We start from the raw sequence: 72,089 nt of genomic DNA on the forward strand, positions 1-72,089 counted from the left end.
AGGATGATCGTGATTGTGATCTAACTTGTCATGTGAGTAATAATAGTGCCTAACTCATATGAGTATTAGGAGGCTAAATATAAGGTAAGTACCTAAACTTCCTGTGGCCTGCATAAAACTCCAAGAAGTTATGGCGAACATTATCTTTATTTTCTTATCATCACCAGCTAGTATATGACCACGTGTCAATTCCAAAAGCAAGCCTCCCCATACTTTATTTTTTTATTGGAAATGATACTTATATTTTCTTTTTCATTCCCAAACAGTATCATCCCACCATCTGTCAGATTAAACAAGACACTCCCTCCTCCCTGGCTCATGTAGGCTTAGAGGATGCAAATCAACTTTAAATTTAGACTGTATAAACTATAATTAGGAAAAATGAAGTGTTTCAAGGGCAATTTATACATTTCTGAACTAATTATAAAATTTTATTTTATTCTTATGGGTGGGAGCCAGGGAGAAAGGATCTGAATCCTGATAGCAAATGAGAAAAGGGAGTTGCATATTAGCAAAACTACCAATGGTTTAACTCTCAAAGATATGCTGTTTGGGCTGAATATCCTGTTTGAATTCCCTGGAGGCAGAAATCTTCAGTAATGCAGGTTTAGCAAGAACAAACCAAGTCGAGTCTCATGAGTCTGGCTTTGTCACCGAGGCTAATGAATGACTCTTTAGCATTTTCTGATCTCTGACTTAACGGGCATATGGTGTTTATCAATAAATAAAAAGGCTGAAACATTCAGAGCTTGGTAACATTTGGTAAGCTGGGAGTTTGTCTGCCCTTCTCTTTATCCTGACAGGTGGAATAAAATAAAATGTCTCTATAAAAATCTATTCATAGTACCTGATCGTCTTGGGGCGTCTTCAGTTTCCCCCAAGAATCAGAAGGTCATGCTCTAATTAGTGTCCATAGATGTATGTGAATATATTATTTAAACGACCTTTTCAGGTCAGTACAATCAGTCCTTAGAGTTTCCAGAACACTACCCCTCAAAAATATCTCCAGCCTGAGGGGCGGAGCCTCGCATGACGCAGCCAATCATCACCCGACATTCTACTCAACTGATACCCTGTTCTTGTTCTGTGGACTCTCCTCGAATCCCTAGAATAAACTTGGCCGTGGTGTTCTTCACCTCTCATGGGCAACTCAGAGATGCATCCAAGTATCTCCAAAGAGAAGGAGAGATTTTCTGTCTGCCTGTTTTCTACATCTGGCCTAGAGCTGTGCAAAACCATTGTGCTGAGAGACGACTGGTACAACGCAGTTAACAACAACCCAAAAACTCTTCACTTCTTTGTGGTCCACAGTTTTGCCTCAGTTTCTTAAAGGAGAGAAGCAGTACAATGATGTTATTCATAAAGCATTTGCTGAAGGCAAAATCCCTGAGGCCAGCCTTGAAACCTTGCTTTCTGTCACATTCCATGTGAGTGTTTGAGAACAATCCTGTTGGTTCTACCTCTGATTTGTCTCCACGCTCTACCACTGCTGCCACTACCTGGTCTTCTGAGACTCTCCGCCTCTGACTTTGAGAACTACGTAGCACTGTCCTCCCATGGTTCATCAATTTGCTCGAGCAGGCACCAGTAACATCTCCATTGTGAGACTAGTTGTTACTGTTTTGGGCATATCGAATATGCCACGAGGAGCTTGCCAGCTCTGCCGTGTGGGCGGGATACTCTTGGTAGCCTGCCGAGCTCTCCGAGAGGGATGGAGGAATCGAACCCGGGTTGGCATGTACAAGGCAAACACCCTACCCACTGTGCTATCGCTCCAGCCCCTAAGAACTATAATCACACAGAAAAGTCTCCTGGCTTCTATATTTGACACCCTCTGTTTTATCTGGAGTGATTCTTTGAAAGGTAAGTCAGGTCACTTCACACCTCTCCTCAAAACCCTGCCACGTTTCCAAAGTCCTTCCCCAGTCTCATTTCTTTACGTCTCATTTCTTTCTCCTGCCCACAACCTATCACTCACTCTGCTCCCACCACTCAATCCTGTGCTTTTTCTCAAATAACTTAGACACTGCCCTTTGGTCTTGGGTGCTAGGGGTCTATTTCACATCTTTGTCCATACTTTACCTCAAGGCTTACTTCTCCACAACCCTATTTATTTATATATATTTTTTAATTTTTATTAGTGAAACACCATAAGTACAGTTGTAGAGTTACAAATTTTTATGCTTGGGTTTCAGTTATACAATGATCGAGTACCCATCCCTCCAACAGTGCCCATTCTCCACCATCACTGATCGCAGTATCCCTCCCACCACCCCCCCCCAGCGCCCCAATTCCACTCTGCCTCTGTGGCAGGGCATTCCCTTTTGTTTTCTCTCTTCTTTTGGGTGCTGTGGTTTGCAAAAGAGGCATTGAGTGGCAATCATGTCCGGTCTATAGTCTACTTTCAGCATACATCTCCCATCTTGGGAGGATCCTCCCAACACCCTTTATTTGGTGCTCCCTTCTCTATCTGAGCTGCCTTTTCCCCTAGCGCCTGCGGCTGGCCTCCAAGCCAAGGAGTAAACCTCCTGGTACTTATCTTGGCTATTCTTGGGTGTTAGTCTCCTATTTTGTTACTTTATGTTCCCCAGATGAATGCAATCTTTCTGTCTGTCTCACTCTTTCTGACTCATTTCACTTAGCATGATATTTTCCATGTAGTACCACTTGTATGTAAATTTCATGACTTCATCTTTTCTAACAGCTACAGAGTACTCCATTGTGTAGATGTAACAAAGTTTCTTTAACCAGTCCTGTTCTCGGCACTCAAGTTTTTTTCCAGATTCTAGCTATTGTAAACAGTGCTGCAATGAACAAACAAGTGCAGATGTCACTTCGACTATACTTTTTCGCCTCTCTGGGATATATTCCCAGGAGTGGTGTTGCTGGGTCAAATGGGAGCTCAGTTTCTAATTTTTTGAGAATCGTCCATACTGTTTTCCAAAAGGGCTGAACCATTCGGCTTTCCCACTAGCAATCCTTCCATGACATTGAAGCTAATGGTATATTCAAAGATGTCACACCACTGGCCAAGCAAGTGAAAACAGAGATAGACAAATGGGACTATCTTAAACTAAGAAGCTTCTGCACCTCAAAAGAAACAGTGACCAAAATACAAAGACAGTCTACAGAATGGGAAAGTATATTCACCCAATACACATCCTAGAAGGGGTTGATATCAAGGATATACAAAGTACTGGTTGAACTCCACAAGAAGAAAATATCAAAAAATGGGGCAACGAAATGAACAGAAACTTTCTCAAAGAAGAAATCCGAATGGATAAAAGGCACATGAGAAAATGCTCTACATCATTAATCATCAGGGAGATGCAGATCAAAACAACAATGAGATATCGTTTCACAGCACAGAGAGTGGCCCACGTCCAAAAGAACAAAAGCAACCGGTGTTAGTGCGGATGTGGCAAGAAAGGAACCCTGCACAACCCTATTTAAAGGGAAAAACCTGTGCTCTATCTAGTTCATTCCCATTAAGAAATTCTGCCCCCTACTTTTAAAAATACCTTCTAGAAACTATGTAGTTTACATTTTAACAATGCTTGTTGCTCTATGCAATTCTCCCCTTTAAAACATAAACTTTATGGGCGCTCACATAGGCTATTAAGTGAGATACTCTAAGCACCTTGTTTGAAATGTTAAATAAAATGGATACCAGATACAATGTAAAGTTATGATAATCAATTTAAGATAATCAACAGTTGGTTTATTTCTTGTTTCTCTTTACCAACTTTTATTTGCTACATCGGGGCAAGCCGTGGCAACCCATCTAGATCAGTGCCTGGCATATGATCATCATATTTATATGGCCCCTTCCTTATAAAATTTAACCCCATTTCTGAAATACTAATTGTATCTTGAGCTGACAGAAGATACCTTGAGATGTCACCTAGAAGACTTTATGTCACTGTTGCAGATGCTTTCAGGAGAAGTGAATTATCAGGAACAAAGCATTCAAATGAACTAGGCTACCAGTACCAGGCATGATTCAACAGAGCAGAGAGACAATAGAACAACTTTACAGCACTATGCTTTAATGATATTGCAAACCCTCCCCGATTTCCCAAAACCCAAACTGAAAACTGTTTTGGAGAAATCTTGTTAAGTGGAAAGTTCGAGCTTGCAGCCAAGAGTAGTCTTGCACGTTGTTAAAGAAGTATATGGAGAGTGATGAGAACAAGTCCCAGACTACCACATATCTGACCTCTAGTCACCCTTTCCAGAGAGCTGTTGCCACCAGCTACTTTTGTGAACAAGGGAGAGTGTCAGACAACTCACTCGTCTTACTTAGAAGAGTCACAAGATCACTGCATCTCTACAAATCTCTAATTCTATACAAAAGTCTTGCCAGAAAGTAAACAGATTTTTCACACACATGCTAGAAGTTATGCGTGATAATAACTGCTATCAGAGTAGTCGCCATAAAAAGCTCCTCACTTATCCCAAAGATGCTCCCAATGCGCAAAACATTTTTGGCATTTCTATTTTGAGATTTTCCTGGCAGCAGACTAATATTTAAGAAATATGAACAAATGCTTTTATCCCAGCCAGTAAGAGGGCAGAGCTAAGGTTTAAGCCCAGGCAGTTGGCAACACCATCTATGATCTTAATATCTATGCTATGCTTTAATGAAAATATATGTATGAGTAATGTACGTTGCTTATACCCCAGAATTTGTGGATGGGTATTGATCTTCCAGTCTTCATGATCAATTTATAATGAAAGTAGAAAAATTTTAAATTTTAAAAATATAAAATAGTATTATTTGACTTATTGGGGTTAATGTCTTTCCTTATTCATCAATTTTATTATAAATAAATTTAACTGGTTATTAATAAAGCAGTCTATTCTCAATGAAATGTTTGACACAATTAAGAAAGATCTAAAGAATGTCCAGCTGACTTTAAGGCATTTGGGAGAAAAAAAGTCAAGAAATTTAACCAGAAAATGTCATATCTTTCAAATCAGCATATAGCTTACTATCAAAAATGGTGTTGTGCTGGCTATGTGCATCAATTTGATGGGACCACAGGGTGTTAATGACAGAGTAGCATTTCAATGACTATATAGCCCATTCTCTTTATCCAGTCTCAATTCAATGGATATTTAGATTGATTCCATATTTTTGTTATTTTGTGAATAATATTGCTATGGGTCTAGAGAGCTAGTATAGAGAAATAGGTAAGGTGTTTGTCATACAGACAACAAGTGCCAATTGCATTCACCAGACACTACTTATGGCCTGAGCACTGCCATGAGTGACCCTGAAACACACAGCCACGAGTAGCCCCTGGGAACTGCAAGATGTGATCCAAAACCTTCCCCCAAAAGTTGCTACAAACATAGGGGTTCAACACCCCGTCATACTTGGATTTTTATATGCTTCAGATAAAAGCTTAGGAGTGGAATTACTAAATTATATGGAATTTTCATTTTAATTTCTGTAAGGACTCTATTTTCCATATATCACTTGTATCACTTGTCATTCCGTTGATTGTTGATTTTCTCAAGCAGGCGCCAGTAACGTCTCCATTCATCCCTGTCACATGCTAGTGTAGCCCAGTGGCTTCTGCTCACTCCAGGAACACGAAGAGCCTCAAACCGTTTGTTCAGGGTTTTGACAAAGAAGTCTGACCATCTCATAGGTGGGCGGCCACGCGTTCTTTCGACGTCCTGTGAAATCCAGTCAGTAATAGCTCTAGTCCAGCGGTCATCTCCAAATCGCATTATGTGTCCAGCCCATCTGATTTTTGACGCCTTGGCAAACAAGACAGCGTCCCTGATTCTTAATTGTCAATGGAGGTCGGAACTCCGGATTCTTTCTCTCACTTGAGTGAAGTGTTATATTCCAGACATAGCTCTTTTGATTCCTCTTTGGGAGACCCGAATAGCATTCTCATCCTGTTTTCGTAGGGCCCAGGTCTCTGAGGCGTATATTAGTGCAGGGAGAATGGTAGAGTCAAAAAGATGTGCCCGGAGCTAGAGGTTCTTTGTCCTCTTAACAACTTCAACGCTCTTCAAGGTGTTCTACGCAGTTCTCTTCCTCCTGCACAGTTCTGGTGCCAAGTCATTCCTCATGTTGAGTTCTCGACTCAGGTACACATAGCTGCTGCATTCGGAGATGTTCATTCTGTTGAGAGCAAATGGAACGTCAGGGACTTTGCTTATGCATTATTTGAAAATTTAATAGAAATGCACAGGGGTTACTCCTGGCTCTGCACTCAGAAATTACTCATAGCAGTGCTTTGGGGACCATATGGGATGCTAGGAATCGAACCCAGGTTGGCCTAGTGCAAGGCAAATGCCCTACCCACTGTGCTATCGCTCCAGCCCCAAGTATTTTGTTTTTTGCTAGAAATTAGTTAAAGTTGAACTTTAAGACTAAAATAATGTGACAACTTGTGAATTCAGATTCTTCCTCTCCCTAGGATTTATAATTATTTACTATCACTATTGTTGATGGTGCTGTTTGTTTAATGTCTTGCTGAGTTAATCCTGTAAGGTGTGTATTTTTTGTTGTATATATCCAGTAGTTATTAAGCTATCCTGGCTAGCTTAATTGCTATCTAACAAATGCACATAAATTTTCTTAAATGCCCCTAATAGCCTCTTACAAGAAGCTATGTGTAAATGTTAGTACATACATTAAGTGCAATTTAATAATTCCATTTAATAAAACTCGGCTTAGCCTTTATTTCCTGCTTGCACAAAACCTCAAGGTCAAACAAAGGAGAACTATTTGAGTCTCCTGAGATCTTTCCTGGCCTATGGATTTATATATGTCCATGACTTTTTAGACTCTGGTTGAATTTCTCAAAGCTCCCTAGAGAGAACTCATTCTCAGAGTTTCGCTTTTAGGGTTTGTAGTCATCACCAGTTATCCAGATTGCAGGACTACAAAGTTTAGCAATTGCCACTGCAAGTTTTTGATTAGTGCCCACAGGAAAACCGTTTGCAGGGAATGAGTTCTGCATGAGGGGAAAGAAAGATAAACTGTAGGTGGGGATTTTCAGGGAGCTGCCAGACAGGTCAAATAAAGACAATTCTGGGGGAATGGTGCCTTTTTGGAATGCTCCAAAACTATTTTGCCCCCTCCCGACACTAAGAGACTGCAGATTTCACACCTTCGGTGGCTGCAAGGCTATTTTTGTTCAAGGCTACTACAGAGCAAGGGATCCGAGGATGAAAATTGAGCACAATGAAAAGCCACTCAGCTCCGGCTTCTTAATAATATTCATCTATTTTTTCTTTGATATCACACTCCTCAAATATTTTCAAACCCTTAATTAATTTATAGACTTCTCGAAATGCTGATTTTGGTTATTTTTGCCCAATGTTCTCGAGTCTTTTATGTGAAACACACTTTCCAATGTCCTTATTTTTGCCATTCCTAAATTATTTCTCCTCCTTCTAGTGTACCCTTAAGCTAGATTTTAAAACCCTTTGATTCCTGTTGTGAAGGAAAATGGATCATGTTTTGGAAACTCTAGCCACTCCTTTTAATAATATTGCATATTTCATAGAGTTTTTATTGGTTTGGGTCTGTTTGGTTTGGGGGCCACACTGGCAATATTTGGGGCTTACTCCTGGCTCTGTGCTCAGGGATCACTCCGGGCAGGTCTCAGGAGACACATGCAAAGCAAGTGTCCTATCCTCTATACTCTTGCTCTGCCCTTCGATAGAGTTTTAAATGATCACAGGCAACTTTTCTAAACATTTCCAAATCCTTCTGCAATTGCATCTTCCTACTTTTTAGCAGCCATTTATAGTAAATTAAACATTTCGTGTTGCCTGATTGGAATTATTTTTCTCAAGCAAGCATTTAAATTTTTAAAAATTTTTTTCTAAAATATTCATTACGTGACTCCTTCCATTCTTCTTCATTTCATCCTTTCTCTCACTCATTACGGTTTCACAAAGCTTTACTAAGATCTAAAAGAACACAAGTATAGCTTCCTGGTTACTATTAATATGAGTGGAAGAGAAATCAAATGGTAATATACATTATATCAATCACTTTTCAGAAAAGTTCTCTTCCTAAACCATAAGAAATAAAGTAAGGGGCAAGGAAATCGTATAGCAGTTAGGGCATATGGCTGGGGCTTGGTCCCTGGCATCACCAAGTGTCTTGAGCACTATTGGGCTACCCCCTCTATGCCCTCAGTACTACGAGGGCAGCCCAGACATCCCCAGCTCTGCAACGCCTGAGTATGTCCTTGGGCCCTCGTGTAACCTACAGCCAGGTTAGCCAAGAATGCCAATGGGGATTCAGACCTCCTGAGCACTCTTTGAGAGCATCCCTTCAAAAACCAAGAAATAAAGTAATCGAATCTATTTTTCTAATGCAACCTCTTTATTAATGACTATAATCTGAAGATAATTCTGGGAATCATTCATCAATGCATTTTGGTTTAGAAAGGAGAGTTTTGTGATAAAAGGGTCCAGGCTGGTTCTAGGAAAAAGAAAACAGGTATTATTGCCTTCTAACATTTCAAAAAGTTCTCACAGGTACAATATTTTATTTTATTTTATATTTTAACTTTTTAATTGAACCACTGTGAGATAGACCCTTTCAAAACTGTTCATGATTGGATTTCAGTCAGACAGTGTTCCAACACCCATCCCTCCACCAGTGTACATTTCCCAGCACCAGTGTCCCCAGGTTCCCTCTCATCACCCTCCAGCCCCCATCCCTGCCTGCCTCTACAGCAGGCACCTCTCTCTCTCTATCTCTATCTCTCTCTATCTCAGTCTCTCTCTTTCTCTCTCTCTCCCTCCCTTTTGGGCATTTTGCTTTGCAATATTGATACCAAGAATATCAAAGGTCACTGTTCTCCCATTGTTCATCAATTTTCTTGAGTGGGCCCAGTAACATCTCCATTGTGAGACTTTGTTGTTACTGTGTTTGGCATATCAAATACATCACGGGGAGCTTGCCAGGCTTTGTCGTGCGGGCGAGATACTCTCGGTAGCTTGCCAGGCTCTTCGAGAGGGGCAGAGGAACTCGGGTCAGCCATGTTGGCTGTGTGCAAGGCAAATGCCTTATCAAAGGTACAATATTTTAATAGCTACAAATATTTTTTCTTTCTAAGCACACCAATGTTGTTAACATGAGCTCACCACGTCAACAGATTATATCTTTTTTTTCCTTTCTATTTTTTAGGGTCACACTCAGAAGTGCTTAGGAATTACTCCTGACTCTGTGCTCAGGGATACTCCTGCTGGTTCTAGGGGGATCTTTCACAATGCTGGGGATTGAACTGGAGTTGGTTGCATGAAGGCTATGAACACATTTTGAAGAAGATATAACTAATATGTATATACGTGTACATGAAACATTATACCTATATGGTACATAATATTTTAAACTATGAGTAAAAGGGCTTAATAAACATATTTCAAAGATTTTTAAATATCCAGTTGTATACTTACAATAAACATCTTTTGCACCAATAATTCATCTCTTGAATTGTCCTTGGTTAAAAGAAACACTCTTTTAATTATGCTCTTCTGACTGAGAGGAATTCTCAGTGCAGGTTGAAAATGACAATGTTCCATATACAAACAGGGGCCAAGTGTTTTTGTGCCATGCAATATAAATAGAAACAGAAAGATAAACCCAAGTAAATTATTTTCATAAATGTTTGGGTTGTTTCACTATGTCGTGGTGGTCATAATTAGACAAATCGCTTTGCTTTGTAAACAGAAAGAAATAGCTTTCTTAATTATAATTACATAGCTACGTCTATATTAATCTCCGTGCCACTAATTTGAGGCCATTTACAACCCCGAATCACACGGCAAGAATCTGACAAAAACCTGGTCTTCGATGTGCTTTCTAGTTAATTTATTGGCACTTGTGTCTTTGGCATAACCCACTGAATTACTTTCTAATTGGACTATTTTAAGTCCATAGACTGCCTGCTTTCTTTAATTCACTTTCCGACACGCCACCAAACTCTTCATTTCTGGAGTTGAGTCCAACACAAAGTCACCGTGTATCCATGCTCACACAGGCCTATGACTTCATGCGGAAAAAAGAAACATTCAGAACTTGGAGAAAACATCTACAATGATGTTTTCAGATACAGAAAGTTTCACCTGGAAAGAAAGTGCTCAGCCAGCAGACATCCCTGGAAATCTGATCTGTCCTTTTTTTTGTCTCCCATCCTGGTCTGGTCGTGTAGCGTGTGTGGTTTGGAGTGTGTCGACATGGACATGACGTTATCAAACACTCCAGTTTTATCTCCCCCATCTTCTTTTATGCCTAGACAATGGATGTGCCGTGCTTTTATCAATGAATATAATGTCTGTTCAGAGTCTGAGAACTGCATTCGCAGAGCACAATCCTACACCTCTAGGAAGAAGGGAGAAAGGAATCTGAAGCAGTGAAGATGTATGCTTTGTGTCTGTGTATCTCTTGAACAACATGTTTGCACTGTAATTTTTTCTCGTATTCTTGACTGAATTCATTTCATTCCCACTATGTCTCAGCATTATGATTAACATGAATGCCCTCTGGGCTAAACTAAGATATTATAATCAATTCTAAATACAAAACTGAATCACTTTCTGTCTTTCGGCAAAGGCAAAAGTGTCATACAAATAAGATGTTTATTTAGTTTGATAGAGTTAGATTTTTTTTCTGCATAAACATATACCTTACAAACAGAAAAGTGAAAACTGTGTATTTTTGATCAGTTATTGGAATTTTTATTTTTATAAGTACACTAATTGTTATGGAATACACCTCAGGCTATGTTTGATGAATTTTTAAAAAATGAATAAATGCATGAATGCTTTTAGTGTAAATGGATGTTCAGTCAAATAAACTTGCTGATATATATATATATATATATATATATATATATTGCTTTTTGGGTCACACCCGGTGATGCACAGGGGTTATTGCTGGCTCATGCACTCAGGAATTACTCCTGATGGTGCTTGGGGTAACATATGGGATGCTGTGAATTGAACCTAGGTCAGCCATGTGCAAGGCAAACACCCTACCCTATGTGCTATTGCTCCAACCCTAAACTTGCTGATTTACAGGCAGGGCATCATAAAGTAAGATTATCAGACTCACATCATTAAGATCTCCAAAGACTGTATAAAACTTATAAAACGGTATTTGGAGTCTGTTGGCAGGCAATTCTCAAGAGAGTGAAAAATAGATGAGCCACAGAATCTCTCTAGGTTTCTTCCTTAAGTTTTGTCCCAGTCCTTGGCACAGGGAAATAGGGCACAAGCACAGGGTCATTTTCAATAAGCAGAAGAAAGGGAACAGAGTTTGGATCAACTTAAGGATGATAGGAATTGGTGAGCAGAGATCAGGTAAAAAAAAAAAAACTAAAGATAAAGAGTCTCATATCTATGTAAACACCCTGCTTGGATTTTAAGCTAAGTAGAACTGGCTTGAAAAGGAAGGACTTCTAAAGGCCTAGAGAAGACTTGGGAATAGAGTAAGTTCCTTGCAAGCAGGATGACTCAAGTTCGATCCCCAGCACTCCCCCCCACCCCCTCCATGCCAAGCACTGCTGATTGTGCTTGCCAGTGCCACAATAGTGAAATCTCCAGCATACATACAACCAAGTGTGCACAGCGCCTCCACAGAAGTAGAACACCACAATGAAGTGTGTGAGTATTTCACTCAAGTGTGCAATGAGCAATCTTCACAGCAACAACAAAATGGAAGGACAGGGATTAAAATTAAGTGTTTACACACACACGCACACACACACACACACACACATACACACACAAGCACTGTAGCACTGTCCTCACATTGTTCATCAATTTGCTCGAGCGGACACCAGTGATGTCTCCATTATGAGACTTGTTGTTACTATGTTTGGCATATCCAATATGCCACGGGGAGCTTGCCAGGCTCTGACTTGCGGGCGGAATACTCTAGGTAGCTTGAGGAACTCTCTGAGAAGGGCAGAGGAATAGAACCTGGCTCGACCGCGTGCGGGGCGAACGCCCTATCCGCTGCGCTATCACTCCAGACCCCTTCAAAAATACTAACAAAATAAAAAAATTTCTTAAAGGAAGAATATATTTGCTTTATTATTTTATCTAAAGCACTGTGATCTATATGACTGTTACAGGTGAAGTTTCATGGCTTCAAGCATTCCAACACCACAATTCTCCTGAGTGTCCCTTTTCTACCATCATCCCAGTTGCCTTTCCCCATCCTGCCCTCATCCATCATCCTTGACTAGAGTTAGTTCAGGTCTGTAGATCAGTTCTCAAGTTCTCTTTCTCTCTGACTCTTATTATTCCTTTATTATGAGTTTTATATCCCACATGTGAGAGAGATACTTGTGTATTGCTCCCTCTCCTCTGGGTGACTTCACTCAGTGTGATACTCTTCAGAGCCATCCATGAGGCAGAAAACAGCATGCTCTAATCTTTGCTTATGGCTCAGTAGTATTCCATTGTGTGTATTTACCGTAATTTCTTTATCCAGTCATCTGTTCTTGCACAAAAGAAAGAAAAACTAGGTGCTGACACGCTACTACAAAATACGGTGAAGGTCTTTATATTCTAAACCATTCAGAAAAGGAACCACTATGGCAATGATAGCTAGCAATGATCACTCTGGATAAGAACTGCGTGCTGGAAGGTGGTAAATGCATTTGCATTTGCGGCCGCGCGACATCTTATTATCTAGTTCTTACTCTGGAGAACCTGGCAGGCTACTGAAAGCATCCTGCCCACATGGCAGAGTATGGCAAACTCCCCATGGCATATTCAATATGCCAAAAACCAGAAATAGGGGGCTGGAGCGATAGCACAGCAGGTAGGGCATTTGCCTTGCACACGGCCAACCCGGATTCCATTCCCAGCATCCCATATGGTCCCCTGAGCATCGCCAGGAGTAATTCCTGAGTGCCTACATACTGGAAGATGGGGAATCTGGGTGGAGGAGGCACAGTAACAATCCGAGCAGGTTTGGAGATCTACTCTCCGGGTCCTGCACACCTGGGTTCCTGTACTGGTTCCTTCATGCGTGAGGCTTGTCTGAACATGTGGAGAGTGGTCTTAAGCATGGCTGTGGCTGGGACCGGAGATCTTCAGCTGCCGGGGCTCTGCTCAGGGCAGGGAGGGAAACATCCCAATATGTTTTATTTTTTGTTTTGCTTCCTGGCTTTGTGCTTTTGCCTTCAATACTCTCAAAATGATTTTCTGTTTCTGGGTAAGGAAAGAATGCTTGATCCTCTTGATTTTCTGTTCCTGGGTAAGGATAGCATGTTTGATCTTGTCACAGACACACTTAGCACATGGGAAACCACTCTAGGTCCTTTGGATCTATTTTTTTTTTTTTCATTTTCAGCCTCTTAGGAACTGCATTTGTCAGGCCCAAGAGAGAGCACAGAGGGTGAGACGCTTGTCTCACACACTGCCAACCCTGGGTTAATTCCAGACACTGCATGTGGTTCCCAAGCAGCTCCAGGAGTCACTACTGTGCAAAGAGCCAGAAGGAGCCCCTGAGCACTGCCAGCTGAATCTCCCAAATAAAAAAGAACTCCTCAAGGTGGCCCCCAGAAAACACAAAGCTTTAGTTGAAAGCTTGAAAACGTTTCACTTTAGTACCTTCCAACCTTTTTGGTATTTAAGTGATCAAGTCTATTTCCTGGGGTTCCGGAGTGCCTTGCTTTTTTTTTTTTATTTGCTTTTTGGGTCACATCCGGAGATGCACAGGAGTTACTCCTGGCTCTGCACTCAGGAATTACTCCCAGTGGTGCTTGGGGACCATATGGGATGCTGGGAATCAAACCCAGGTCGGACACATGCAAGGTAAACATTCTACCTGCTGTACTATCACTCCAGCGCCAGGGTCTACCTTTAGTAGAGGCTGTACTGTAGTTTACGGTGTTGTTTTACAATGGTGTGTCAAATGCTGGGCCATTCTGAGTGCCTCTGGACTCCCTCTTAGAAAAGGCAATACACTTCATTTTTAAGCCATGAATATTCACTGAAATAGAACATAATGTAGGTAATAATAAATTTCAACAGGTTTCAAAGATTTCCTACCATCCTGTGCAGACCTCTGACCAGTGCAGAGTTAAATGGAATCCAACAACAGAAATATAACTGGGGCCAAAGAGATAGTACTGCAGATAGTGTGCTTGCCTTATGTGTGGCCAACCTCGGTTTGATCCTTGGCAACCCATGTGGTTGCCAGAAGTGATCCCTGAATGCAGAGCCAGGAGTAAGTTCTGAGCACTGCTAAGTACTTTTCTTCTTGGGAAAATGTCCCTTTAGATCCTCTTTCTAAATTGAATTTTTGGGGGTCAGGGGTCAGGTTTGAAAGCTAGGACATCAGGTAGGGTGCTTTCTGCTAAGTAGGAAGGGAAGGAAGGAGGAAGGGAGAGAGGGAGGAAGGGAGGGAGGGAGGAAGGAAAGAAGAAAAGGATTAAGGGAGGTAGAGAGGGAGGAAGGAAAGAAAAGAAGGAGAGAGGGAGGGAGGAAAAAATGGAGGGAGGGAGGAAGGGAGGGAGGGAGGGAGGGAGGAAGGAAGGAACGAACGAACGAACCAAGTATTTGAAAATGAATTAAAAAATCTGTCAACAAATGTTGGGGGCCAGGGAGATAGCCCAAAGTGTTGAGTACAAACTTTGCCTGTACAAGGCTTGGATTTGATTGCTGGTACCTTGTGGTCTCCTGAGGATCCGAGGCACAAAACCTGAGTACTGGGTCCAAGCATCAAAAATAAATAAAATAATGCTGGGCTAAAAAATCACAGAGGGGCTGGAGTGATAATACAGTAGGTAGGGCGTTTGCCTTGCATGTGGTAGACCCGGGTTCAATTCCCAGCATCCCATATGGTCCCCTGATCACTGCCAGGAGTAATTCCTGGATGCAAAGCCAGGAATAACCTCTGTGCATCGCCAGGTGTGACCCAAAAATAAAACAAAGCAAAAATTCACAGAGAGAGACTGCATTGACGAGACACGTGGGGCTTAATGGGATGGGGGGTGGAATCGGTCCTGCTTCTTGCCATGACAATGCTCTGGGTTGCCACCCTCAAATGCCTCCTCCAGCTTCTGACCGACCATGAACCCAGAGGCACACATACTAATCTCAGAACCCAGGGGCTTCTGGCAGTAATCCCTCTAGGTTTTTTACTAAAATATTAGAATTCCAAATTCACGTGGCCGCTATTGTGGTTACACAACATCATATGCTCTTCATAATCAACATTAGAAAACAAATTTTCTAATGATGTCTTTGTGGCAGGTCTGAATGTTGGGGAAAATTCCAAATAACAGTGGTGGGTTTTTTGTGGTAATATTGAATGTGATCAACGTAGAATGAGAGAGAGAGAGAGAGAGTAAAGTGGAAATCTGCCACACAGGTGGGAGGTGGGTGGGAGGGGGGAATACTGGGGTTCTTGGTGGTGGAAAATGTGCACTGGTGAAGGGACGGGAGTTTCATCATTGTATGACCGACCAAGACTTGAACTGAAAGGCTTTGTTACTGTTCTCAGGGTGATTCAACAAATAAATAAAAAATAAAAAATAAATTCACAGAGAGATAACTTAAATAATAAGAGCCTATGCTTTGCACTCAGCCCCAATCCTAGTAGGCTTGGAGATCTCGGCCCCGGAACCCGCGTGGCTTTGTCCCTCTGCCAGTACCTTCATGTGTGCGGAGAGTGGTCTCAGCATGGTGGTGGCTGGTCCTGGAGGTCTTCAGCTGCCGGAGCTCTGGTCGGGGCAGGGAGGAAAGCTCAACCCGCTCCCCTCCAAGGGGCCCCAGTGAGGACAGCCAGGCGCGGGGGCAGGAGACTGCACTGTTCTCTTCCGGGAGCTGGTTTTTATAGTCCGGGTCCGAGATCTCCAAGCCTACTTGGATTGGGGCCTAGCATCCTCCACCAAGATCCACAAGACTCAGTGACTATAAAAACCAGGTCCCGGAACCGCACGCTGCATTCGCGGCCGCACAACATCTTTTTATGACATCTTATTATCTCATTCCTACTTTGGACAAACTGGCAGGCTACCGAATGTAGCCTGCCCACATAGCAGAGTCTGGCAAACTCCCCGTGGCGTACCCAATACGCCAAATACCAGTAACAATGATGGGTCTCATTCTCCTAATGAGCCTTGAATATAATCTCAGGGCTAGGATGAAAGAGACCTTACTGGGGCCTGCTCGAGGCAATCGACGAATAACAGGATGATTTGTGATTTGTGATTGTGATGCTTTGCACCACATGGTCCCCTGAGCACCAAGCAGAAGTATACCCCCTCCAAGTATCTCTGCTGTTTATCCACAAAATATAAAGATTGTGATGCCGGGCTGAGAATCAGATTCAGAGACAACGCATGTCTCTCACACACAAGATATTGGGCTAGATCCCTGGCAGCATTAAAAATAGTGTTGAAAATTAGAAAATATTTTTAAATGATAAAAGGGTAGCAAAACATAGAAGATGCCTATGTTTGTCAGTTTCTTTAAAAGGTAAACATATGCCTTTAGGCACTTAAACATCACATTCTACCCCTCCAAGCTTACCACAGAAAGACTTATACCTGAACATTTAGAGCTGATGTATTTGTAATAGGCCAGACTAAAAATCGCCCTAAGGTCTATGAAGAGATGAGTTAATAAATAAACAACTTATACATTATGACATATACATATGAGGGACTAAAACTCAAATAAAAAAATACAAGTGATTAATATGCACAGCATGGGCGAATCACAAAATTCTGGTACTGCAGGGAATGAGATAACAAAAGAATACACACCTTATTATTCATTTATATAAAATTTAATTATATTATTGATAGTTCTAAAGGTTAATAAAATGCATTTTGTGTGTATCATTTATTCATAGGACTGATTTTTGAAGTTCATTTTCAAATATAACTGCATGAGCCTCATTCTCCTCATTGTGCCGTCAGAGGAAGGCTGTAATGATGGTTTTGGAGTTCTTTGCTTTTTGCTAGAGTGATAGCACAGTGGGTAGGGCATTTGCCTTGCATGCAGCCAACATGGCCGACCCGAGTTCGATTCCTCTGCCCCTCTCGGAGAGCCCGGCAAGCTACCGAGAGTATCTCGCCCACACGGCACATCCTGGCAAGCTCCCCGTGACATATTCGATATGCCAAACGCAGTAACAAGTGTCACAATGGAGACGTTACTGGGCCCGCTCAAGCGAATCAATGAACAACGGGAGGACAGTGACAGTGACAGTGTTAAATTCTAGAAATAAAACTGATTGATAACTCTACCAGGCAGATAGTCACCTAGAGAGTAGGGACAGAAGCTGGAGGTTAGTCAGGTCACAGGGGCCTTCTGGAGGTTAGAAATGTTCTTCATCATCACAGGAGCCAATTTCCCATGTGGATGTAAAGATACGGATGTCGGGGGGATGGCAATTTATAATTTAAAAAAAGTGTCAGAATTCATCAATTTGCACACTTTAAGGAGAATGATTACAATTAAATATAAACTAACTCTCTCATAATAAAACTATGACATTTTAAAGCAACTTCTGAAAATTAACTTACAGACTTACATCTGCATCAGTGGGTGAGTAGATCCTTAGTCCTGTTCTAGCCTTGCCCTATCAACAGTGAGAATACTAGACAAAACATATGAGCACTACACTCGGGCATTTGACAATAGACAGCACAGGACTCAAATCCCCACAAAAGGAAAGCTAAGCAGAGTCTATAATTGCCCTGGTTCTCTGAGGACAAATTCTTGATCTCCGAGTATGGCACCCGGATTAGGAGCCCAGGAGAGCGTGGTGGAGACAGAGCAACTGAGGAAGGCAGGTTCTTAAAAGACGTGCCTCCGACCAGTAGGGAGGAGTAGTTAGAAGCAGGAGTAATTACAGGGGAATTCTTTGCCTCCAAGCCCTGGGCTGGATGCACACGGGCCCACATTACACAAGGCAGGATTTCACCCTCTCAAAGAATGCTGAAATGAATGAGGTTTGAGTTTTTGCTTCTTTCAGAAAACATTGGAAAGAGACAGAACTAGATCATAAGGTAGTTGTACCAGTAATTTTTGGAAGAACCTCCATATTGTTTTTCTAGTGGTTGCAGATTTACATTCTGCCCACAGGGAAGCAAGATTATCTTCTCCCCACAGCCTCACCAACACTTCTTGTCTTTATTCTAACAAGTGTGAAGTGCTATCTCAGTGGTTTTGATTTGCATTTTCCCACTGACTGCTGAGGTTGGCACCTTTTCAAGGACCTCTTGGTCATCTTGGGAAAATGTCCCTTCAGACCCTCTTCTTAAATTGGATTGTTGTGGAACCGGGGTTGGACTGGAGAGGTAGGACCGCAGGCAGTATGCTTGCTGGTTGCCTTGCATGTGGTTGATGAAGATTCAATGCCTGAGGGAAGAGCCAGTAATAAGCCCTGAGCACAAAAGCAAAATTACATTTGTTTCTTTTTTATTTATTTATTCTTTTTTTAATTTTTATTAGTGAAACACCATGAGGTACAGTTGTAGACTTACAAATTTTTGTGCTTGGGTTTGAGTTATACAATGATTGAGTAACCATCCCTCCACCAGTGTCCATTTCCCACCACCACGGATCCCAGTATCTCTCCCACCCCCCCATCCCCCCATCCCACCCTGCCTTTGTGGCAGGGCATTCCCTTCTGTTCTCTCTCTCCTTTTGGGTGCTGTGGTTTGCAAAAGAGGAATTGAGTGGCAATCATGTTTGGTCTATAGTCTACTTTCAGCATGCATCTCCCATCTTGGGAGGATCCTCCCAACACCCTTTATTTGGTGCTCCCTTCTCTATCTGAGCTGCCTTTACCCCTAGCACGTGCGGCTGGCCTCCAAGCCATGGAGTGAACTTCCTGATACTTATGTGGGCTATTCTTGGGTGTTAGTCTCCTATTTTGTTACTTTATGTTCCCCAGATGAATGCAATCTGTCTATGTCTATCCCTCTCTTTCTGACTCATTTCGCTTAGCATGATACTTTCCATGTAGTACCACTTGTATGTAAATTTCATGACTTCATCCTTTCTGTTTTTATGCTATTGCATTGTATGAGTTCTCTCTCTCTCTCTCTCTCTCTCTCTCTCAGTATATTTAGGACATTCACCCCCTATCAGATGTGATTTGGAAATATGTTCACAACTTCATAAGTTGCCTTGTCAATCTTTGCCCAATATCCTCTTTGCCATTCAGAAACTATTTAGTTTGATGTAGTCCTGCTTGTTTATTTTTGCCTTTTCTTATCGCATTTTTTTAGTGTTACCACCAAAAGCCCTGCAAGAGTAATGTCAAGAAGCTTACCCACCTCCTATGTTTCCACATAGGATGCTGGGAATTGAACCTGGGTCGGCCGCATGCAAGGCAAACACCCTACCCGCTGTACTATCGCTCCAGCCTCTAAATTGGGATTTTTTTAACTTGTAAACAAATCATTGTCTTGTACAACAATGTCCATGAGGATTCTAGGAAACTAAAATCAATACACTACCACTGGAAAAAGAAAAATCAAAGAAAATCGGTTGCCATTATTTAGAGTACAATTTGGCAACATGTACTAAAAATCTGACATTGAACATACCTTTCAACTACAAATTTGTAAAAATATATTCATTGATTCAACAAATATGTAGGCGCTTCTCCTGGGCTAAATGAATTCTAGGAGTAAAGTGTTTTGCAATGAACAAAACATTTGGAAGTAGATTTAGGAAATAGATACATGTATATTTCAGAGGCCTTTCTCATAGGGAATAATTGGAAGTGATAGAAAGGCCCCACAAAAGTGGATTGTTTAATAAATTTGTGAGAATTGCCCCATAATATGCATATTTGGTACTTAAGATAAATCATAGAAACTCTCTCGTAATAGGAAAAAGCAATTCACCAAGGAAGTTGGGGAGGGGGGAAATTAGGTTATAAGACATGATAGAAGGAGAGGATAGTGAGTAACTTACGTTTCTGTGCTTGGATGAGTATATTTATGCAAATAAAACCTCTTAGACCTTTTAAGTTTGATGTTATTCTAACTAGCACTGTGTTGCTCTTGATTTCTTTTTCTGTACGTTGTTGCTTTCTCATCTTTTACTGTCCAGAAACTGCTTTCCTTCATAATCAGAGAAAATATCAGTCTCATAAAAATGATCTCAAGTAGTTTAACAGTGCAGTAAATAATAGCGGTGCCTGTCTCATAAATCCAAGGTGACCCTATAAGCACTTCTATAAATAGAGGGTCTGTTTAATATTCTCCAATCTAGGGGTGTGTACGCTCCTAAAGTTTGTTCTTACTATATCTGTACCTTTTCTTCTTTTCTCTTTTTTCCCTTGAGGTGCCAGGGATTGAACCCAGGGCTTCACACATGCAAGCCAAGTACTCTAGCACTGAGCCACCCAGTCCCTACACCTGATTTTTAAAAAATAAAACAATATTGGGTTGGAAAGGCGGGCATATACTGGGGATATTGGTGGTGGAGAATGTGCATTGGTGGAGGGATGAGTGTTGGATCATTGTATGATTGAAACTCAAACCTGAAAGCTTGTAACTGTATCTCACAGTGATTCAATAATAATATTAACAAACCCACACTATGGTTAACATGTAAGGGTTTGATATTTTTGAATGAAATAAATGGAAAGAGATCTTAGTGCCGGGTAGTGACTGCCTACCCAGCCCCTGTTTGGGGATCACGGAACCATCCCCCTGCAACCCAGTGTCCTCTACCCAGCAAACACACCACATTATTAGAATGAATCTGTCATCAACGGAGTCATTCAATACATTTGGAGAGAGTATCATCAACTCCCTAAAAATAACTTGGCGGCTCCAAGGCTCACTGTTTAAAGACTTAAAACCGAAGTACACTCTGAATTTAAAATGTGAAGAGGCTCACAGCAGGTTTTCAACATTCAGATTCGTTCTTGCCTTTCAGAGTTATATAATAATACAAGGGAAATGGTAGGACCCCTTAAAGCCCCTTCTAAGGGAAGAGTAAACTCTTGGGAGGCAAAAGTGGTGTCTGTAAGCCTTTGGGTTCATCTTCTTTTCATGCTTGCCCTTCTCTCATCCCTTAAAAGAGCTTCTTCTGTTTTCTCTTTGCTGCATGTTGGATGGGAAAAGAGGCATCTCACTTTAATCACTGAATAACAGCGACCAATTTCCATTTCATTTTACTTACCAGGTAGATGAAGCACAAACAGAATTCTCCCAGAGGTGAGTCTGAGATGAACTGACGAGGTCTCTGTCTGCCAGATCCTCCGCACACAAAAATAGCACCATAACCTATTGCACACATTTGCTGTGTGTTTCTAAGAGAAAATTACCAACCGCCCCAGAGAAGCAGAAAGACAGATGAGAATGAGACTGCTCCAAAGGGCAGAAAACCTGTTGGTTTTATACGAAATGATTTTATATTTGTGATTTTATATTTTTATACTGTGATTTTATATTTTATATTTGTTAGCGTGTTCCAAAAGACCCTCCAAAATATGTCTGGTTCTTCAAGCGACCTCGACCAAAAAGCTTTCACCAAAGTCATAGATTGTTGGATTACTATTAAGTATCTGGCAAGGGGTAGGCTTTAATGAAGAAACGTTTTGTCCACTGATTCCATCGGAGGTGTCTTAGAACAGGACCTTCAGTACCTGTTTCCAGCACTTTTTGATTCAGAACTCTATGAAGGTCTAACTGACCACAGGAGATCCAAGAACATAGACAAGATCATCCTGCCTGGAGGAGGCTTATAGTCCAGCAATACTATCTGTAGAGTAGGTGCCTTCATAAAGCACGGTAATACTTTGCTACTTTTCTTAAATAGTACTCTCCTTTCTCAAAAATTTTTTGGTCTGGAATTGAGTCTCAAGATGAAGAGAAAGGGGTGGGGAAGGGCTTGGACCCATCTTGGTGGTAGAGCTCTTGCCGTGCCAGGAGTTCCATCCCTGGCACATGCCAAATGCCAAGTTCAGTGCCCGCAGCCCATGCTCTGCAGTCCCTGCCCCACAACAAAAGTGTAGAATTTCTGGTGTGCCACAACCAAGGGTGTGCAACCCCTGATCCTCACCACCACAGTAATAAAAGACCCTGGTGAAGAAGGGGAAAAAAAGATAAACGGGCTGGAGAGATAGCACAGCGATAGGGCGTTCGCCTTGCGCACAGCTGGCCCAGCCGAGCCAGGTTAGATTCCTCTGCCCCTCTCAGAGAGCCTGGCAAGCTACCGAGAGTATCTTGCCCGCAGGACAAAGCCTGGCAAGCTACCTGTGACGTATTCAATATGCCAAACACAGTAACAACAAGTCTCATGATGGAGACGTTACTGGGCCCGCTAGAGCAAATCGATGAACAGTGGAAGGACCGTGACTGCGACTGTGAATGTCTAATGTGAGTTTGGCCCAAGCCTTTAATTGTCAGATAAAGATTTTGAACAAAGTAGACAATCATTTACTGTAAGTAATAAAATAATATTGATCACGCCATGGGATCGGAACCAAGGCTTCAGAGCCATCCATATGTACTAATTTGGATATGACAAACTGGGACCTATTTATAACTTTTTAAGTATTTTATGACTCTTTCTTCCAAAGAAGCAACATTATATTGCACAAGGCCTGTGGATACACAAGTGTTTGTCTCTGCCAAAAGCAGCCGAGAGAGCTTAAGGATTACCCAAGTATTGCTTTTCAAATCGGAATTTGTAATGGGCAATGGTACAGAAATATCTGGTGCTTAATAACCTTGAAACTTTGAATTCGGAAAGATTTTATAGCCCCAGGACTACATGGTTTGATGGCTGAAGTTCATAAATCCACCAAGAATGGATCTACCTCTTCAAACTCTGCCCACCATTCGTTTATGGAAAACAAACCCCACTGTCCATGGGGCTCAACAATGCCTAGCCTGGTGCCTGCCTGGAAGAAGGGGCACCCTGTGGTCTGCCAAGCTGAAGTGGGTGTGAATTGTGGCTCTTCTTGTTTAAATTGGTCTGAAAAATAAAGAATCCCTCCTCCTCTTCTTCACCTTTGTTCTCAATCACCTAATACAGGATTTCTAGAAATATCTCTGGGGACATCCAGGCTTCATTTTGCAGAAAATGAAACCATTTCGAAGTTAACAAATACTGGCGCCCAATGGAGAGAATGAAAAACCCAGGGCAACTGCCTAACTTCTAGAAGCTGAGTTCTACCCCTCAGGTTGGGGGTTCTCATTTCCAGATAGAGTTCCCCACTTCTCTTAGTGAACAGCCACACTGCACCCTGACACCCTCCGTCTCTGATGATGTCACTGACACCTACCTTTCCAAGGGGGAGGGACCCAGGCCAAAGTGTCTCCTTTGTCACTTCCTTCCCCAGACACTCTGCCCAGTGGCATTGCAAGATGGTTGCTGAATGATGGTTTTTTTTTTCTTTTTTGGGTCACACCCAGCGATGCTCAGGGCTTACTCCTGGCTCTGCACTCAGGAATTACTCCTCCTCACAGTGATCAGGGGTGACCCTATGGGGATTGAACCCGGGTCAGCTCTGTGCAAGGAAAACGCCCTACCCCCTATAATATCGCTCCTGTTGGGTTGCTGAATGTTTTAAAACAAAAACACACCTTTTCTGTTTCACTGCTTACTTTTTTTCCCTAATTTTAAAGAATTCACTTCCACCATGCCAGCGCCAAGTCCCTCTGAAACCGGTCCTTTACTTAGGCAATGAGAAGAGGGTGTTGCTGACAATTTCACTCTCTGGCTCTCACAGGCCTGAAAAAAAATGTGTCATTTTTCTTCATGCAGATTTTTAAAAACTTGAGTGGCTGTCTTTTTTCTTCATATCCCTACCCTCGCCCGCTCCCCCCCAGGAGTTCCAACTTAAAGAAACTCTTGCTCTCAGAAAGTCCATCTGCAAGATGGAAAAAGTGACTGGAACATTTTGCAGAAAGACAGTTGCATTCCCCTCGGTATTTTGCTAACGCAACAGAGCCTGAACTCTTGCAAATGGGTGGGGGTGTCCTCTTCCAGGTGCCCTGGAAAGAGAAATAGAAATGAATGTATCAGGCTGGTTGGTGAACATCCTGTGCTGTCTGAAAAAGAAGCAGCCACGGACATCCAGAGGCAATTACACTGTGTACTTCAGAGCTCCAGGTGGAAAAGACTCAGGAGAAAATTGTGTTCTGACAGGGGTGGGTTAAAGAGTCTATCTACATCAACTGCCTCCTTCCAAACCTGTACAGAGACCAAATGGTTTCCACCTTATTGAACGTACTATTGCTAAAAAGAAATTACAAAAAAGCACACACACATGTATATTTACATATATATACAAATATATATATTTTTTACATAGGTAAAGCACTAGAGTTTATTTTCCACCAAGGCTTTAAAGGGTTGGTAGAAACCAGTGGTTATGTAACAAGTTGATTTTTTTCCCCCCAAATTTACATTCTTTACAATTACATCCTAATAAAAACAGATGAGGTCACATCATTAAACATTCTTTTACAAATCAAGTAGAAACCAAAGTGATTAATTCTTTGCCTGGGTTGGGGTGGTGGGGGGAGGCATTAGGAGGGACCATCTCCCAATCTCCCCGGGGGATGGGAGGATACACAAATTCAGTGCCTTTCGGTGGCTGTTGGGGCTCCAAGGCTCGTTTACTTGAATGGGGAATCAGGAGATGTCGGTCAGATACCGGTGTCTACCGTTACTTAGCTTGGCTGGCTCTGGCGGGCAATTAAAGGTAATGGTTCTCCCCAGCACCCCAAAGGCGAGATCTCCTCCCTCCCGGCCCCCCGGGACCCCCTCCTCTGGCTGTCTAGCTACTTTGCCTCGGGCACGGGCTTTTTGGGGTCAAGGAAGGTTGGAGCGTGGGCGGAGAAGGGGGGGGTGGCTCTCCTCCGCGTCCAAACCCGGGAGTCTCCAACTCGGGTTATCAATGGGGCCAAGGGGGGGGGGGGGGCACTCGCGTGTCTGCGAACCGCGCGGGGCCTCGGGGTCCCCGGCTCCGCGCTCGGGGGTCGCCAGGCGGCTCCCCGCGGCCGCGCTCTGTCCGGAGCTCGCGACGTTCGTTCCCGGGGGCTGAGCTGCGCAGCTCCCTCTGCGGGCGCCGGTGCCCGCGCCCCGGGTCCCCGACGGGGTCCCGGGGAGCGCCCCCCGCCCCGGGGGCGGGGGAACGGCCAAGACGCCCAGGCCGCCGCCGGCAGCCGGCCCCGGCTCCCCCACCCACCCAGCCACCCAGCCACCCAGCCACCCAGCGCCCGCGCCCGACTCCAGCCCGGCGGCCCGGGGAGAAGCAGCTGTTCCCAACAGCTGGGGGGCGGCGGCGCCGGGCGCCCCAGGTGCGGCCGCGGCCAATCGCAGGCGTCCGGCCCGCCCCCTCCCCAGCCGGGCGCCGACCCCCGGCCCGCGGGGGAAGGGAGCCGGGGAGAGGAGCGGCGGCCGCGCCACTCGCCTGCCAGCGTCCGCGGCGGGAGGGAGCGAAGCGAGCCCGAGCCGCAGGCGCGCCGAGGGCCCCCCGCGGCGCCCGGACGCCCCCCGCCGCCCCTCTGCACGCCCAGCCCAGACGCCTCCCTCCTGGCCCAGCTAGACAGCTACCTCCGAGCGCGCGCGCACCGAGCCCCCCTCTGATTTGATTTGATTGCTTTTGCTTTTTATTTCTTGGTTTTTTTTTCCTTTTGTTTTGGGCGGGGGCGTGGGGTGCCAGAGTGGGGGGAAAGACTCCCCCCGCCCCGCGCCGGGTGAGTTGGAAAAGCGTTTGCACGTTTCTCCCCGGCCCGGAGCCTCTTCGCGCAGACGACCCCGAGGACTGGGAGCGCGACCGGCAGGGGGGGGCGGCAGGAGAGCGAAGTCGGCGGCGGCGGCGGCGGCGGCGGCTGTTGCTGCTGCGGCGGCGGCGGCGGCGGCGGCTGCGGCGGCGGCGGCGGCTGCAGGCGACTTGGGAAGCCGCGCGCCCCGCGCCCTCGGCCGCCCCCCGCCGCCCGCGCCCACGGGCTCGCCCTCGGCCCCCGGCGGCCGCCCCCGCGGGCAGGAGACGCCGAGCCGGAGGAGGAGGAGGCGCAGCCGCTGCCCGAGCCGCAGCCGCAGCCGCAGCCGCAGCCGCAGCCGGAGTCGCAGCCGGAGTCGGAGCCCGAGCGGCGGCGCGGGCGCGAAGATGCACACGACGCAGAAGGACACGACGTACACCAAGATCTTCGTCGGGGGGCTGCCCTACCACACCACCGACGCCAGCCTGCGCAAGTACTTCGAGGTCTTCGGCGACATCGAGGAGGCGGTGGTCATCACCGACCGGCAGACGGGCAAGTCCCGGGGCTATGGATTTGTAAGTTGCGCGGATGCTGGGGAGCCGGCCGGGAGGGGGGTCCCCCGGGGTGGGGAGAGGAAAAGAAGCAAATCATCATCATCATCATCGTCGTCGTCGTCGTCGTCGGGGGTGTTTGTGGGGGGGGGAGTCGAGGAGCGAGAACGCGGGAGTGAAGGCAGACGGGAGAGGGGGGATGCAGGGAGGGCCTGCGAGGCTCGGAGTTGGGGGAGTCGGGGGGCTCCGCTGCCCCTTGGCTTGCGCCCCGCCGAGCTGAAAGTTTGCGCGCCCGGGCGCTGCGGGAGGGAGGGCCGCCCGCGTCTGCGCCCCGGGCTCGGCGGCGGGGTCCGGGGCCGCGCAGGGGGTGGAGGGGGTATGGGGGGGGAAGGAGAGAACTGGAATGACTGCTGGTTCGTGTGGGGGGGCTTTTTTTTGCGGGGGAAGGGTGTACGGAGGGGCCCCGGCCCCCCGCAGGAGCGCCCCGGGGCTTGGAGGCCGGTCGCTAAGCACGCTGTTGCTTTGTAAAACTGCGTGTCTCCTGGCATTGGCGCGGCGAGCCGGACGCCCCGGGAGGTCTGGGGCTCGGCCCTTGCAGCCCTCCTCCAGGACCCCATTTCATTGCAAAGGTAGTTTTTTTTTTTTTGCAAAGACTCCCGGGGCGCCGGGGGGTGGGGGGTGGGAGTGCGCAAACTGCAAAGGCGTACCCCGTCGTGGAGATAGATGTGCACGTTGCAAACAGGCGTGCAGATTTGGAGGCGGCTGCAGGGCGATCCAGGAACCCCCCCGGTGCAGGACAATAGCTATTGTCTCTGGGGAGTGTTTTTCTGGGAGTCTGGGAGCATCGGGCGGAAGTCGGGCTGGACGTTTTCTCTCCAAGCGAACCGCAGCTTTCAGGCTGGGTCCGGGACCCGAGACGTGGGGGGTGGGCGCGCGCGCGGGCCGGCTGGGGAGGAGGGAGGGAGGGAGGTCTGGTCGCGGGAGAGCGAATCTAGAAAAGTTCTTAGACGGAATATTCAGGCTTCCAAATTCAGCTAGGCCCTACTAGCACCCGCAAGATTTGGCGGGGGTGTGGGTGGAGTAAAAAAGGATTTTTTCCTTTTTTTTTTTTCTCTCCTCCCCGATGTATTTGCATTGGGCGGTCAAGTGCCGCAGGAGGGCAGGAGGAAGCATTTAGGGTCGCCTCCAGTTTTCTTGGGAAGGACTTCACCAAGTGGGATGCTTGGTTAACTGAGACCCCCCCCCTTTTTTTTCCCTGTCTGCCTGTGTCGGTAAGGTCACCATGGCTGATAGGGCAGCCGCGGAGCGAGCCTGCAAAGACCCCAACCCCATCATTGATGGCAGGAAGGCCAACGTCAACCTGGCATACCTGGGAGCCAAACCCAGAATCATGCAACCAGGTGAGAAACGCAGCACCAATCCCCCTCCCCCTCCCCCATACACACACACACACACACACACACACACACACACACACACACACACACACACTTCTGAGCATGAAAGAATTTCTGGTTTAGAAAATCAGGCTTCCTTGAGACAGTGTTGAGTGGAGTTGAACCATACCTGGTGCAGGACATTCAGGATGAATGGGATCCCTTTTAGGCTTTTAGCCCCCTTCAGATCTTGAAACTGTACCTCAGAGCAAAATTAGATCCTGGGGGGTGTGATAGATCCGTGGGAGGGGGCGGGGTTGTCTGACACTTCCTGGGGTGTCTGACAGTTTGTGTACTCTCAGGCCTAGGGGCTGGTCCTGAGAGTGACTTGATCATAAGTTGCTCACAATTTTCCAGTTTTTGTTTATTTTTTTTTAGTCCTTCGTTGCTAATTCTGAAGCAGATTCTCTGGGCCCGATTTCTCAGCCCCAGTCGCTTTTTACTTCCTACTTGATGTTTTCTTTTACCAACCACCAGTTGCCCTATAGAGCAATCTGACGTCAGTTGAACTCTTACCCTGGGATGGTGTCTGGATGGTAAATGCTTAACGTAAAATCACAGAATATTTGTAAGGAAAAAAAAGAGAGCAAGTTTACAGAACGCAGGGCCCTCCTGTAACCGAGTAAGAAGGTGAGGTGTAGAAGTGAGAAATAATTGCTCCAAAGTTATGCATTCTATCAGGAGGTGCCCAGGGAATAGAATTTTGTCTGTGTGAAAAGAAAAATCCCCTTTGGTTTGTTTGCATCACTGCCATTTGCAGTAGCACAAATGACAAGAGAATCTACTATTGCACAAATACAATCTTTTCCTTAGGTAAGCAACTTTGTTTGATTAAATCATGGGCTCTTCACTCAGATCTTTCCATCTGAAATTCTGGAAAGAGACTGACATTTCCATTCAAATGAATTTGCTAGCAAATCAGTTTGTCAAGAGTCAGTGTGCAAACAACCACAAGCAGTGGAAATGCATATTTGTCTAATCCGTTGTATGTGTACTATTCAGGAAAAAAGGAAAGGGTAGTTTTCCCCCTGAATTATCTACACCTTAATCTCTAACATGTATAGAATCTTCCAAAGCATTGTGTAAAACACTCCAGAGTGTTCTAAATTATGAAAACTTCATTTTTCATAATGCATGATTCCAGATTATTGGAATTCTTGTGACACGGAGCTTCATTCCTTGGTTTAATTTTCTAAGTTTTTATTCTATGTCTAAACAGTATAATTTTTAGTTTCCAAGTAGAGCCTAGTAAAAGTTTCACTTTGGATCAGTAATAATGTTAATGAAAATGACTTTTTAAATATTTTGTCTGAAAAGTATTGGAAAATTCTTGTCTTTTGTAAGTGAAAGTTGTCGCATTTTATATGTGGAAGAAATGAATGCTCAGCCATGTACAAATAGAAAATGTGGTATGTTTTATTGTTAGGTTTTGCCTTTGGTGTCCAACAAATTCATCCAGCTCTTATACAAAGACCTTTCGGGTAAGTCCATTGATCAGGCCTCCTAAATTTTAATACGACTCATTTGTTAGCCTGCCATTTTGTTTAGTACAAACAAAACCATGTCACAGAATGTTCCTGGTTATATCTATCTATAGATGATGGTGTATTTTTAATGCTGATACTCAAAATATTTTTAGATGAGTCAAGTTATCTGCCCCAGTATGCAGCCCTCCAAACCAGACAAAACTTTTGAGCTTATGATTTACAAAACCAAACCCAAATACCAGGTATGACTTGTGTACCAGACGATTGTGCCCAACCCCATTACTACTGCTCAACTTGACTCAATTTTATTTATCTCTTTCTAACCTGACAGGGCTCGTATACAGTTAAGCTAACTGATGAGAAGGATACGATGATAAGAGGTGGAATAGTTCTGTTTGGAATTAAACTCTGTAACCGGTAGACTCAGACACACAAGCTCAGATGGTGATTAACGATGCATGGATGTTGGTGTTGTTGATTTTATTTTTCACAATAGTCAATAGACCTCCGTGTGCTTTATTTTATTTATTACAGTCATGAAGTGGTGTTGATAGCTAAACTGTGTGCTTTGACTTAATTGAAAAGAGCTGTAGTGAAAGTGTTTTCTTTTCCTCGGGGAAGGGGCTCTCTGTGTTTGGAGTTTTGGTGGCGGTGTTGAGGAGTGTTGACTTTTGACTTTGCCATGGGAAGCAAAGGCCTTTTTTTTTTTCCTTGCTTTTAAGCTATAGCCTGTGACTTCCATTTAACCATATTTTTTTTTGTAGTGAGTGCTAAATTGTGTGATTTCCCTCTGTAAGAACACAGATTCATTGCTTGCATGCCCTAAGTTTCTGTCTCACTGGGAAGTTTTCTGGGAATGGGGTTCTTTTTCTTTTTTAGAATGTGTATCCGTTCTTAGGCCATCCCATATAAAGGTTCCACTACTGTCATCCGATTTCACTGATTTAGCCAATGGAGTCAGATAGCACTAACTTACCTTCAGATCTAGTTTGGGTGCACAGCCGGCCCAGAAACTTGCTATCTCTGGATCCCATGATCACCAGAGTCCCTCAAATGAGCTCCCTCTTTCTTTCTCATTCAAATATGATGTGGATGAAGGGTCCCCCCTACCTACTAAACACTTGAGTATGGTCGAGCTGCATTCTGCAGTAGTCGTCATCATTTTTGTCACCCTGATGCTTGAGATCAAAATGTTATCTGTTTGAGAAGCATTTTATCCTGAGCAATAGCTACTTGGATAACTTAGCATCTACATGGGTTAGCTGCAAATATTGGGATCCGTTTACATGAGAGCTCCCTCCGTGTCTCCAAACATCTACTCCCAACATTAGTGATGATTTGAGGGCCTGGAGCCATAGGACTGCAGGTAGGGCGCTTGCCTTGCATGCGGCTGACCCAGGTTCAGTTCTCGGTGTCCCATATGATCCCCTGAGCACCACCAGGTATGGCCCAAAAACGAAAAAAATTTTTAAAAAGGTAATAATATCACTTGGGGGAAATCATGTTTTATATTCCATGAACATCTTAAACTCTGCTTTGAAATCTCTCAAGCTAATGGCCAACTCTTACTTTTTTTAAAAAAAAGAATCTTCAATCCCATATGATTAGAGAAGACCTTTACATACCCATAGTTGTATGAGAGTTCCACCCAAACCATCCTGGATTCTGACAAGTAGTGGGATATTGGATTCAACTGCTACCCCTGTACTCCCAACTGCCTTGATCTGGATCAGTGGTTTAAGCCTTTTCATGCCTCCAGACTAGTAGTTCTCAGACCAATAAGGCAAAAATAAAAATCATGGTTTATAATAGTATTTCATGTATTTATTTTTAAATGCATTATTATTCAATGAAATAAAACATACAGATATTTGAATTTAAAATAACCAAACCAGCAGAATTGGCCTTTGCAAACCACTGTAAACCTGATCACTTTAAACAGGAGAATCCCCTTCACAAAAAGTAATGTTGACCAGACTCTTTTTCAGCCAAATCATGTTAGATCAGTTGGAGAATGAAATCGAGCAGCAGGTGTTGGCATGTTTTCTTTCCCAATGTATTTATTAGTGGGCCATACAAAATAAGGTAATTGCATTTTAGTCTGGGAAGCAAAATTGTCCCAAGCCAATCATTTACATGGAATTGTTTTAGGTAGGAAGGAAATACACAGTATCAAGGAAATAGGAAAGTTGGAGAAGTTGAACAGGGTTGGTGGACTTGACCTAAACTTGAACCAGGGCATATGTCCCTGTCAGGTGCTTTAAGCACAGACATGAGAAGTGGGGTGAGCATACATAACGGCTTGGAAAAGAAAGACTCCCTGTGCAGAGAAACCAGGCCGTTGATGAGGGTCCAGAGAGCTGACGCAGAAATATGGATTGGTGGTGGTGGAGCCTAGTGGATCTTGGAGAAAGAAAAGACCATGAAGAAGAACATTCAAAGATATCAGATAAAAACTTTTAAATCAAGGATGTTTTGATAGTAATGTTTTGTTCTTCATCCCCTTGGCTATTAGCTGCCTGACAAAGCGCTCTTATTTTTACTGTTTGCATAAATTGTTTGAACTTGAGATTCTTATTAGAAATAGATCGCATTCCAGATGTGTCAAGCAAGCCTTCTCTCTGTTTTTAAGCCATTCTCAACACTGTTGTAATTTCCAGAGTCTGTACCTAACAAATCACACCTGGTCATCCCAAATTCTATTTGGAATGCCACATGCTCTTATTTTAGACCTAGAAAGAAGCTTGAGAATTTTTTGTTGTTGTTTTACTTACCTTGTTTGAAATCCTAGTGACTGTTAAAAGTATTTGTTAGATGGTCCTTAAGTGGCCTCAGATTACTCTGAGCTTTCACAGGGAATTTCAGATGTTACTCGGTGGTTAGATATACAAAAACTTGTGAATTTGCTGAACAGTAGCTTAGAAATAGTTGATGTTCAAAGGAAACATTTTCTGATTGAAATCTTGGAGTGGAGAAATTGCCGATTTGTGAGTAGAAAATTCTAGACTAGTTTAGATCTTGTTGAAATGTGCTTAAACGTTGACTCTGTACCTAGAAGCCCTGAGTTTATGTTATTGGGGTTGGCACTGTTCTAAGTATTATACCGTCCACTAAGAGGGACGAGAGGGGCAGGAACTTCCATTCACTGCACTTCTGCTTACTGATAAAAAAAAAGAGAGAGAGTGACATGAATTAGGTCATTTAATGCTCATAATTATTGTTTTTTCTTTGGGGGCCACATCCACAAGTGTTTGGGGCTTATTCCTGGTCCTGCTCAGGGATCTCACCTGACAGTACTTGGGGGACCATATGTGGTATTGGACCAGGTTGACCCCATGAAAGGCAAGCCCTCCCGCCCCGCTCTACTATTTCTCCTTCAACCCACACTTATTATTTGATGAAGACATCATGAATGCTTCTCTGTGGGTGAAAAAGAACAATGGAGATTAATTTCCCACGGGGCTCGGAATTGACAGCGTCTGATTCTGAGTTTCATAGTCACAGTTTACCTGACCTCGAGAGCCACGTTTTGTCCTATGTCAAATCACAACCAAAATGTTCTCTTTTGTCCTCTCATGAAAATAAAAAACACCCTGAAAAGTTCCCCCAAAGGGCCATCCATGTGGCCTTGACTAAAGATGAGTGCGATCCAGGAAGACTGCTGGAGGAAGGTTGACAGACTTCAGAGGCGGGGTATAAAGAGAGAATTCGGGAGTAGAGGATCTGCTGTTGGAGGTTCATCAGAGAGGTACTTGTATTTAGCATGCAGCCGTGTAGGGTTGGAAGTATTGGGTTCATTTCTTCTGGAAGAGTGCATGAGCACGGGCAGATAGGATTTCCATATCAACAGACATTGGCAGGATGGGGAGAGCTTAGGTGAGGATCTAGAAATGAGCGGTATACCCAGAAAACATTAACAACAATGGTCCAGATGTGTTCAAGAAGAAATACTGGAGAACTCTTTCTGATCCAGTAGTATAAAAGGCCTAGCATTCCAAGGTTTAAAAAAATTGCATTTAGGTTGTAAAGGACCACAGAGTTTGAACAAGACAGTGCGATAAAGACTGGTCACTCGGGGATTTGGCGGAAGAGGAAGCCAGTTAGAATGTTGCTTCAGAAGCCACAGAGCAGGCGACACCCAGAGTCAAGGGCTTTGGCTTTGTGTGCTCAAGGACCTGAGTTCAAGTCTCGGCACTGCATGGCCCCTCAAGTACCACTTGATGTCACCCTGGGGGGTCCCTAGTACTACTGGACTAGAGCAATACTGTGTTCCTGGGTGGAACGTTGAACAGTCAGCCCCGTTGGTAAAGTATCACCAGGAGTGACCTTCTAGGATCCCCAAACAGTGATGGGAGCCCCCCCCAATAAAATTTTACATTTAAAATGGCTTAAAAAGTCACAGAGAGAGATTGGAGAGAAAGTATGAGGTTTAGAGTGCATCCCGGCCTTGGGACTGACCTTTAGATCCTTGGTGTGACATTCTTGGCCAGGCATTACCAGGTGCAGCCTTAGAGACCCCCAGGTTCTGCCAGGATGTTCTGGGTAAACCCTAGCACCCCAGGGCTCAGGTGGCACTGCGTCCTCTGGCCTTTGCATCGAACTGCCTAAAGGGGCCCCCAGGTCTTCTAAGCTCCTCTTGAGAAACCTCCCCAACCCCACCCCCCCTCAAAATAACTCCCAACACAGAAATTCCTTCATAAGTACCACCTTACCCTCTCTCTCTGGCTCGGCCTTTTTTTTTTCCTGGCCCCAGATATTTTAGACTTTCCTTGCTTTTCTAGGGGTTACCCTTTCCCTTCAACCTTCAAAGACTCAGTTTTCCAGCACCAACCAAAACCTCCTCCCATCCCCCACGCACCAAACTTCATCTCGGATTCTGATATCACAGGGAATTTCACGCGCTCATTGCTTCACATTATCAAATCCGAACTGTTCATGTAAAATCAATACCGAGGCAAGAACCCTGTCAGCAGCCTTGGCTGTCTCCTAATGCACTTGACATGCAGACGCGCACACACACACAATTTTGCCCTGCCTGTTTGTAAGCTCTGCTTTCTGAGCGAACAGCTTGTCAATGCATCCTGCACGCATGCACACACACATACATACATACACACACACACACACACACACACATGCGCGCGCACGCACGCTCTTGCCTGCTGGGAAAGCTAAACTTATTTTTAGCGAACGGCATTATTCAAAGATAAGATCCTTGCCAGCTCAGGGTGGTTCCTGGGGACTTGGGGAACCGAGGGGTTAATGTTTCAGTATCAGTGAGCGTCCTACTGGCTGGCCCTTGCAGCTGATAGATGTTTCACTTTGGCCTTATAAAGACATTTTACCCGCTGGAAACCCTTGTCGCCTGACAGGATCAAAAATAGCCCCAATGCAGCCCCTGCTGTCCATCACAACGTGAAAACTGGCAGGCATGCTGGCTCACTTCGCCCTGTCTTCACTGGGCCGTGTCACCTCTAGCACCACACCTGTCGCTGGGAGAGGGCTGGTCCCCCCCCCCTACCACCTGCAGGGAAGTTTGGGGTGCGGGCCTGACCGTGCATCTAGTTTCTGACAAGCAACTAAGAACATCTCCTAAGTGTCCTCGGAAACACTCGCTGACGTTGTTTCTCCTGGCACTGGGAAAGATACACAAGTGGAGTGAAATGGAGTGTATTTTTATCACGGGGGTCGAAGTTCGCTACCCTCTGTGATAAATCCATCTTTTCCATGGATGTTCATTAATGAGTGCTTTCAGTAAAACTTGGGCCAGGCCAAGCCAAATCTCTGGCTTTGGAAAATCTAAATGGGAGATTTTCTGTTTGGAGTGCTTTCCAGTTTGAGGACTGTAACTTGTGCGTGGAAGCCGAGAGGCCAGGTTGGACAGCAGCCAGATGGCACCATAGCCAATCAGAAAGGGGAGCATTCCAGGGGACAGGCAAGGGCCTCCGGGATAGAGCATTTGTGTTGGATGTGTGAAGCCCTGGGTTCGATCTCTGGCACCACTAAGAGAGAGAGACGCGGTGGAGGGGGAGGATTTGGATGGAGAGTCTTGTTAACAGAGATGAAAATGAACATATTCATGGCAGTGTTTTAAATTGCCAGTCATGAACTATAAGAATGGGAATTGAGAAGCTTGAGGGTTTTTTTTTCTTAATAATCTCTTGTGAATTTGTTTTTTTTTTTTAGCAAAATTAACTTTTAAGTAAGGTCATGGGAGTTCATGTGTTATGTCATCTTTATATTAATGCTTACAAGGTACTGAATTTTGTTTCACTTTCTTGAACTTTTGCAGGATAATTTATGGCAGTAGAATTGATGTGTTTGGGGCAGATTTAAAGATTTGCAAATAATCTGTGTGTCAATGTGGAGGATAAAACAAGGATACTAGATGCACCAAAAAAAAAAAAAAGTGTTTCCTTACTCAGAGTGTTACAGAAGGCTTTTACGTTTATATTGACTGTAGAAATATTTAGTTGTGTTTCCCTGTCCCCTGCCTATTCCCTCAACCTCATCATTTCCCCAAAACCCCTTCTGTCTGTCTTGCATAGAGATAAACAAGCTGGCTGACCTTCAGGTGCCCGATAGTCAAACAGGTTTGGTTGACCCTTATGAATGTTATGGAGAAAGAGAAAGAGAGAGAGACCAAAAGTGTGCTGCACTTCTCTTTGGGAATCACTGCCATGAATGTTAATAGCATTTCAGTAGCTTCCCACTCCAGCCTCGTGATAGAGTGAGCTGCACTACAGTTCGTTTGAGAAGTGTGATTCTGCTGTGTTTACCACACTTGTGAACTTTTAAACTCCTTTGTTATTTTGTCGCCTGCTTCTTTTCTTGATGATTATTTTTAATAAGGGTGACTGAGGTTGCCGAGAGATTAATGTGTGCTGAGTCTGCATAGCAACTTCCAGTAGGGTTGCCATGATACTAAACATACGGATTTTTGTTGAAAACTGGGGGCTGCTCAAACCACCACTGCCCCGGCATTGAAAACATCACGGATTGCCTTGTATGCATCCCCACCCCCACCCTCCACCACCACCACCACCACCACCATCACCACCATCACCACCACCACCACTGCCAAATCAGCGCTGAGTTTTGCCACTTGCCGGACCGTTTTATCGCATGATCAGCCGGCCAACTAGCCCAAAGTCTTCCTCCAGGGAGCTGCCTCCTCCTAGGTGCACAGCCTTGGCGAACCCCCCTCCCCCTCACCTGGTGCTGCCAACCTGGGCTCCACCCAGACAGGTGCTGCTTCTAAAACGATGCTCAAAATCAAAAGTCTTTCGAGGGAGGAGGAGGAGGAGGAGGCGGAGGAGGAGGAGGAGGAGGAGGAGGAGGAGGAGGAGGAGGAGAAGGGGGCTCAGATTTGGGCGACTTGTTGCCTCCTATTGATTGATTGATTGATTGATCGATTACTCATCTTGCCCCCACCTCTCCAAGACTTTGGCTACTAAGTACCAACCCCTCCCCCCGCCCCCAGCCCTCTGGAAAGTAGGTATTGTGGCAACCCTATGCTCATAATAACCACTAAATGGGGCGGGGGGTTTGGAGGGGTGGGGGTGTTGCCTGCCGGCTTGAAGCCAGGCTGGGAAGAGAAGGGGGTCCCGACGACGCACCGCCTGATGCTCTTTTTATTCCCTCCCCCCCTCCCCTCCCGGTCTCTCCGCAGGATCCCGGCGCACTACGTGTACCCGCAGGCGTTCGTGCAGCCCGGCGTGGTCATCCCCCACGTGCAGCCCGCCGCGGCCGCCGCCTCCACCGCGCCGTACATCGACTACACCGGGGCCGCCTACGCGCAGTACTCGGCCGCCGCCGCCGCCGCCGCCGCGGCCGCCGCCTACGACCAGTACCCGTACGCCGCGTCCCCGGCCGCCGCGGGCTACGTCACGGCGGGGGGCTACGGCTACGCGGTGCAGCAGCCCCTCGCCGCCGCCGCCCCCGGGACCGCCGCCGCCGCCGCCGCCGCCGCGGCCGCCGCCGCCGCCTTCGGCCAGTACCAACCCCAGCAGCTGCCCACCGACCGGATGCAGTAGCGCTGCCCCGTGATCCGAGTGGAGTTGTCGTTTCTCTCTCTGCCTCCCAGTTTTCCAATTTTTCTTTTTTTTTAGTTGCTAATCAGTTTAACAGCTTTAAGGAAAAAAAATGCAAAAAAAAAAAAAAAAAAGCTAGGCTATGGTGAAGCAACATTTTTCTTTTTTTTTTTTTTTGGTGTAATACTCCAGGAAGGTTCTTAGATAAGGGGGGCGGGGGCGGGGCAGCTGGGGTTCAGTTTCCGAAATCGATCCCAAAGAGCAGGTGTCAGTGAAAGGCCACCGTGGAAGGCTGGCAAAGTGGCCGTGAAACTTCCCTTCACTTTTATAACGGGAGTATTCAATTATTATTTTTTTTCTCTCTCTCTCTCTCTCTTTCCTCGTTTTATAGTATCAGGGAAGCAAACTGCCTTTTTTTACAAGTTAGAAAATGCTATTTGAATCTAGTCGAACCAGGGAATACAGAGTGAGCAATATGTAGCTTGAATTACCTTTCAAAGTAGTCGTTGTGTTTTTGTTTTGTTTCTTTTTCTTTTTTTTTTTAAAAAAACAAAATGGTGAAAAGCACTGATTGTCCTTTTTTCGCAATCGCTCACGGCCTCCAGAACTTGTTCAAGTCAGAAGGAACTGTTCTTCCTATCTCAAAAACGGGCATCGAACAATCAATCATTCTAGGAGCGTGGCCGTGGGGGGAGGGGAGGGGGGAAGTGGTGGGCTAGGCACCAAAGCTATTTTCTCCTCCAGCCTGTGGATGAGTGGGACTGCACAGCCAGTGATGTGGAATTACAGGGCACAACAGCTGTACAGACAATCAATAACACACACAGTTCTGGAAAGAACACATCACTTGTGCTTGTTGGATGAGCTCCTCACATTCTAATCCCTCTCCCCATCCTGTTTCAATTTTGGGAAACTTGTATCTGCTGGTGTCAGCTTTTGCTATGACGGCCTTCTCTTTCTATTTATTGTGTTGACTTGTGGCTTAGGAATCAAGGCAGGCGAAGTTTGCAGACTCGAGGCCCTTAAGCACCGTCTTAAGGACATTAATTTCCCCCCCTCCCTCTTTTTAGATAATTTTACACTTTTTAGTGTCTATTTCAGAGTCCTATTTAAAACTATTTATTAGTGACTACAGTACACGAGGCGACAAGGTTACTGAGATTACAATTCTTCAAAGGTTAATGATAATGTGGTTTATACTGTGCCTTAATAGTAATGCTATTTAAGATATTTATTTTTAAGTTTTACTATGCTGCATTCTAAAGAAAGGAACTTTAGATGTGACACTGTAAAATTATGTATTCATCTCATGGCATAAATTATTTAGTAGGTCTAGTTGTAGCATATTAAATATTAACCTATTCAACTGAAGATGCCGACGTGGATTTATTTAAATTCATATGTGCACTGTATAAGAGTACTCTTACATTAACACATTTTAGTTTATTTTAGTTTTTAGGTTTTTTAAGGGAAAAAAAACAGTATATTGCTAGTTTCATGCTTCCTTCTCTGATTTTGCTCATGTAGACCTCATTTATTGGTACTTCATTGGTTTAACACTTTTCTTGTGTAGTTTATGTAGTTTTTAAATGCTGCTTTACATTTTCCTTCTGAAACTGCAATACTTGCAATTTTTATTCTTAAACTAAATTGAATACTATTTTACACTGTATTGGATTTTTATACTTGAACAATTTCATACAAGGGAAGACAGGTTAGCATTTTTATGGACTTTCTCCATTATCACTGGATTTACTTTTAAGTATTCCCGTACTAGACAGTGTTATGTAATGTAGACATGACTCTCCCGTGCAAATTATTTATTCATTGTGTATATTGCTTTATAACATTTCAGATCTTCTAATCTATTCACTTGTATTAAATATAATTTTTAAAAACTTCTGTTGCACTGATTGTTTCTCATTTTGTCATAGAAGTGGAACTCTTCTCCTTTTCACCAGAATTAATGACCATAATTGAATGGTTATAGCCTCGGTGAGCAGAACACCTTTTTTTAATACCTTTTGGGTGATATTTTCATTGATTTCTATAATACTGAGCTAATAATAACTGCCTCACCTGGTTATTTAAATATGGACATTTCAAGTGTGTTGGAATCAAACCAGTATCTAATAAGCATTCTATTAAGGATCAATGGTCATAGTTACTAGACTACTTCATGCTCAGAGCTCGAATTGAACCTTGAAATGTTTCTATTTTTTTCACTTCTAGCCACAATGAGATGGCAGTATATAGTGAGATGTATATTAGACAATCAAATGAATGATTAACCTCTTGATAATTTTAAAATGTCTGTGTTAGGTTCATTGTGGGATAGATTGTTGCTCTCTTGGTTTCAGTATTTACCAAATCCATGTTAGAATATCTTTTCTTCAACCCCATTTGTTTTAAAAAATTATGAAGAATATTGTGATCATATTGTGCCCTGTATTTCATGGTAGCTCATCCAATTTAAAGCCATAACTATCACAAGTTAAAATTGTGATTAATTTCCCGGACACAGTAGACTCAACCTTAACCCTAGGGTGGTAGACATTATTGCACTCCAAGGGATTAACTGAGATCAGTAAAATAATTTCCAAGTTATTTAACTCGGTCAAAATATCAATGATTATTTTATTTCAAAAGATATGTTCCACAGTTACATTTTCAGATTTATGGAAAGTCCCTCTTGGCCTCATTAAGCCATATTTTGATTGATGAACTTGAAAATAAAACATTTGATTTATCAATTAAAAATAGGTCAGACAGTTCTGGGAAAACCTTTTCAAAAATAGCCCTGCTCAGAAAACCAAAGGTCTACCAACTTCTGGTTGTTTCCCCCTTGGGAGAATTTTCTGATCTATATAATACCAATATTAACAAGTATAGTGAGGGCCCAAGTTTTACTTTAGAATGCTGAGGCCTACATTTGTAAAAATAAAGTTCTTAATACTTAGCCAACAGAGAAAGAATGGTCATGATTTAAAGTCTGCATTGGGAGCTGGAGCAGTAGCACAGCGGGTAGAGCGTTTCCCTTGCACACAGGCAACCTGGGTTCGATTCCCAGCATCCCATATGGTCCCCTGAGCACCACCAGGGCTAATTGCTGAGTGCAGAGTCAGGAGTAACCCCTGTGCATCTCCGGGTGTGACCCAAAAAGGCAAAAAAAAAAAAAGTCTGCATTGGTCAAGCTGACTGGTTATATTTGCAGACCGAGAAAAAGCGATGGGGACCGGAGCCATAATCCAGTGGGGAGGGTGTTTGCCTTGCACTCTGCTGATCCAGGTTTGATTCCCAATATCCCATATAGTCCCCTGAGCACTGCCACGAGTAATTCCTGAGTACAGAGCCAAGAGTAACCTCTTACCACCCAACCTCAAAAGAAAATTGTGCCTGAGATAGAAAGAACTGGCCAACTCCAAAAGTAATTGTGGGTGCATATGCTGCCTGAGCCCAAGTGCTGCTTGCATCCACGTGGCTGAACACACATGCGGTGCCCAAGCACAAGTGTCGCCCGCATCTCCCCTCTTGAGATGTGGACTTTCATACTTTCGTGTCTAATGCTGGGATGTGTGTATAGGCTCTCTCCATCCTTGGGGAAGCCTGTGTTCTCTCTTGAGTACTATACTCTCTCTCACTCTTTCCCCTTCCACACCTTAAAAATCCTCCAAGTAAGGGGCTGGAGAGGTAGCACAGCGGGTAGGGTGTTTGCCTTGCACGCAGCCCACCCGGGTTCGATTCCCAGCATCCCATATGGTCCCCTGAGCACTGCCAGGAGTAACTCCTGAGTGCAGAGCCAGGAGTAACCCCTGTGCAACGCCGGGTGTGACCCACAAAGCAAAAAAAAAAAAATCCTCCAAATAAAATCTGTTTATTTCACAAACAAACAAAAGCAATTGTGAACCCCTGTTCACTGGTAAAATGTGAGTTGGTAGAAACCCCTCACAGTTGCTTTAGCTGCCTCCCAGGTTGTACTGATTAAATAAATTGAGGGGGCCGTTTTAGAAACTAAAATATTAGGCCAATGAAAAAGGATACGAAGGGAATATTTAGCATATTACTTTGGAAATTGCCTTCAATTGTCTAATTTACACATGAGGACAAAACTATATACCTTGATGTTATTTTTTTATTCTGTCCCAAACAAATAACTGCTAAATTAGCTGTTTGACAAAGAATGGCACACACACACACACACACACACACACACAAATAATAACTTGAAAACATGGGGAGATTGCCCAGATAGTGCAAGAGTGAAGGCAAGAGAGAAGATTATGGAATATATTTCTCTCAAAGAACTATATTTAGCTCCTTCCTCACTCCTGTCAAATATTGTTCTTAATTCCCTCTGAGCTTTGAAAGTATTCATTAAGACGACAGCCTGAGCTTTGGAAGGACAAAGGTGAAGAGGAACCCAAAAAAATAAATAAGTGCATTTTCATGCTTACTTTTTGTCCTCTCTCCTTCAAGAGTTCCAGGCTGTTTCCATGGAAATTCTAACTTTGTTTTGCTTAAGCATTTAGAACAGAAGCAGTTTCGCTTTGGGTATTTGTTCTGGGTTGAATTTTACAAGTTCAATAATGAATTTAGCTATGTCACTTACATGCCAGGCTTTGAAATCCCAACTGTAAATCAGCATGAGAAAAGAATCAGACAAGACATGTTCAGAACGTTTAGATGAGAAAAATATATATGTATAACACTGAAAGCATAAATTTGTTCTGTCTTGCTGCACAGTGTTCTGTCATTCTTGACCAACTTCAGAGAAAGAGAGAGAGAGAGTCTATAATGTGCCCTTCGATCCTGTCACTTGCCTCCTGCAAGATGAATGTCATTGCTTTATTACAATCCAAGATGTGGGGCCAGAGGGATAGTATAGCCAGTAGGGCGCTTGCTTTGCAAACAGCCAACCTGGATTCTATCCCTGTCATCCCATATGGTCCCCCATTATACCAGGTATAATTCCTATGTGCAGAGCCAGGAGTAACCCCTGAGTATTACCAAAACTCCAAAATAAGTAAAATAAGAAATAAAATCCAAGATGCTATGCTAAGCTGTAATGTTTTACATGAGTTGGAGGGTGTGCATTGCTTTTCATTTTGCCACTGTGCGAGATAATTACAGTATGACAGGTGTTGAGTACCTATTTTAATTTTTTTTCATTTACTAACTCAAATCATGTGTTCACATAAGGGCAAATATCAGATATTGACTTCCAAGATGTGTTACAAAAACAGCTTTGCCTGGGAGAAAGTTGTATGTTAGGTTCATCTAAGTTATGTCATCTGATGATACCAACCAGGTATGAACCTATTTCTGTATTTTTTTTTCTTTTTGGGGGTGTGGCTGGCAAGTGGTGCTCTGGCCTCTTTGATTTTGGGGGCCTCCGGGGTCCCTCTCGGGAATGTTCAGGGTTCTCCAGGGTCACTTCCAACAGAGCTTAGGGGCACCTCATGGTGCCAAAGATTGAACTTGGGTGGATCACATGTAAGGCAAGCACCCTGGACTAGATTTCAGCCCTGATTTTTTTTTTACCTATTATTTTAATTTTATTTTAGGCTCTGTGATTTACAATAAATACTGTTAACTGTAGGGTTCCATGCATAAAACATCCCATCCCCTTTTTAAAATCCTCTGATTTTTAATTCTGTCCCTGCTCACATGAGTGAGTTGCTATAGAGCCTGCCAAGTGTAGTATGGGACACGTTTAGATCGGGAGAAGGAGGCCGTGAATAAAAATGATGTAGAGAAAAACAGTGAAGAAAAGAGTCTCTAAGAAAAGCATCTAAACATAGGTGGAGGCGGAGGAGATGAAAGAGGGTATGTCACGTGACTGCATTACGTGATACATCAAGAGAGGTGACTTGTGAAGGGGGACCACGGAGGGAAGAGCCAGGCTACGACTTGTGGGTTGACGAGAGATTCACCTTAGTGATGAGAAGTGGAGGATCCCTTAACGGACTATGATTTGATAGGTGGCTTTCTAGGATGATGGTTGCCTTTGTCAACTTTGTTTGATTTTTTTTTTAATTTTAGTGAAGCATATTCTTTGGAAGCGAGCACTTTTTGAAAGAAATATTCACAATGCCTCTGATAGGATTAGATCAAGCTCTCACGGGCTCGAGACCTCCCTGACAGTTGTGCCACCCGTTGATCTCATCTCTCTTCTAATCAGACAGATCCGTTGGCTCTAAGCGGTGGGGTGAGGAAAGCTGATGAAACTGTTCACCTTGCTTGCCAATATTCTTTCTTTCAATGTATGAAAAAGTTATGCATGACTTAGAAATGAATACCTGACACCTGCACTTGCATGCACAGTACTCCTTCTGCCTTCATTCTGGCCCACTCTTGGTGGGCTTTGGGAGAAGTAGTAGAAAGTTTATCCTAGGGGCTCAGGGGGAAAGACCTCCCCCACTATCCATGCACCATGTGCCAGACATTTATCTTTAACAGTGTCTCTGAAAATGGAAGGAGGTGATGGTATCTCCATTTTGCAAAGAGAATGGTACAGAGGCAGCAGGCAGTGTGCCCAAAGTCACAGGTTTCCAGGTGGAGTACCTCACTCCAGCCTCTATGCCCAGACACCTCAACCGCTTCCTTCCTTTTATCCCCCTACTGCATCCTCTGAGCATCCCTCTGGTCCCCGGGGGATGACCATTCTCCTGTCTGTTCTCCTTTCGCACATGAGCAAGGGACCACTGAATTGGTGGAGGAAAAATTCCTCAAATTTTCCAATACTCTTTATGTAGCTCTAGAACACTGGAAAGAATTGGAATAGAAGATTGCGAGATCGCTGTCAAGGCTTCATTGCTCCATTACCAAGCACAGATGAATCTACTATTTTGACTTCTAGCCTGACATCCAATTTTCCTTTCTGTGTCTTCTGACCGCAGAAGAAAAAATAGTAATAAATTCCCATCTTATTTTCTATGCTCACCTAGCCCATCGATATTTTCAAACCCATGCACATCCTCTGTCTTGACCGTGATTGGTTATGTGTTTGGCATAAAGCAATACACAATGAAAAGAAAACACCTTTAAGAGAATCAAACTGAGTAGAAAAATCCAAACAAAGGCCTGAAATCTCACAACAGAGGAATTGTAAGGACTAAACCCTAGCTCCAGTTTCTTTGATTTGGTGTTTTTCCTACAGGCCTTCGTTTCACTATAAAGAGACAGATCAATATCCAAAAAAAAAAATCGTCGTATTAATCAACATCAAATGGAACATGATTTTCTTCATTCCCATCATTCATTTTTGGGGGGAGGAGGGGACTTTGGGGGAGTGGTGAAAGCTGGCTAGTTGAGCCCTGAGTGTTCAGGGCTCAGGGCTTACTCTTGAGTGCTCTGGGCTTAGTCCTGGCTCTGCACTCAGGGATCACTCCTGGAAGTGCTTCAGGAGCCCATATGTGGTGCCAGGGTTCAAATATGGGAAGGCCACATAGAAGGCAGGTGCCTTAATGCCTGTGTTATCACTCCAGCCTGCTTTTCATTTCTTTAAGCATCTAGATGTCTGGCTGCCATTCCAGTGGTATCCACGGGTGCCAAACACTGCATACAGTTTCTTAAATCCTCACGGCCTCCCAATGGGCTGGGCATTGTCATTTAACATGGAGAATAATGTCATTTACTCAGTCACTAAAGTGGGGCAGAGAACTGTGAATTAAAAATTCACCTCTGGATAATGGCACAGATTAAGTGCTACCCAACTATTTAGCAGTGACTTTTCCCATGCCACTAGAATGGTCTCTGACATTCCGAGGGAAGCATAATAAATAGGCCTTCATTTCTATGTACTCCAGGGTCTGAATAAGATATAAAGGCCCAGAGGCAATTGAGACACAATCAATATCCTTAGTAATGTCCACCTAACATTAATGTCTTCCTGCTCATCTTCCTAATTTAACTTCTGTGGCCTGCATGAATTTGGTCCTCATACTGTAGTAGATTATGGACTATTTAGTCAGCCACACCTTGACTCTTTTGAGCTTTCGTAGAAAAAAAAACCTGGTATACCTGTTAAGATAGAGGAGAGTCCATTATGACAACATTAGTTGGAAATAATCACTCTGGAAAACATTAGTTGGAAATAATCAGTCTGGACAAGAACTGAGTGTTAAAAGCAGGCAAAGAGATATACATGATAACCTTCCAGCGTCTGTATTGCAAACCATAATGTCTAAAATTAGAGAGAAAGAGAAAGAGGGAAAGAGAAGAGAGGTGCCTACCATAGAGGCAGGAGGGGGTGGAGGGTGGGGGGTGATGGGAGGGAAACTGGGGACACTCACTGGTGCTGGGAAATTACACTGGTGGAGGGATGGGTGTTGGAACATTGTATGAATGAAACCCAATCAAGAACAGCTTTGTAATGCTCTGTCTCATGGTGATTCAATTAAAAAGGAAGGAAGAGAGGAAGGGAGGAAGGAAGGAAGAAAAGAAGGGAGGAAGGAAGGAAGGAAAGAAGGAAGGAAGGAAGGAAGGAAGGAAGGAAGGAAGGAAGGAAGGAAGGAAGGAAGGAAGAAGAAAAGAAAGAGAAGGAAAGAAAGAAAAGGAAAGAAAGAGAAGGAAAGAGAAAGAAAGAAAGAAAGAAAGAAAGAAAGAAAGAAAGAAAGAAAGAGAGAGAGAGAGAGGAAGGAAGGAAGGAAGGAAGGAAGGAAGGAAGGAAGGAAGGAAGGAAGGAGAAAAGAAAGAGAAGGAAAGAAAGAAAAGGAAAGAAAGAGAAGGAAAGAGAAAGAAAGAAAGAAAGAAAGAAAGAAAGAAAGAAAGAAAGAAAGAAAGAAAGAGAAGGAAAGAGAAACCCTAGAACAGTTATCTCTCAAAATAGCCAAGTAAAGTAACTAAGTAAAATTTGAAAAAAAAGAGAACTAAGGGGCTGGAGCGATAGCACAGCAGGTAGGGTGTTTGCCTTGCATGCGGTTGACCTGGGTTTGATTCCCAGCACCCATATGGTCCCCCGAGCACTGCCAGGAGTAATTCCTGAGTTCAAAGCCAGGAGTAACCCCTGAGCATCGCTGGGTGTGACCCAAAAAGCAAATAAATAAATAAATAAATAATAAAACTAAGAAATTTTCTCTGAATCATGAATATTTGGTTCTGTGCTATACTGTAAATTGCCTTATCAAAATTAATTTGTAGACATGGAAAAAATCTGTATACCACTCCCTGTCATCTACTAGTGTGTATTATTATAAAATGAAATAGGAGCAGTTCTCAATGTGTGCCCAGGAAAGTTAAGTTCTTCATGAATCTGACCAGTTTTCGAAATAAAGGCATGAGTTTCAATGCAGAGAGTAGCAATAAAATTTTGGTTTTGAATCTTCTGCCATTAAAAGCTTGGCTGAGAATTGACACGGGGAGGAGAGCAGAGAGAAAAAGGAGAATCGCACCAGGAATAGGACTCACCTCATGCCAGGAATGGCTGAGGGCCTCCTCCCTTGAAAAGTCTGAGACGTGACAAGCCGAAGTCACCGGGTTTGTCCCCGAAGCACATGTGTTGAATGTCCTCATGTCCTGGGCAAACTGAGAATCTTGATAACTCCCTCTTGTGTAACAGCTGCATTTCTTATCATTTTTGGCATTTTTCTTCGACACACACAAAGCCTCTTATCTCCCCGTCTCTCTGGGGCTGCTGTCTTTTTCAGCTGCTCGGCCGCTCTGTCCCTTAAACCTCCCAGCTGTCTTTCTTACCTCTCAGACCCTGCTTCCTTTATCTTTATTATTATTTTATTTTTGTAATCTTTCCCAGCTGCCACTTTTGGCTCGGTGGTTGTCTCTCGGTTCCTTCAGAAGGAGACATTTCAGCATGCTGAGGTGGGGAAGGAACGAGCCGTTACAATAATGCGTTTTCAAAATTAGCCCAGAAGAAAAAAAAAAGCTATCAAGAAAAAAATGTCATCTGCATCCTGCACTCTGTGAAGCAACTCAGACATTTCAGAAAGGATGAGACAACCCAGAGGCGCACACAAAAACGTGCGTGAGAGTCAGCCACGGGGTACTTCATTGTCCAAAAGTAGAGATTTCTCTTCCCTTGGAAATGCAGGTGCCTGCCAGCACGATCTCGCTCCGTTCCTGTTAACACCCTCTCCGTTGCATAAAATGTTCACTGGCAACTCCACTGTGGGCAGAAATATAAATGCTACCAGCGGAGCGAAATTTCATTTTGTATTGGAAACTATTTGGCTTCACTCACCAACCCTCTAGTCGATTCCAAGATTTTAGAATCAATGTGATTGTCACTCTTCGGGGTAATTCTTGGAAGAGAATTTTAGTGCTTCTGTAACATTACCCAATTTTCTTAAGCAAGCCTGTTTCTGAGAGATGAAGGGCAATGGTATAATCTTATACTTAGGGAAGGATTTTTTTTTTAACTATGTAGAAATGGCTTGAGGACCTCTACAATAGTGAACATTTCCTTTGTGTTTTTGTTCTGTGGGCCACACCTGGTGGGGCTGGGGTGAAGCTTAGACGGCTACTTGCAGCTCCATACTCCTGGTCAATCTTGGCAGTGCTCAGGGGACCATGTGATGCTGGGAATGGAGCTCAGATCTCCTGCATACAAAGCCTGCACTCGGTCTATTGAGCTATCTATCTCTCCGGCCCTACTTCCTTGTGATTTTTTTTAATGGGAAGTCTCAATTGTTTGTTTGTTTGGTGGAACCGGAAGTCCAACTCAGGGATCTCACCTATGCAAGGCAAATTCTCAGCCACTGAATTTAGTTCCTAGCCACGTGCCCAGAGTAACATCTGTAGAGGCCACCATGTAGATGCAGCTGGAAGTTTCTGGCCTACCAGTCGCCCCATCTTTATTTCCACTCTAGAGACATGCTCATATGGTTTCAGTAATATCCTATGCCTGTTAGGGGTTATCCAGCATTGTTCTATATTACCCAGGAAGTTAGAACAAATAGTTTCTTTCTTTTAATTTATTTGGGGGGGGAGGGTGAATACCCAGTTCGGGGCTTACTCCTGGCTCTGTACTCAGGGATCACTCCTGGCAAGCTGTGAGGATCATGTAGGGTGTCAGGGATTGAACCCAGGTTGGCTGTGTGCAAGGCAAATGCCCTACCCACTATACTATTGCTCATTTTAATAGTTTGATGCTTCTAGCATGCTATCAAGATTATTGTTCAAGGAGGCAGGGAGATAGATCAATGATTTTATTCCCAGCACCACATGCCTCCTGGACATCTCCAGGTGCTGCACTAGAGACCCTCTGAGTTTTTCCAGGTGTGGCTCTGGTGGTCGCAGGCATCCTCAGATCCTAGCACTGACCAACTGCCCAATTGGCTGAGTATTTCTGGGAGTGACCACTCTGGCTCCCTAGATACTGCTTGGAAGTCTCCCCTCACCAAGGAGAGGGAAAAATGAAAACTCTTATTATTTGAAAAAACTGGTATCAGCCAATAGTATTTTATAGAAATGCAGCACTCAATGTTTCAAAGTAAATGAAAACTTTTAATATATTCAACCAAGATTCTTGAGATGGAAGAGCAGGGAATCAATAAGCAAGTTCTATTTGAACTAGATTTACTCACTTTTATTCAGCAGTGCTCAGGGAACACTCCTCATGGAGCTCAGGGATCAGGGGTGTTGGGTTCAACCCTAGGTTGACCTCATGCAAGGCAAACACCCTGTCCAATGCATAATCACTCCCACATGAGATTTACTCTTTTTGGTTTTTGTTTTGGGGTCATACCTAGATATACTCAGGGGTTACTCCTGGCTCTGTACTCAGGAATTACTCCTGGTGGTGCTCGGGGGATCATATAGGATGCCAGGGATTGAATCCGGGTCCGTGGCATATAAGGCAAATACCCTACCCACTGTACTATCACTCTGGCCCCAGATTTACTCATTTTGATTATCTCCCCAGATGGTTTTTATGTCCACATCTAAACCTACTCTGTGTAGAAATCTGCAATGTAGCCTGCTGGAAAGAACATTTGAAAACACACACACACACACACACACACACACACACACACACACACACAGTTTTAAGCCTCAAAGGGCAAACTCCTAGTATCCCTCCCACCCGCCATCCCAGGATCTATGGTGGTGGGAAATGGGCACTGGTGGAGGGATGGGTATTTGATCATTGTATAATTGAAACCCAAGCACAAAAATTTGTAAGTCTACAACTGTACCTCATGGTGTCTCACTAATAAAGATTTTTTTAAAAAGGGCAAACTCCTTCAAGCTATATACAAATTAAGTCACAATTTGAGTCCTGATTGAAATGTTAGAAGAACACAAACTTCAACATTTAAATTAGTGGAGCAAGAGTGATACAGTGTATAGTATAGTGCACAAGGCTTACCTGGGTTCCAGCTCCTGATTTGAGGATAATCCCCTGAGCACCACCAGGAGTGACCTTAAGCATAGAACCAAGAGTATGCCCTGAGTACTGCCAAATGTGGACCAACCACCCTGCTACCCCCAAAAGATAAATTGGTATCATATAGAATTTTCCGCAATTCCACAAATTCATAATATAATTGAATCAGCTTTTAAATCTTAAAAAGCAAAGTTACAATTATCTTTTATTCCCCTAGCTGATTCTATTCAAAACGGCTATTTCATTTTTCTGTTCTACTACAATGATATCCATACACTGAAATAAAATCTTGATCATTACTGGGCAGTTTCTAAGATGATACATGTTAAATACACTGCCTAGATAACAGGGAAGCAAAAATAGACATAGAAATAAGACTTTTTTTTTTTTTTTGCAAACAGAGGTAGCACTGTAGCACTGTCCTCCCGTTTTTCATTGATTTGCTCAAGTGGACACCAGTAACATCTCCATTGTAAGACTTGTTGTTACTGTTTTTGGCATATCGAATACATCACGGGGAGCTTGCCAGACTCTGCCGTTCGGGTGGGATACTCTTGGTAGCTTGCCGGGCTCTCTGAGAGGGACGGAGAAATCGAACCTGGGTCAGCTGTGTGCAAGGCAAACTCCCTACTGACTGTGCTATCGCTCCAGCCCAAACTGCCCAGTACTCTGAATTTCTGCCCAGTGCTCTGAATGTCAAAAGCACAGAGGTAATGCCATTTAATGCAGAAATAAATGTAAGCATAAAAACTTAGAAAAAAGATCTTGCGAATGAATATACAAGACCAACATAGAATGGGACAAAGTATTCTCTAAGGGAGGGCAACATAAAAATAAAATCGCACCACGGTATGAAGAATTTACGTTTGAACAAAGAGAAACATTGTTCATTTCATTTTAACTGACCAGCCCAAAACTCAATTATATAAAATGGGAAACCGTCATTTATTTATAGTTGTCTGTGGGTCATAAATTTCAGAATGGGGAGAGTGGAGGGCATTCAGCTGTGCAGGGAGCTGGCAAGATTAGTAATTCAGGGGCCAGAGAGATAGTGCAGGAGCGAAAGCATTTGCCTTACATACAGTTAGCCTTGGTCAAATCTACATGTGGTCCTACATGTGGTGCCCTGAACACTGCTGGGGTCTTTCCTGAGCACAGAGCCCCAGGAAAACCCACTGAGCACAGATAGGTAGAGCCTCCAAAACACTTTTAATAAGGGGTAGGGTGAGAGGCTGAGGGAAGGGGAGTGGGGAGTTGGGTCGCCCCAAGCCTTCAAAGGACCAGAGGTTGATTTCAAGATCTTGTTTCCAGCCCATCCAACTCAGTCTGACATCTTACACAGCAGTGCAAAACTCAGGAATATGCTGGAAAGTGTATAATCCTATCCAGCCTAGAAAGTGATAGAGCTTCTCTTCTCCCATTTGACTATGGATTCCAAGTGCGTCACTAAGGTTCGCACTGTTCAGTAGCAGGAAACTTAGACTCTCTTGATGAGAGGAATAAAAATCATTTAATGCAAAAATTAAGTTGGTGGGTGGGCAGCTAGTGTAATGAGCTAGTGCACATGTTTTGCTGGCAGGAGACCCAGGCTTGATCCCTGGCACGGCATAGTCCCCTGAGCAGTGCCCAGAGCAAACCTTGAGCACTGAGTTGGCAGTAAGCCCTACAACTGCCAGGTATAATCCCCAAACAAAGTATTTGGTGCCATTGTGAAAACTGCCATACTATTGGCTCAGAAATTGGTAGGACGCTTGCCTTACCCATGGCTGACTCAAGTTTTATTCCCAACACGCTGTATGGTCCTCTGAATCCTCCCAGAGTGATCCCTGAGTACAAAACCAGGAGTAAGCCCCAAGCATCGCTACAGTAAAAAGTATTTTTTAACATAAATGTATGTATTTTTCCCTTAGCACCTTTTTAATTCCAAAGCCTAGTGTGTAAAATTTAAATTCCTTTCTTCTTTCTTGACTATATTTGCTCACTTTCGAAATGTACAAATTAGGATGTTGAGAGGCAGAGCCCCAGGATATATCTGTGTAAGTGGTTACTTCTGACATAATACTAACTAATTTTAAACATGAGACAGAAATTCAGATGTCAGAGGATATGTTAAATAGTTATTTGACATAATTTACCACTCAAGTTTATAAAAGATTGTCCAAAATCGAATAACCAGCTTCCTAAGTATTAAGATGTAGGTCCAAAGTCTTAGAGTTGGAATATATACTAGAGTATAAGTAATTTGATCTAAGGATCACAGGGTGAATCCTGACAATAAAAATTGAGACACCACCCCCCTTCCCCCATGTCTAGGGGAAGCTGCAGGCTATACAATGAGAAGGACATGCAAAAGGGAGCCAAGATGACAAGGCGAGCAATGCCCCCAAGTTATCTTCACCATGTGCTTAGATAAGGTCCTTGATGTCTTTTATTCTCCCATTTTCTCACATAGATGAACTTCAGGAGTCCCTTCTCTCTACCTACAATAACACTACAATTTTGATTCAAGTACCTTATTCTATGCGTCTTACAGCTGCTCTCAAAGCCTGAGTATATGTGTGTGTATGCATATATAATTAAAGAGAAAATAATTAAAGGACTTCATCTCACTATAGATCCTACCCTGCTTTCATTCCAGCACAATTTCACATGTAATCAAATACCTGACCTAAGAAAAGAAAGACTTGAGAAAAAGCTTGACGAGGAGGCATTTGAGTACAAAACAGTGACAGTTCAGATTCTGGGTTCAGTAAAATCTTTCAGGTCCATCTGAGAAACATCTAGTAATGATGACCTGTCTCGGGAGGGCAATGGCAATATTTGAAAGGGTTTCCTCCCTGCTGCTTCCTCTATTCACTCCTCCAAGGGACAGGTGCTGCATCTTTGGAAAGTAATTAGTGACAATCACCCTCAGAGTGCCTTGGTCGGGATTCATGCAGGGCGATGTGAGGAGGGTTCTGTCTGCTGAATTGAACTGGAGGACTGGGTAGTATTTGTGTCGGCGACAAGAAGCCTTGCCGAACAGTCAGACCCATCAATAATCCATGGGTCTCTGGAGAAAGAACCCTATGAATAAGAGATGTTGCTGTTTGTAGAAGACAGAGTGAACGATGCCCTCATTCTAGGGAAATAGAATATGCTCAGAATGATGTGCCACTCTCTGGATTTTCCAGTCACGTCACCAGATAACTGAGATCACAAGCAATTTTAGAAGACACACTCAACATACAACTGCCCTTTCAACCGGTCTCATTTGTTTGGGTCAAAGTCTGGTCAGAAAGATTCTTGAGGGGTCAAAGGGATAGCACAATGGGTAAGGCACTTGCCTTGTATGCGCCCGACCTCAGTTCGATCTCTGGCACTGTGGCTCAGGGTCTTCTGAGCACTCCCAGTAGTGATCTAGAGCACAGAGCCAGGAGTAAGCCCTGCACACAGTTAGGTGTGACCCTAAAACAAAACAAAACAAGCACCCTTAACCAATTTTTTTAATTATTCCTCAACAAAAATTAGGAAGAAAGGAAGAGCAGGTGAGGGTAGAGAGAAGGAGGAAGAGAGAAAAAGGAAAGTTGGAAGGGAAGCAAGGGGGAAAAGCAAAGAAGGAAGGAAACAAAAAGGGCAAAAATGGAAAGGGAAGGAAAAATCAGAAAAAGAAAAATTAGAAAAGAAAAAAATAGAAAAAAGACTAGGAAAGGGTCAAAAAAACTTGGCCCTCTGGTCAAGTTTGCTTGTTTGCTTGTCTTTAAGGTTAATCAATGGCACTGAGTTATTTTGGAGCCGTGGGTTTTATACTGAGTCACTGTTCTGTATAAAAATGTTTATCTAGATAGTTTGGGATCCAAGATGGAAGACTGAAAATCAACTGAATCCCAATCTGCTCTTCATTTAAAGCTCACAATCTTCTAAGTCTATCTAGTTCTTCTTTATGGTAACATTTAATTATTTATCCAACCTTACTTTTAGATTCTAATTTAAGTATGCATTAATGGATTGCTCACTAGGGATTTTGCCAAAATCACTGCAGGGCAAGGACACACAGTGTGTGATGGGTCACAGAAGGGCTTGGAGACCAATGACCTGAGATTGAGCCCCTCACTAGCCAGCTATGTAGCAAGTTACTCACTAGCCAGCCTTAGGCAAGTTACATTCCTTCATCACATCTCTAGTCCCCTCCTTTATGAAGCGGATGATGCCACATGAAATATGATCGTGTAAAGCAGAGCAAAGAAAGTAGTCAGCACATTAAAGGTCAAATAACTGTTGTTTTTATTAGATGTTTATCTGAGTGTACTTAAGGAGTAATTAATGTGTGCTAAACATTATTTTAAGCTTGGAGACATAGAAGGAGAAAAACATATGGCTTTGTTACTCATGAAGTTTACATTCTAGGACACACTGGAAGTAAACAAGCAATACAGGCTTCCACTAGGTTAAAAAAAAAGCAATGATTAAGAAAAAACAAAGAAAAACAGAGAGGAAGGTAGGAAGGAAGGAGGCAAAGGTACTAGTTTCTCTGATAAGATGACATTTGGTTTATTTTGATTTGGGGGCCACACTGGGCTGTGCTCAGGGCTTACTGCTGGCTCTGTACTCAGTGTTCATTCTTGACGGTGCTAAGGGAACCTTATGGGATGCCAGGGACTGAACCCAGGTAGCTGTATGCAAGTCAAGTGCCCTATCCTCTCTACTGTCGCTCTGAGGCCTGATAACATGACGTTTATTTTGAAGAAAAGAGGATGGGATACACCATGTGTAGCTTTCAGAGATCACTCTAAGCACAGAAAACAAGTATCCAAGCAAAGAAAAGTTGGAGGAAGAGCAAGGATGTGAGACTGGAGAGAAGAAAGGAGTAAAATAATAGAAGATGATGTCAGGGAGATTATATGGAGGAGTAGAACATGTAAAACTTGGCAGACTATAATGCCCTTGAACTTAACTGAAAGTGAAATGGGAGTCAAGTGACAGATTCTGAGTTTAGGAGGGTCAAGATATTTCAGCAAGATTACTTGATCGCCTATTTAGGGGATAGACAATTTGTAGGAAAATTAGTAAACTTTCGCGATTGTCTGAACAAGCTATGGTCGCAATTTTCCCTAGATATTAGAGAAAGGGGGGAGGGGATAGATTTAAATAAAATGTACACATTTTTATAAGTTTCAATATCATCAATGTACAGATCATTAGGTAACCCCAGACAATTTTTTCTTCTCTGAAACATGGTTTTATTTCATGTCCTCATTAAGATCCTTCCTTAAAAGATCTGCACTTTGTGAGGGTTTTCTTAGAATACATGCAGCTTTTATGGATCTTAGATTTCATCTCCTTCTCTATGCTCAGAGCATCAATAAAAACAACAATTAAAATTGACCAGCATGGCATTTTCCACTCTGGGGAAGCCCATGCTCTCCCAGACACAGACTTATTTCTGTCTCTCCTCTCACACTTTTCTAGTACTTTTCTTTCAATGAACACTATTTTGATTCACATAAATAAATAAATAAATAAATAAATAAAATTCATCAGCAAGGTAAGTTAAAATTAGTTAAAATTATAAGACCTAATTTTAAGACTTTACCAGAATTGACCAAATACCCAAGTAATCCAACTTTCATCTCATTGTAATTTATAAATCTTTACAGCATTATTAAATTCTCCAGAAATTTTAGTTGCTTCTAATGAATGAGATTAAGTCCTATTTTAATGATATTAGATTTTAGTTAGGAAATCTAGTCAGCCATGCTATCATAACTGAAAGTCTCCAGACAGGCTTTAAAAATGCAAATCAGATCACATATAAAATTATGATGGAAAAACTTATAATAATTTTATATGTCACCTTTTTTTAAAGTTTAGAACCAAACTTTAGTTTTATATTTTGACTTATAAGGCTCCATATGGATTTAACCTGTGTTCACTTCTGTGATTTTTATCTTTTAAAAATTGCTTCTGTACATTAAGTAGAATATATTAAGCAGTGCTTTTCATGTAAATGCACATTTAATCTACTTGAGCTCATGATTTTGGAAGACAACTTTGAAAAAAATCCATTCAAGAAGATGTTTAACTTGTTCCTTCAGTATCTTTTTAACTTTAAATTTTTTAATCTTAAAAATTGATGTTCTGTTAAATGGGCTTTATTTCTTTTCGTGTGTGTGTGTGTGTGTGTGTGTGTGTGTGTGTGTGTGTGTTTTGGGGAAGGAGCACGCCATCAATTCTTGGGAAGGGCTATGCCTCTTGGCTCTGTGATCAGGTCAGTTTCTACAGTGCTTAGGGCAATGTATGTTGTAGAGCGTGGATTAATTTTTAGAAACAAGCTGACTAATTCCTATTTTTACCTAGTGTTACTTGGAAGGGCTGGAGTGATAGCACAATGGGTAAGGCGTTTGCCTTGAATGCAGACGACCTGGGTTCGATTCCTTCGCCCCTCTCAGAGAGCCTGGAAAGCTATGGAGAGTATCTCGCCTGGCAAGTACCCGTGACATATTCGATATGCCAAAAACAGTAACAACAAGTCTCCCAATTTGTTGTGAGACACTACTGGTGCCCACTCGAGCAAATCAATAAACAACGGGAGAACAGTGCTACAGACAGTGCAGTGCTACGGTTATTTGGAATCTTAGAAAATCTGTATGTCCCTATGAATTGCAGGTACATTACATTTGTTGAAAAGGGGAGAGGCTGGTTTTCAAAGAGTTAAAGTTTTTGACACTACGCTAAATGCTCATGACTAGGTAGTCTATAGTCAGAGCACCCAACCTATATTTCTCTAATATTCTCCTGCACATCTCATTTCTCAAATGAGAGAAAAAATCCGGAGTTCTGACATCCGTCGACGATCAAGGATCAGGGACGCTGTCTCATTTGCCAAGGTGTCGAAAATCAGATGGGCTGGTCACGTAATGAGATTTAAAGACGACCGTTGGACTAGAGCTGTTACTGACTGGATTCCACGGGATGTCAAAAGACCGCGTGGCCGCCCACCTACCAGATGGTCAGACTTCTTCGTCAAGATCATGAAGGATCGGTTTGAGGCCCTTCATGTTCCCGGAGCGAAGAGATGCCATTGGGCTACACTAGCACGCGACAGGGACAAATGGAGACGTTACTGGCGCCCGCTCGAGCAAATCAACGACTAACGGGAAGTTAAGTGATTAAGTGACATCTCACCTGCAGATATCAAACAGCATTCAAAATGTAATGTGTCCAAAGGAAATCTTATCTGACTCCAAAAAACTTCTCCTGAGCTTTGTACCCATGTCGTAAACTCTGGCTCCTCATCCTTCACCATCCTCATTGAATCTGTTACCAATGAATCTGTTACTCATCTGCTTTCTGCCTTTCTGATATCACTTACCACGATCTGTGCCTTTGTTTCACCTTTACCATAACTCAGATGCTCATTGTGTGACCTCTAGAATGTCGCGACATTTCCTCTGCAGTACTTATTCACAGACTATTTAAACATTATGGATATTGAGAAACAGAGATACGACTGTACATGACATTGACCGTATCAGAAAATTCATATTACGCACTGGTCTTCCCAGTTTCAAATTTGGTCAAATCCCTGCTGTCACAGAGTCTGCCAAAATGTTCTCCTGCTCCTCAGCATGGGTAGGCTCTGGTCAAGTAGTATGAGCATGGCTAGGTTCACCTTTGGACAGGGTTCCTTACTGTAACCTCTTCCCACTTTGCCCTTACGCTTCGGTCCTGCAGACCAAACTGAGCATGCTCAAGAGCCTGCTTTGGGTTTATTGCCTCAGACAGAGTTGCTCCTACCCCACTTCCTTTTGCCTTCTGTTGAAACTTATAAGCATTCTTCAAAACCTAGCTCAGCTGTCCCTTCCTGCTGTTGAACTTTCACTTATCTCATCAGATGAAGTTGCCTAGATCTATTCTCCTCTGTCACCCTTGTCACCTTGAGCAGAGACTATGTACTTCCCAATAAACTATGTACTTCTCCGAACTGTAATATGAAATCTTCATAAAAATCACAGCCAGCTCAGTGCTCACAAGAGACCAGACACATAGAGATATCCAACAAACATTCCTTTGGTAGATTAATGAAACTTGCACTTTTGTGATGTCTTTATTCTAAGGAATATAGTTTTCAATCTCAACTTAATGAGCTTGAATTAATATTTCCTCGTAATATTTCCCCACGGTACTGTAGACCATAACTTCCATGCTTTTTTATAGGTCCTTAGAGTGGAATTTAAATAAACTGTACTTACTTCATTGAATTAACTTCCTATCAGCTTTATCTGTTTTGCTATAGGGAAAACAAACTGGGCTTGAAAACAAACAAACAAAAGCACAATCCTTAACAGATATCTCACGCTTATGAGGACATGATATATCACAGAACTTTAGAGTTAGAAAAGGCTTTTGAGCATTTATTCAGTCATTTTCAGACAAAGAAACTGAGTAAAAGAAAGGCCTTAGACACATGTTGCAGCAAAACTAGATGAGAATCTAAATTTCCCTGTAAGAGTAATACCACACACACACACACACACACACACACACACACACACACACACGAAGGAAAATTAGAGACTGCTACAAATACATGAAGTATTCGTGTTTAGTCAGGAAACAAAATTTACCTTTTAAAAAATGATAGTACTGAGCTGGAGAAATTGTCCAGGAGATAAGACACTTGCTTTATGTCATGCCAACCCTAATTCAATCCTGGTAGAGCATATGGTCCTGGAGCAGTGCCAGGAGTCACTCTTGAACATGGAGCCAGGAATAAGCCTTAAGCACTACCCCGATTGAAAAAATAATAATAACAAAACTAATAAAATTATGGGACCATTGCGTAGTCTGGAACAGTTAATTTAGACGCTTGATGCCTCAATTTCCTTGTTTTCAAATTAGATAACAACTGCTACTTCTCAAGTTGATGGGAAAACTACAAGTGTTTCAAGTAAAACACTTGATCAGGGTGTGATGCTCCAAGAACATATAACCTGATTTATTGTATCTGAAACAACTAAGAGTTGTTGTGTCTTTTTTTAAATGTTAACATTCTACTAATTAAGTGACTGCTGATATTCATCCTATGACATGTCTCTGACACTTTCTTGTGCACAGTCTTTTCCTTTTGTTTATAGAATAGTTAGTGGGTGCCAAAACTCTATTAAAGGGCCAGCCTTCGTGCTTACATTTAAGGCAGGAAAGAGGGGAGGGAGAAGAAAGATCATGTTCAGCCACATCTTCCTCTTGTTATGGCAATAGTAAGTCCACCCACAAACGCCCAGCAGAAGCTGCTTGTCTCTTGGGCCCTGGGTCTTTATAGAATTATCTTTCATTAGACATGGGGCAACACAAAGCAAATGTCTGGCATTAAAGCTTCTGTGATAGGCATGTAAGGGAAAGGGAGTTGGAGACAACTTTGCAGTAACCAACGGACAGGACTGTCCACCAGAAATGACAGGCCAACACTTAATACCTGTATTGCAAACCACAACACCCAAAAGGAGAGAGAGAGTAAAAAGGAATACACCTGCCACAGAGGTGTGTGTCTCGGCGGGGGTGGGGGGGCGGGGGGGGAGGAATACCTGGAACATTGGTGGTGGAGAATGGGCACTGGTGGAGGGATACGTACTCAATTATTGAATGACTAAAATATAAGCACGAAAGTTTGTAAGTCTGTAACTGTACCTTATGGTGATTCACTAAACACAGCGGTAGGGCGTTTGCCTTGCACGCAGACAAACAAAATAAAATTTAAAAATATATTTTTTTAAAAATTTAAAAATTAAAAAAATAAAGATGGAGAGAAAAAAAAGAAATGACTGGCCAAGAAAAGGCTTAGACAAGGACAGTTATTAGAATTATAAGTAAGTCATTGACTATAGATCCACACAAACATCTTGATCTCTGTACCCTTCAACTATGAATTTTTTATTACAAAGAGTTAACAAGATTGCAACATGTGACCCAAACTATAATAAGCAGAGCCCCCCCCAAAAAAAAACCCAAACAACAACAACAAAACGTTTGCTAAGGAGGTGAGGTGGGGAGAGGAAGGGAACCTTGGTCATTGGTGGAAGGACAGGACACTGGTGACGGAATTGGACTGAAATGTTGGGTGCCATCAACTCTTTTATCAAAATTGTTATGAATCACAATGTCAAATAAACAAGACAGTTAACTAGATATTATCAGCAGATATTGCTGTGTATCTTGTATCTCCTGCTGACACTGCTCTCACCTGTTTCATATTTCCTGTGATTGTCCTGGTATTAAGAGAATTTGGAGACCTGAGTCATGAACTCCATTATTTTGGCATTAGCCTGCAGGGTAATGATTTAATATTAAGTTGGTTTTTATATCTATTTTAATATCTTGGATTAGAAGGTAAAGGAGATTATTTTTTTAAAACCCCAAATGCATAGAAAAGCACGAAATAATGAACCAGTGCATTCATTCTTTATCATTTTTCCAAGCTTAAATAAAATGACTGCCTATATTCAGAGTCAAAAATTATTCAAGATTTAATTGGCAAAGGTATTTTAAGGTTCTGCCTCTTTCTATTTTTTTTCCTGCCTTGGTGAAGCTATGAATTATGTTGCAAGTACTGATCATCTTGAAATAGTAGTTACTAAGACAACGCCCTGAATTAAGAATTAATTGGACTTTTAAAAATTTTCCTGTAGGCACATACAAACATATTGATGTGTTGTCTCTCATTTTGCTGTAGCTTAATGTCTTCCTAAGAGGAAGCTGTATATCCTTTAGGCTTTTTGAGTTAGGGTTTTCACACCCCTGTAAGGATGTAGAATTCTTTAAGCTTGATAAGGCGTTACTCTACTCTAGGAAACTACTTATCGGGCTCAGGCGATAGGGCTGGAGAGATAGTACAGAAATTTAGGTGTTTGCCTTGCACATGGCCAATCCTGGTCCAATCCCCTAAACCCAGATGATACCTGAGCATGGTTTAATCCTTTGTACTTCATGGTTCCTGAGATCTGCTGGGAGCAACCCCATGCATAGAACCAGGAGTAGCCCCTGAGCACTGCTGGATATGGGCCTAAAGGGATCAGATTATAGCCATTTAAGCCAGGCTATCTTTATTATTATTATTATTATATTATTATTATTATTATTATTATTGAATCACCGTGAGATACAGTTACAAAGCTTTCATGTTTGAGTTTCAGTCATACAATGATCGAACACTCATCCCCCCACCAGTGCACATTCCCCACCACCAATGTCCCCAGTATCCCCACTCCCACCCCGTCACACCCCTCCTCCTACCTATATGGCAAACAATTTTCCTCTTACTCTCTCTCTCTACTTTGGGGCATTATGGCTTGCAATACAGATACTGAGAGGCCATCATGTTTGGTTCTTTATCTACTTTCAGCACACATCTCCCATCCCGAACGATTCCTCCAACCATTACTGACTTAGTGATCCTTTCTCTACCCCAGCTGCCTTCTCCCCCAGTTCATAAGGCAGGCTACCAACTATGGAGCAATCTTCCTAGCCCTTAGCAAGGCTGTCTTACAGCAAATCTTTTCTTTTTCCTAGGAGGTGGTTCGTTAGGATTTCTTCCAGTTTTTTTCCGTAGTCTTGTTCCCAGGAGATCATAAAGTGCTGGGAGAACTGAACGCAGATCTCACACATGCAGATCAAGCACTCAATCCTTCAAGCTATCTCCTGTCCTGCCCTCCCACCTACCCCTTTTAGAAAACACTTATCTGAAGATTCCAGAGTTTTTTTTGTGATGATTTGTCCCTGCGCATGGGCTTGTTTTCTGTGTGTTTTCCTTATGAGCTCTTGAGATTCCTCTGCAGAAGTAAATTATCCATCTCTAGTGTGAGCTGTGTAGGTGCTGGCAGGGGCTCCCAATGACAGTCATTAAAGTATTGCTGTGAACATCGCTTGTTCTCTATGGAAACAAAAGTCTTCCTGCAGATACAGAGGGGGGACATCCAGAGGGCACCATGAGGAATATACAGCTCAATCTACTTCGATTTCTCAAAGAGAATCAGAGCACAGATGAGTTAGGTCACTTTCCCAAGACAGAACACTGGCACCAGAGACTTAAATCCCAAATCTTGGAACTCCTTCCCTATTCATGCCCTGTGATTTACAATACTGTTCGTGGTAGGGTTTCATGCATACAACATTCCAACACCACGTCCTCTACCAGAGAGAGTGTCTTCTTCCCTCCACCATTGTCTCAGGGTTCCCCGTCCCCCCCCCCCCATCAATTCTCAGTCCTGCATCCGTGGTACGCTCAGTTCTGTAGACCATTTCTCAGGTTCTATTGTCTTTGACTGTTTGTTATTCCCTTATTTTGCTTCTTCATGTTCCACATTTGAGAGATATCAGTCTATACCCTCTGACTAACTTCACGCAACAAGATACTCTCTAGACTCATCCAAGCAGCAGCAACCTGTATGATTTTATCCTTTTCTTACCACCAAGTAGTATTCCATTGTGTATCTATACCAGTGTTTGTTGATCCCACCCTTTGTTCTTGGACACTCAGGTTGTTTTCACTGCTGGTGGTAAAGTGAACTGCTTCAACCCTTTTGGAAAACAACATGGACACATCATCAAAACACTAAGAATTGAGCTTCCATGAGCCTCAATTATTCCACTTCTTGGTATCTAGTCCAAGGACCCCAAAACACTATTTTGAAAAGACATTTGCACTTCTATGTTCATTACTTCACTATTACTAGCAGTGTAGCACTTGTTCATTGTTCATCAATTTTCTCGAGCGAGCACCAGTAACATCTCCATTGTGAGACTTGTTATTACTGTTTTTGGCATATCGAATATGCCACGGGGACCTTGCCAGGCTTTGCTGTGTGGGTGGAATACTCTCAGTAGCTTGCCAGGCTCTCTGAGAGGGACGGAGGAATCAAACCCAGGTTGGCTCTGTGCAAGGCAAAAGCCCTACCCGTTGTGCTATCACTCCAGCACCTTCACTATTAGTAATAACCCAAATATGGAAGCAATCTTTGATGCTTTTTACCGAGCTCATACAGCATTCACCCACTCCTTCTTGCTTCATTCCACAGCTTCGAGTTGGTGGTTTTGACCCCATACTGAGTGCGAGGGACACCAAAGGGACACACACTAGGTCTGACTCTTAAAAGACCTCAAGGTGTTAAAGCTAGTAGATAGCACCTAAAACCATGTAACAGAAAAATGGAGTGGGGTGGGGGACAAAAGGGGAGGAGGAGGTTAAAATTAAATGAAGCCTCAGCGTTTACTGATTCTGTCTTCCCCTAAAACGTATCTTTCTCCAAAGGCTATGGATTGGCTTTGTGTCCAGCAGAGAAAACCTGTCTGGGCTCGGCCATTCACCACTCTGCCTGCCAGTCTCCGTCTCTGTGATCAGGGTATTAATGTCACCTTCGGTGTCGGGGAGCTAGGACAGACTAGTAGTAGAGTCTCAAAAGGTCTCATTACTGGCAGAACTTCCTGTCCACCGGGGAGTCTTCTGAGAAGTGAACTTTCCTCTTCTTTGTCTAGTCTAGTTTTTCCTCCTCAAACATACTACCTTTCTAGTCTGAAAAAAAAAAAAACTTTGCCCAATCCCTTGCCTCTATGGCCACATGGATCTAATGATCTCTAACACTTCCAGCAAGACAACATCTTTATAAATCACAGAGTGAAGGATGGGGGTAAAGGTGGGGCTGCAGGGGAGGAGAGGGGGGCTGGGAGGAGGGTGGGAGGAGGAGCCCCTGCAGGTTCACATTAGAACAGATGTGGAGTAGAAAGGCCTTAGCCTCCAGGCTCAAGGTTTCACTCCGGGGGCTGGAGCTATAATACAGCGGGTAGGGCATGTGCCTTGCATGCAGCCCACCTGGGTTCGATTCCCAGATTTCCATATGGTTCCCTGAGCACCACCAGAAGTAATTCCTGAGTGCAGAGCCAGGAATAACCCCGCGCATGGCCAGATGTGCCCCCAAAAGCAAAAAAAATTAAAAAAGTTAAAAAAATTAAAATTTCACTTCATCATCATTTCCCAAGGGACAGTCAACCACCAAACAGAGAATAGGACTGAGGAAAGATGCTCTCTGCTCGGGCGTAGTTGGGGGGTCCTTGGACTGTCTTCACTCTTAGAAAAGAACGACTTTCTTTTTTTGTGAAAAGCAAGCATGTCATTTTTAAAGCGAAAAAAAAAACCTGCTGAAATATAATCACTTAACATTTTGAAACTTCAATTTTTTATTGAATCACCATGATAAACACATTTATAAAGTTGTCCATGATTGGATTGAAGTCATATAATGCTGCAACACCCATCCCTTCACCAGTGTACTTTTCCCATCAATGGTCCCCATTTCCCTCCTGCCTCCATTCTCCCCTTTGGGGCCTTATAGTTTAAAGTATAGATACTGAAAGATTATCAGGTATATCCCTTTACCTACTTTCAACACTCAGTTCCTATTCAAAATGATCATTTCATGGGTGTGAACTGTTAAAAAGGAGATTTTACCACTATTTCATGAAAAATGATTTTCTTAAGTAGCACACTAAAAATGAATATATTTGGAGGATTCATTTGCAGCATTTCAGGCTATCTTGTTTAGTATGTATTAGCATAGATATACTCATGCCCATAAATTTGGAAAACATAAGTAAACAGATAATATATTGAGCACATTTTGACCTGTTATTATAATAAATTAATAGCTGACATTCTGTGATTACTGCATATTGTGATATGCAAATATCAATGCCATCAATAAATCATTTCTAGATGGGAAACAACAATTTTATTACTATCAGAAACTGATCTTACTGTTTTGCTAGCAGCTAATCACTAAGGTCTGAAATTCTTTTTTTTTTTAATTCAGCTTACAAATGGAATCAATGAGACAAAGAAAGAAAGAAGGAAAGAGAGAGAAAGAGAAAGAAAGAAAGAAAGAAAGAAAGAAAGAAAGAAAGAGAAAGAAAGAAAGAAAGAAAGAAAGAAAGAAAGAAAGAAAGAAAGAAAGAAAGAAAGAAAAAGAGGCTGGAGTGCATGCAGCCAACACAATGAGTTTGATTCCCAGCATCCCATATGGTTCCCTGAGTACTGCCAGGAGTAATTCCTGAGTGCAGAGCCAGGAGTTTCCCCAGTGCATTGCCAGGTGTGACCCAAAAAACAAAACAAAAAAAAGGAAGGAAGGAAGGAAGGAAGGAAGGAAGGAAGGAAGGAAGGAAGGAAGGAAGGAAGGAAGGAAATATTGTTGCACACTTACCACCTGTTCTGTATTTTCTTTTTCTTTCTTTTGGGCTGGAGTGATAGCACAGCAGGTAGGGCGTTTGCCTTGCAAAAGGCCGACCGGGTTCAATTCCTTCATCCCTCTCGGAGAGCCTGGCAAGCTACTGAGAGTATCCTGCCCGCTCGGCAGAACCTGGCAAGTTCCTGGTGGTGTATTTGATATGCCAAAAAACAGTAACAAGTCTCACAATGGAGACGCTACTGGTGCCCGCTGGAGCAAATCAATGAACAAGGGGAGGACAGTTCTACAGTGCTTCTTTCTTTTAAATTCTTTTTATCTTGGGACCATATCTGAAAGGATCAGAGATCTACTCTCAGCATTAAACTTAGGGTTTGCTCCTGGAGGTTTGTGGGGGCACCAAGTGGCACCAGACATCCAACCTAGGCCTCTTGCCTGGAAAGCACGTGCTCAGCCCAGCTAGCCCTGACATCTGTTGTCTTCTTCTCTCCTTGGTGCTACACGGGAGACCAAAAACTGAGGTATAAAGGGAGTATTGCTGAATCACTGTCCTAGTCACAAATTAAAAGGTAGGATTAAGGAAATTATGAGTCAAGCCATTTGGGGCTTTAACATTTTTTCACCGACATTTTGCCATGAATTACCTAAATATTTGCCTTCGTCTTTCAGTCATTGTAGAATTACACCAATCAGACAAAATTGAGTCATATTCAAGGGAACATTTGTTTACCCATTTACCTGATACACGAGGAGAGAGAGGCATATTTATTCAACCTCAGTTGCCAGGCAACTGCATCAGCTTCCCAGTCTTTTTAACCAGCTACGGACAGAACCTCTTAGAGACCAAAGTTTGAGCTAACTCTCATATCTTCACAGGTAGCTCAGAGCTACATTTAGAAGTTATGCTTCTTGCATTTACAAAATAACAGGTTCGAGTATTTTAAAGGAATTTAAAATGCTTTTACATCTAAATAAATCCTATGAAACCTCCCTATGGATACAGGGATCAACCTCTGCCTGAATATGTCCCAAATTTAGTGAACCAAAACTTTCATCAACAATGCATTGCCATGCTTGAATTTAAGCAGATGGCGAGGTTTCAAAATATTAGACATTGTTTATATTTCAACAGCTTTGTTTTCTTTTTTTCTTTTTTAAAGGCATGCATTCTCATTATATGAAGAAAATCACTATTGTGTATCTCATCTTTGGACAGTTTTTACCCAGAAAATTTATTTTTTATCTTGAGACAAAAATCTCTCTGTGAATCTTCCCTATGAAAGTCTCTTTGATGGTACATTATAGACCAAAACTAATTTCTTTTCCAAATGACTACTTAGCGCTGTAGCTTTGTCCTTCCATTGTTTACAGATTTGCTCAAGTGGGCAACGTCTCCATTGTGAGACTTATTGCTACTGTTTTTGGCATATTGAATATGCCTCGGGGAGCTTTCCAGGCTCTACTATGCGGGCGGGATACTCTTGGTAGCTTTTCGGGCTCTTCGAGAGGGTAGAGGAATCGAACCCGGGTCGGCTGCATGCAAGGCAAATGCCCTACCCGCTCTGCTCTATATTTAAATAGCTTTCTATTTCCTCATTTAATTAAATTGCTCTTTCAACAAATACTCATTGAAAATCTGCATGCCAGGTGTGAATATACATAAAGCAAGGATTTTTTGTATCTTCAGCCATATTTATATATCATACTCATGCGGCAAAGAGAATGAGACCCAGAGACGTTGACTAACTCCCATAATGGATATAGAGTATCAAGATGCAAAACCCAAATGTATTTTCAAGCAGTAATATGAATGTATCTTTCACTGCTGATTATGTTCCCACTTCTAAAGTTCACTTCTGTGTCTTGACTTTTCGATTTCTGTGCATAATGGATTCCTCTTTTTTTCTTTTTCTTTTTTTATTGATTCAGGTTCTGTGATTTATCATACCATAAGATGGTTTCTCATGCATGTAATTCCAACAGTACACCCATCCCCAGTGTACTCACCTTTGTCCCCCCAAGAACCCCAACACCCCTCTCTTTTCCAAATCAATTGTGTGGCTCAGTTCTTTCATTGTGTTACCCTTGGCCCTTTGTTACTGCCTTGCTGTGTATCTTTAATATATGAGAGTGATCATTCTGTAACTATCTCTTTCCTTCTGGCTGACTTCACCCAGCATGATAGCCTCTAGTTTCATCCATGTTGCTCCAAATTACTTTCTCGGAGCTGCATGGTATTCCATCGTGTACATATACCACAATTTCTTGATTCATTCATCCATAGTTGGGCATGTGGGTTGTTTTCATATCTTGACTATTATACTAAGTGTTGTGATAAACATCGGTGTGCATATATCCTTTTGAATTAATGTTTTTGTGTTTGGGGGATAGATGCCAAGAAGTAGCCATTGAGTTTCTCTTAATTAAACTTCCACTTATAGAGTCTATAACTGAACCCTAAGGAGTGACTAAGGGAGAAATTTATAGGTATCAAAATATACTGATAGGGAAACTATTTTGGGGAACCACACAACCAGTTCATTAGAAATCCTTCATTTTCGGCATTGTTCTTGTGGCAACTTACTTTCTGGTTTTATTGTTACCCCCTTTAATTTGGATTTATCTCTCTCAAAACTGAACATAATCTCAGGGTGGGGGTCAAATGATATTCAACTTATAAGTAATAAGAAATCACAGTGAGTTATTGACTCTGTCCTAGCCCAAAACTGTGCATTAGAGAAGAGGATGAAAATAAAGCATTTCCAGGGCTTTCAGGTCCTGGAAGAAACAATAAAGATGTGTTTCATGCAAAAGCTTCCAACAAAGTAATTCAGAATCTCTTTCATTTGTCTTTTTATTATTGGGTAACAAATTTAAGTTCATGTGCTTAATCTTTCACAATTTTCCTTTCCCCTAAGAAAGTCATAATAGTCTAGATTTTTATTGAAATAGCCATAGGTGGATGATGTCTTTTTAGTAGAACAAAAAAGCTTCCCAAATTTCCAACTACCACTCAGAGATCATTATTAATTAAATTCAACTGTGATTAGAATCTACTGTGTATTCTTTCAGTCCAGGTTTTTTTTTATGCATATAGGTATATGTATGTTTTCTGAAGATCTTTTCACATGACAGTAGCTTCCTCATTCTTTTTTTGTTTGTTTTATTTTAGCTTTGTGGCCCCCACACAGTGGTGCTCAGGGCTTACTCCTGGTACGACTTGAGGAACCACATGTGGTGCTAGGGATCAAACCCAGGTCAGGTGTGTACAAGGCAAATGGCTTACTGGTTTTACTATCTCTCCAGTCCAATTCCACATTATTATAATAGCTGCCCTATGTACTCCTATATAAATGTATGCCTGCTAATTTAATAAGAGTCCTATTGACTGGCATTTAGTTTATAGCCTGTCAATTGAAAACAATTATTTTCACTTAACTTCAAATATATAATATGTACCAAGCACCAACCTGTGTTCTAAGCACTTTGCAGGAATGAGCTCAATTTAATCTCTAAAATAACCAACTGAGATAGATAATGATATAGTCATCCCAGTACTGGTGAGAAAAGTGGGAACAGAGCAACAAAATGCTCCCCTCGAGACAGAAAGAGCTAGAAGCAAACCAGGCCGTTCTGGTATCTAGACTCTATGCTCACCTTTGATGGGTTTGAATTCTTTGCCCTTCCTGCAACACAGCAGTCGGTCTATTTCTAAAGCAAATAGTTTGCTAGGTATAAGGAAGAAAAGATGCTTTTAGTAATAGCCAGAACAAGCCTATTGGGGGAAAAAAAAAACAACTTCTGAGAAATAAGAGGGAAAAAATAGATGGCAAAATGCATCGAGTCGCTACCATTTCTCTCCACCTCGCTCATTCCCATCAACCTCTGCAAAGCTTTGTGAAAGGAACACAGACAATCCTCCCTAGATGATAAATTCCCTTGCAAGTGTGAAGTCACTTCAACCAGACACATTGAAGGAGTAGAGGTGACAGCCCAGAGAGCTTAAGCTTTTAAATCCTGCAGAGACACAGTACAGACACGAATGCAATTTTGTACAAAGCGTGGCTGGGATGCATGATTTTAAGTTAAGGGTAAACAATCTAATCAGGGCTCTTTAAAAGAAGAATTTGTCTCAAGAAATCTTTTATCAAAGCTACAATTATAGTTTCTCAGTCAGAAGAGGAGCAATTTTGTTGCTATGCAAAGCTCAAAAACCAAAATGCACTCCATTCTTTTTTTTTTCCTCTCAGATGCAGAGCAATTGGTTTCTGGTGCCAATTTTCATATTTCTTAAAGATGATGGTGTATGCTGCCAGGAGCAATACTATTTGAATCTCAAAAGGCTTAGAAGCCTTGTCAGAGTTTTTTTTGGTTTTAAACTTGATGAACTCCACCCTTCCATTCTCAAGTGGTAAATTAAAAAAAAAAGTTTTTTTTTTTAAACTGCCAGTTTCCTTTAGTACATACAATGCTAATTAGCTCACTGCTCCAATTTTATTTCTGGCCTTTGGTACAGCTGAAGCTTTGCCGGTACATTAGGAATGACATAAATGTTTGCACATTTTTGAAAGTCTGAGAGGATGAATCACCTAAAGAGAAATAGCTGTGGTTGGAACAGGAGGGCCTCATCGAAAACTTCTTTACTTCTTTTTTTTTTCTTTGACTGTTGTTATTATTGATGAGAGCAAAGTAATTAGAACCTTAGAAAGCAAACATTACACAGATTAGATGAAGAGAGTGCATTCAAGTGAAGTACATGCAATTCTGGGAGGAGACAATCAAAAAAAGAGAACAATTCAGAAAAGTCATGACTCATCTAGGAGACACAAATTGATGAGTTGGTTTTTAAAAAGGAACATTTCCAAAGATTTAGAAAAATTGAAAGATATTTCCAAATGTATTGAAAATCTTGGAAGTGCTTCGTAATGTTTTGGTTGACTGTTTCTCAGACCGGATGCTGCACAGATTCCAAATCAGCTGTCCTCCCACTTTCATTTCTGCTTTCGGTGTTCCTGTGTATCTTGTACCTTCTCGTTCCCCCCTGTGATCTCATTATAATACCACACGAGACATGCCCCATGCTAAGGTTGGGGTCTCCATGGCCATTTTAATCTTCTGCAGCTGCAAACAACAAAAGGTGAACCTCACCACGTAAAAGTACATGAATACCTTGCTGTATTTGGAATGAAATTCTATCTTTGAAAGTTACCTCTGTAGCAGAAACATTAACACTCATAAGGACTTTAGACAACGATCAAGAGAGATGAGTAGACTGGTTTTCTGTATTATCTGTGCGGTAAGGAAAATGTGAATGAATTTGGAATGTATCAAGGGACCAGAGAAATAGTACAAGAGTTAATTAAGGCTTGCATGAGGCTGACCCTGGTTTGATCCCCAACACCATGTATAGTCCTCCAAGGGTTCACTCATTAGCACAGAGTCAGAAACAGCCCTTGAGCGCTGCCTTGTAGGGTCCAACAACTCCTTCAAGATAGAATTTAAAATTTTCCCAAAGGGTATTTTCCATAAAAACTGTGTTCTCCTGTTCTAGGTTATCGGGTTATCTATGGCACTTGAATCTTTTGTCTTTGAGCTATTTTACAATTCTATAAGCTATAGATAACAAACGCAATGCAAATTTTTCTGTGAATAGACAAAATTCTGTCCTTGGAGAAACCATTGCTTTCACTTTCTGACTCTGCAGAAATAGACAATTTTACATCCATTTGCAAGTTTATGGTAGATAGAGTCTACTTCCGCTTCCATTTTTAATATTCACTAACATTTTTTGGTTCCTCTCTTAATTGAGTTAAATAAGTTCTCTGACACTGATTTCAAATATATGTAAAAGCCAGAACTTCCTCTTTCATGAAAACTATCTTTAACAATTTAACAAATTGCTATTCGTTCCCATTTCATTTATTTTTAAAATTACTCAAGCCATCATCATTTGCAAGAAAATGTCTAGGTTTTCTTTCCCATGAATGGAATATGAAAATATGGCTACTTTCCCCAGCTCCATTTATCATCCTTATCTTACAAGAATATTTTTCTCATAATTTCATGAAATCTTGTATTTCCTTTATAAATTTCTCATTCACAAACTTCCTCTGGGACTTAGGTCAGAAAATTCATCAAAGAGTAGCCATTATGGCGATCCCAGTGGTGGAATAAATTTTCTTTCTTTTTCTGTATGTCTTTATAAACATATTTAATATTTTATTGATATCACTTTAAAATTTATTTTATAATATCTGAGACACTTGAGCTATAGAATACAGCTAATATTTATAGAGGAAGTGCATTTGTGATGTGACCCAAGTTCAAGAATACCTTTTTAAGTATTTTGGGCCTGACATATTTATTCTGGTTCTTTTGGTACATAAATTAATGTTGAGAGTATATTTAATTTTTCAAATAAAACCCTCTAATTTTCAGGAACTCTGCCACAATAGTCATTCAGGTCTTTTATTTAATGGTAAACAAACACACTCTTACCCAGAAAGAAATTGAAATCAACTTCAGGTTTGAGATTTATCTTAAAATCGGAGTCAGTACATCCTGCAAATATTTGGTGTACTCCTCTGTCACGGCAGAGCCTGGCAACCTCCCCTTGGCGTATTCTATATGCCAAAAACAATAACAACAAGTCTCACAATAAAGACATTACTGGTGCCTGCTCGAGCAAATTGATGAACAACAGGAGGACAGTGCTACAGTGCTACAGTCCTACCCGGCAATGTACAGGGGTTACTCCTGGCTCTGGACTCAAGAATCTCTCCTGGCTCAGGGGACCATATGGGATGCTGGGGATTGAACCCGCGTTGGCAGAGTACAAGGCAAACCCCCTACCTACTGTGCTATTGCTCCAGTCCCTTAAGGGTCTACTTTGAGGATTAAGAAATGGATCTGCCTAAAGAATGGTATCCTAAATTTCTTTAAGCAGTCATCTGTTCTTGGGCACTCAGGTTTTTTCCAGATTCTGGCTATTTGTAAAGAGTGCTGCAATGAACAAACAATTGCAGATGTCACTTCAACTATACTTTTTTGCCTCTCTGGGATATATTCCCAGGACTGGTATTGCTGGGTCAAATGGGAGATCAAATTCTAATTTTTTGAGAATCATCCATACTGTTTTCCAAAAGGGTTGGACCAGCCGACATTCCCACCAGCAGTGAAGGAGGGTCCCTTTCTCGCCACATCCGCACCAGCACCTGTTGCTTTTGTTCTTGTGGATGTGGGCCAGTCTCTGTGGTGTGAAATGATATCTCATTGTTGTTTTGATCTGCATCTCTCTGATGATTAGTGATGTAGAGCATTTTCT

The 72,089-nt window shown here is 42.7% G+C and overlaps 1 protein-coding gene across 1 annotated transcript; it reads left to right on the top strand.

Annotated features, from left to right (window-relative positions):
* Window positions 1-26,009: 26,009 nt before the first annotated feature.
* On the top strand, window positions 26,010-37,333 carry RBM24 (RNA binding motif protein 24). Its single transcript, XM_056132391.1, has 4 exons — window positions 26,010-26,284; window positions 27,537-27,660; window positions 29,123-29,177; window positions 36,856-37,333. The coding sequence occupies exons 1-4, from the start codon at window positions 26,117-26,119 to the stop codon at window positions 37,217-37,219; spliced, it is 711 nt and encodes a 236-aa protein (XP_055988366.1). The 5' UTR covers window positions 26,010-26,116; the 3' UTR covers window positions 37,220-37,333.
* The last annotated feature ends 34,756 nt before the right edge of the window (window positions 37,334-72,089 follow it).

Source organism: Sorex fumeus, unplaced genomic scaffold (assembly GCF_029834395.1).
Source record: "Sorex fumeus unplaced genomic scaffold, SorFum_2.1 ptg000094l, whole genome shotgun sequence".
Lineage (NCBI taxonomy): Eukaryota > Metazoa > Chordata > Mammalia > Eulipotyphla > Soricidae > Sorex > Sorex fumeus.

Coding starts and splice junctions, on each gene's coding strand:
- RBM24 (XM_056132391.1), top strand. CDS start 26,117: ATGCACACGACGCAGAAGGACACGACGTACACCAAGATCTTCGTCGGG. Junction 27,661..29,122: donor ACCCAGAATCATGCAACCAG/GTGAGAAACGCA, acceptor TTTTATTGTTAG/GTTTTGCCTTTGGTGTCCAA. Junction 29,178..36,855: donor CTTATACAAAGACCTTTCGG/GTAAGTCCATTG, acceptor GTCTCTCCGCAG/GATCCCGGCGCACTACGTGT.